The sequence below is a fragment of the Manacus vitellinus genome, unplaced genomic scaffold, assembly GCF_001715985.3.
Source record: "Manacus vitellinus isolate BGI_N305 unplaced genomic scaffold, ASM171598v3 scaffold_59_pilon, whole genome shotgun sequence".
Lineage (NCBI taxonomy): Eukaryota > Metazoa > Chordata > Aves > Passeriformes > Pipridae > Manacus > Manacus vitellinus.
The window spans coordinates 2,415,786-2,475,734 of record NW_021940681.1 but is presented as its reverse complement, the minus strand read 5'-3'; the positions used below and the strand labels follow the sequence as shown (position 1 = coordinate 2,475,734).

The following is a 59,949-nucleotide window of genomic DNA, read 5'->3' as shown; positions in this document are numbered from 1 at the left end:
GGCTCCCCCGCAGCCAGGGCTCGCTGTGCCGAGCCTGCACAGCGTGCCAGCGCCGTTCGACCCGTGACGTGCCACCGAAATATGCGGGAAATCCCCTTGCGGTGCGAAGTGGATGGCGGCAATGAACGATATGCTTATTTAAAATCTGCTCCGTACCGAAAGTTACCCAGTCACTTTTAGTTACCGTGTGTGAGGGCTGGTTCATGCCCGCATGGTAAACTGGTCTCTCGTGGCTCGGGAGAAAATCCTGAACGAAAAGGTAAAGCGACAGGAACAAAAATAGCGTCCAGACGCAGTGCTTCCGAGCTGAGTTTCTTTGGTAGTTTTGGCACTGGAAAGAAATGTTTTCCCGTTTTGGGAAACGCCAGCACCTGCCTTACGGTCCTTCCCCGGCGGCAGCCGAGGGTGGGAGCGGTGATGTCACTCCCAGCTGGAGCAGCCGCGGCGTTCTGCCCCTCCGGCCCGAGCGGGTGGGGTTGCTGCCCAACATCTTATACCACCTCGTCATAAATGAGCAGTAAAGCAATAAATCCCTTTAAGCCTTGAACTACCTTTGTACTTGTCTGATTTTTTCCCCCCTCCTTTGGCTGCTCGCCCTTGATGGTCTTTTACTGTATATGACGAAAAGCTCGTGGGCTCTTGTAATAATAGTTGCCATTTATTGTGGTGATCGTTGTTAAAGCTGGGGATTGCTGGGTTGCTAGGGACTTCCTGATATGCTCCTTCCCTCATCCCTCCCCTTCACTGCATGGGCTGCTCCCTCATTTTGTCTGTGTGCTTCGTTTTGGCGCTCTAGTGCTGGAAAACCCCCAAGTAAGCCAAGGATTTTCTGAGAAGTGGCAGGAAAACTCCAGAACTGGCTTCAGAGCAGCCTTTGTGCTGGCAAAGCAGCTTCAGCACAAGTGAAGCTGTTTTGGCTGAGACATACCAGACTCTAGTTTAGAGGCGGAGCGGTATATGAATTAGGGTTACCAAACTGGGACAGAAGAGACACACATTTTCTTTTCTCCTTATGCTTCAGATCTTCATTTATTAAATAAAATCCCTTAACCCAGGCACAGATTAGGATGCTGGAGAGGACACAGGCAGTGACTGCTGGAGATGGTAACACAGGTTGCAGAGAAGCCCTTTCTTTTTCAGGTCCCTGCTGAAGTACTTGACAGCATCACTGATGTTGAATAGCTAAATACCAAAACACAGTTCTACAGATGGAAAGCTTCTTCTGCAACGAATGCTTATGTCTCTACGTGTGGGAAGAAGTGGTGAAAATACCAAAAAAGACTTGCCTTTCACACAGGCCTTTCTGTTTCCAAGTGCTTGAGCTTCACACTGCTTTGTCATGATAGCATGAGTAACAGGACTTTTAATTTTAGTTTTTTTCATAATTAGAGTTACTTAACTGATTTTTTTTTTTCTAGACTGCTATCAGTGTGGAAAGAGAAGGCAGTCAAGTCAGAGAAATTAAATATTTGTTTTTCGTGGGTATAGAGAATTCTATCAACTTTTACTATACAATAAAACTCTGACTCGTTGTTACTGGCCACTTCGCTGATAGCTGTTCATATCAAGTTGCTTTGCTTCAAAACCTCCAGTAATCTCTTTCTAAGTATCAGGGAATTTAAAAGGAGATAGGAAAATTACGAACTATTTTTTTATATCCTTTTTATTACAACACACCCTTTCCTAGTGTGAGTTTAGCTTGGGTTTCAGTCCTTTAATGAGTTCCAGTTTGATAAGTATCCTGGATCCATATGAAGGCCACGTGTATATTTCCTCTAGACATTTGTTCCTCTCATTACACCCTTTATTGTTTTAACACTTTATTAGCCATTGGCAACTCGTAATTTATTGCTGATTTTACAAAAAGGGTGTAACTCATTTGAAAACAGTTCACTGTGTTTTACAACAAACTGGTCTGTCTTCTGGGGAGCCACAAACATATAGAGCACACTAATGGCAAGAACAAAGTACTCATGGTAGAACTCATGATACACATATAGTGAGTAATCGTAAGGGCCTGCAGGTTTAGTTGATATGAAGGCAAATCGAAATGTTATTTGCCAAAATTATTTTTCTTTCATTATGCCCAAAAGTAAATGTTGGTTTGGGAATTCATTATTGCTTAAGATGACTCTCATGTTTACATTGTGGGTAGTAGTCCTTTCAGCCATGTTACCCCTGCCAGTGTGCATTTCAAGTGTGGTTGGTTTGAGCGGGCAGGAAGCAATGTGGCAGCAGTGGCACAAGCTTGCTCTTATTGAAAGCCTAGGCAGCAGTGCCAACAACGAATGGTCTGAAGGTATGATGGAAAACCCAGTAGAGCGTGTGGAAAGACAGCTAGTGATTTCACTAAACAGCAAAATAAACCATTTTCTGCTCTTATTCAAGAACTTCCCCAGTTTAGCTCAAAACATTCAGGAGGAGCAACGCATGAGAAATTTATATGCTCTTCTTCATGCAGTATGCATTAAATGGATAAACAGAGTGACAGGTTCTCCTTAGAGACTACTAAGATGTAATTGTCCTAAGTCCCCATTCAAATAAAACAATTAGGAAAAAAAGAAAATAAATGGATTTCTTCTACTTATATATGTAATATTTTTCTGCTCCTAAGGAGAAATCAATTACACTTAGGTAATTCATATACTCAAATCAACAGAAGTAAGGCTTCTGCTAACACTGGAATATATTGAAACTTAAAAGGCATCAGAAAAAAACTAAAAGAAGAGAATTAAGTGCTGAATTATTGGCTCAAAAGCTCCAAGACTGACTGATTAGTTAAAATACTGGACTCAGGTTTGAGAAGCCCGATTATGTTCTCAGCAGCAACTGATACTTGTTTCCATTTAGAACCACCTTGTTGTTAGGTACCAATGCAACAGCCTACCTCATGGATTATCAACCATGGTTGATCAACCAGCCATCTTCTTCAGTAATGGGAAAAGGCAAACGTGTCTTCATATTCCTTATGTCAAATTTTACACCATAGCAACCAAGCTGCACTAGCTCACTTTTTTTGTAGCTAGCAGACATGGGTTCTATATCTATGTTCAATTTCTGACTCCATCTAATAGGTTAATTTGCTGCAGCATCTAATAAATGAGACCAATTAAGGGAGTAATACTTCAGCTGCCTGTATCCCCTGGAAAACCTAGCTTTAAAGCCTGCAAAGGAAGTAACCGAGATAAGTAAGGTTAGATCACAAACAAACACATAGCGACTAATTCTGCTGTAAGCAAGGTAAAATCTGGACTAAGCTCCCCTCTTCTGGTGTGAGCAGAGCCTTGAGACTTTGTATGACCTCTGCTGTCAATACGGAGGGACACAAAACTACTCGTCGCAAAAATATCTTTCCCCTCAGACAATAAAAACTTTGCCCTCAGCTCTGTATCATGACCAGATAATCAATGGCTGAACAGAATATAATGGTCAGTGAGTCTGCTACTTCCTTTGAAGTAATTGAGACACTTCTGCAAGTCTTAAAAGAAATTTCTACTTTTCACTGTTCTGAATGCAATCTTAATCATATACTCAATCACGAAATAGTCAATCATTTCTCTTTTCTATGAGAGTATAACATGAACCTTTTCTTAATTTATTAATTTGTGTGTTTTAGTAAAGCTTATTGGAATTTTTTTTCCAGTTTTCTGTAATGTATATCTGCAGCAAGGGAATTGCAGCAGTTAGATTGATGATGATTTTGTTCACATCAGTTGCATTGTGGCAGCAGAAATTGCTTATTACTCACAAAAGAGCTAAGTCTAGAATTCTGACTTATAAAGCACTTAACTTTCTTTCACAAGTCTTTCTCACTATTATACCGAGTGGCAGCAGATTTTACTGGCCAGATCAAATGCCACCTAAGGCTGGATCTGCCACATGGCATAGAGAGAATGATAGGGCACAGATACTTATTTCAGCTGAAAAGCTTGCAGACGTCATAATCGCAGATGTTGATAAGCTGTTGATTCTTCATGAACCAGTAGCAGGTTGATGTTGAGTTTGTGAATCCCCTTTCTAAAACTAGTCTGGGGATGGAGACTTTGCTGTGGGAACTGTGCAGTTGTTGCAAGTGTGGGTGATAGTTCAGGGCTGTCCTTGAGTCCTTCAGAGCCTCTTGGCTCACCACCTCAGTGCACTGCTCACGGGGGAGCATTTTGCCATAGCAAAATACTCCCAGCCTAGTCCTGCATTCAAGTTGCACTTGGAGCGGGGAACCTGCTTTCGTTTTTTGACTCCTTGGTTCTACATCTGGTATGACTTTTGATATATTTTAAACAAATACGAAGGCTGCTGTTTCTTATTCCCTGCATCAGTGGCCAAAAAAATGCTACTCTGAAAGACAGGGATGAGGAAGGTTTGCAGTTGTGTTAGCCACCTAGGTGAGATGCAGCTGCAAGAGAGTCTGCACAGCTGTCCCCTCTTCCTCTTCCTCAGTGATAGGAAGGGTAGTGGGATCATGGCAGACAATGTTCTCCTGTATCAGTGTCTCCAGCAAAAATACTGCATGGAAAAATAGACAGTAAGCAGCCTAGGAAGAAGAGGGGGGCATAATATTTCACCCAAAGTCCCTTTTGCTCATCTGTTATCAAGACCATTTGCATCTTCTGTGCTTTGACATCGTGACAGAGAGAATTTCAGGACTAAATTCAAGATGATCACATGTTGTTTTATTTTCCTGCTGTATTTGGTTTCCAGCACCAAACATGAGGTGCAACTTTGGCCCTTGCAGTGTACCTACCAGAGCAGACAGGGTTAAGGAGGGTAAAAAAGGAGGGATTTACCCTAGGCACTGGTTGGTACTTGTGTCTCCTGTGAATGCAAGGGGTGTGTTACACCAGAAAGCAGCCCTACTGAAAGGATAATATGCTCATTCATTTGCTATGTTGGTCTAAGGTAACCACAAAGACCTAGAGCTTGTACAGTGCCAGGTACTCCAAGCAGTACACTAAGATAACATTACCTGGCCCTAGTCCCAGAGAATGACTTTTCCCAGAGTCAAACTGACCAAGCCTTTATTATATTACAAACTATTTAGTTTCTTACACTGCATCAATTTGGTCTTATTGAAGAAACCCATCTGGGAAACTTTCTTAGGACCTCAGATTCAAAAATCCAGTAGGAATTAGCTAATTATTCTCTTACGTCTTTTAAAAACTCCAGGCTTAAAACTCCTGGTTGTGTCAGGTACTGAGGTACAGCCCCAGCTTCAGGTGTAGCTGCAACCCACAGAACAATACACCACGATTTGAGTATCACTTTTAATACGGGCTCAGTTAGTTCATTATTCTCTCCCATGAGTTCAGCCACTTCAATCTCTGCTTTACGCTTGGATAAAGAGTCAAGCTCTTCTACAACCCTATCCCAGCTCCCCACCCTCTCCCCCCACCCCCCGTGCCGATCCCCAGCAGAGTTCAAGAGTGCAGCCATGCAGCCTTTGTCAAACAAGATTCCTGAAGCAACTTCCCCCTCCAGCCTGGGGACTGCACAGAAATCCCCTTGCAAGGGAGTCCTCCCAACCTATGCTCAAAGAAGAAAACAGTTGCTATAGTAACCAGTTCTTTACCTGCACTGAATTGGCTCTCTCTTCCCTCTTAATCTTTGGTTTTATTAGTTCTGGATGAGAAGCAGCTCATCAGGTCAGGGCTGTGCTTGGTTCTGCAGGCTGGAGGAATGGGTGAAAGGCACTGGAGGGGGGTCCTCAACCATCAGGTCGTCGTTGCTTGCTCAGTTTGCACCACTGTCCTTTTGCGACAGTGCCACCCAAGCCACAGAGGGACAGACTCTTTGCTTCCCCTTCCTGCCCCAGCTTGTGTTGGTGCCCTACTGCTCTCCTGTCTAAGAGCTGACCTGCCACCTGCCATCTGTAGCTTTCCTTCCACATCCTTTGCAGCCTCACTGGGATATATTTCAGCCTGCCAGTAGAAAAAGAAACTGGATATAGTCTCTTTTCTTTGATAGCACGTTTTTGTAACTCTTCCTAAAAATGACCACAAAACCCACTGAAAACACTCAGGAAATTCTAAACTGTGATAATCTGTGTCTTTTCCAATATGCCTACTGTGGCCAGGTATTGGACTAACAGTTTTGTGCATTATGAATTCCACTGTGGAAGTGTATAGCTGAAAGCCAAACAAAACTGCTACAAGGAAGAACATGCCAGAGCCACTAGCTGTCTCAAGTTTGCAACGCAGACAAATTGCCTATACAAGGTGGGGCATGTCCCCCTGACAGCAAGTGGGCTGGCAATGAGGTAGGTATGATGTGGTGACTAGGGAGGGGGAAAAAAAGCCACAGAATTAATTACCATGGATGTAATAGTGGTCACCAATAAAAAGCTGCAGAGAATCATGTAGGACAAAGCAGGTAGTGCACCATAACCAGGCACCAGGCACTGTCACTGCTTGTGTTAATTGCTCAGAGCCTGTGTGCTGTGAAGAACCCAAGTGCATTCACTGGACACAAACAGAGCAGGAGCAAGCCAACTAGAAGACTTCCTTCTTATGTTCATGTGGCTTCCATTAACATGAAAGTAAATGCTCTATATTTAAGTATAACACAATAAAAAGATTCTAGAGTACACCTACATGAATATGTTGCTTGAACAATAGGCAGTATTACAGTAAAAATGTGCATACATTTCTAAAACATTTCAAAATGTATTATTTACCCAAATAATGAGGTAGGGCACAGACTAATCTTAAAATGTCCTGGACTTCTAAAATATCTTTTTCCCCCCTCTGTTTTTGCTTGTTACGCAGCAATTTGCTATGCTAAGCATGCTTAGCAATGGACTAACAGCAAGCTGAAGTGATTGATTTGTGATGGAACTTGCAACTCCAGTACTGCTGGTTATTCAAGCATGGTGCAGTTTTTTCCTGTGTTAAGATGTAAAAAAGTGGATTCCAGACATGGATTCCAGACACCATAGTCTTTACTTGGGTGCTGATTATACTTAAGCAGTTGGTATCGTTTCTATGCCATCCTGGCCGAGTTTCCCATTTCAGTCAAAGAATGGTTTCTAGCTGGTTATCTCCCCATGGGCCATTAAACCTCTATCATGGGTGCACTCAGAGTAAGGAGGTGGCAGAGAGAAGTTTTGGAATCTTTGAGGAGCCAAGCCTGCAGCAATGGCAGCAATGGAACTCTGCTGGCAGAGCCTGGGGCAAGATATATGTTTAGGCAAGAGCTTCAGCTATTCCCCTCACTCAGACACATTTGTTCCTTCTCAGTGATAACAAGGAGCAGCTTGAGGTTAAAGAAAGGTCATTAAGGTAGAAAATGTTTCCAAATATGCCACAGTGTGATCATTCATGGTGAACTGACTGCCAAAGAAGTGGTCACTGGACTTAGAGCACACACGTGGAGGGCAGACAGGGTAAATACAGGAGGATCATGAGAACAAAGAAGTTAGAACATTTCAGGGGCCGGCTGTGTTCTTACATACACACAGACACACACATTGATTTTTCAAGTGTTCTAGCCTGAGACCTAGAAAGCTATAGGTCTTGTCTGTTTTACACAGACACTGAGGATTTCTTAACCTATCTGAATAGATTTAAGTCACCATTGCTATTTGTAGGAAGAAATGCATTACTCTGAATTTCCCGGGCTCGTTTATTTTATATAAAAAAATATCTCTTCCAAAAGATCAAATAACATTTTCAAAGTAAGTCCTCTGACCTAGCATCTTTGATTAACAATAACTGCTTATTGTATAGGTCTTTAGATTCTTTCATTAATCTTTTTATTGCAATATTGGCATAAAATGAATGGAGTGGATTTTTGTATGAAACTCCTCATCATCCAGACAAATGGCCTTCCTTCAGAAACAATCACTGATAATGTCCGGGAGGTGAAGGTAACTTTACATAGAACCAGAATGGTTTTGTGATATACCTAAACTTCACAACTGTGGGCTAGTTTTTGACCCCAGAATTAAGCTCACTGTTAATTGTTACCAGATTTAGTGCTGCACACTATAGAGTTTTTTAATGTGGGATTTTGTAAGTAATTAATTTAATCCTATTTTTTTTCCATTTTGACAAAGAGGAATAACACAATTACTTATGACAACTAGAAAATGGTCACCAAGAAATTAATCCAGATTAGAAACCCTCTGAAAACAGAATGAAACCCATTACCCCTCTAACCAGAGCACGTAGTACTCAGTTACAGGTATCTAACAGATTTATGAATTAAATACAACATGATATAATTAATTTCCCCTTTCCATTCTGATGATAGCGCGTGCCAACTGAATTTACAAATCTGGTTTGTTACGTATTAACCAGTCATCTGGGAATCTGATTGAGTAACACACCGATTGTTGCAAAACCAAGACTCCCATATAAATCATGCCTGAGTCCTAAGTAAATATTGGTTCAAATATTGATTCACATGAGAGATAGGGCTGCAGTTTAAGAGGTTACAGGTGCCGACTGAACTACTTTAGAAAGGACCACTCCCTCCGTGTTCATTTGAAATTCACATCAAAGTGTTCATTTCACTTTGAATTCATGAGAACAGAGCACTTGCCTTCACTTTTGATACTGACACTCTCTATATCAGAACCTATTTTTGATGCACTAAAATCAAAGGTATCACATCGTGTATGAGTACTGAGTTATTCAGTTATTTACACTCCAGAGAGATGTAACATCTGGGAAGATGAGAGTGAGACACAAGAATTTATTTTTAGGGAGCATTAAAAGCAAGAGGAGAGGGGAGACATGCAATCTTTTTCCTGTTTATAGATGCTATAACAACTGCTACACAAATAAGCAAGCAAACAAATGGAAAAAAAGAATGTGAAGTGAAGGAAACATCCAACAACAAAATGAAAAACTATCTTTGACACTTTTGAAAATTGAAGGAATCTCTCATCAGTTGAAGGAAGCTCAAGAGAAAAGGAAGCCCCATCCCATTTGTTTTTACACTAACAAGATGTATAGGGACATGCATGTACACTAGCAATCTCCTCTTCCATTGCAATATAGCTATCTCCTTCACTTAGCCTTGAATCCCAATTGTTCTTCTGAGTAGGGCAAGTACAGATCGATCCTTCTGGAAACATTTCGGTTAGAGATCTAACCAAGAATGAGTTCCCCCAAAGTCTCCTGGGCCCTTCTGTCTTAGCAAGTCCTAAGCCAGCATCCAGAGAAAAGAGTGAGTATGCTCCATTCCAACCAGTCTGAACAAGTGGATTGTGAATAACACAAGCCAGCTGCTATAAATCTGCAAGTCTTTTAGATACTCACTTTTAAGAGTGGTTCTGTAATTGCTATGTTGACTAAATGAATTGTTAAGAAAATGGTTTACACCACAGAAATGAAGTTTCTGTTTTGAGCAATTTAAGATAAGTACATTTACATAAAAAGATCTCAACCTGGCATACCTTTATCGCTTAGAATAGCTCATTGCTCTTATTTTTTAAAGGCACAGAAAATAAATCTATGCATTGTTTTACTTTCAGAATGACACAGTTTTCTTAATAATATTTGTAACAACTGTTGGAATCAAAGCTTAGTCACACCACATGAAACACGATATAAATCATAATAGTTTGGAAGTGAATAATGAACACCTAACTAGTCACTGAATTCAGAACAATTAGAATCATAGAATATTCTGAGCTGGAAGGAACCCATGAGGATCCAGGTAAACCATCTGAGAGCATTGTTCAAACGCTTCTTGAGCAGTGACGGGTTTGGTGCCATGACCACTTCCCTGGGGAGCTTGTTCCAGTGCTTGACCACCCTTTCAGTGAAGAACTTTTTCCTAATATTCAATTATGCCAACAAAACCTTCTGTGGGTGACATCTTTACTGTGATATGTTTTCCACAATGTCATGCAGAAAGTTGTTCTTTGAACTCTGTGCAGACTCTCCTTGCCGTGGACTCATCCCATGCATGCTCAACTGAATACTTTTGGCCTGCAGTATCTGCTGTGGTTGAACCTCCCTGTGCTCCATGGAACGAAGAACAGAGCAAATGCAGTTATCTCTCCATTCCTTCTAATTGCCAGTGGCCATGAGACAAAATCCCCACACGTATCATTCCTCAGCACGTTGTGCAATTTTAAACCCTTTCCTTACAAATGTATTAGCATATTCCTCTGAATTGTGCAAGAAATTCTTTTGTCCACTAGTTGTTAAGAATATTTTTTGCTATTGCAGTCTAGCAGCTGCAGCTGAAACAAACTTCTAGTGGTTTCTAGTTGGTCTGTAGCCATATTTTTTTACCCTACAGAAGCTGCCTTTTCTGTCACAGGAATTCAGTTTGCCAGTTCTCTTCAGAATGAGCCTTCTTTTTGAGACAGGATTTGGCCAGACAGAGTTCTGCCTCAGCTTCTCTGAAGACCCTGACATGGATAGTGGGAAAATGCACCCACCCAGAAAGAGCACAGGATCTCCAGCAGCAGCATATGGGACCTCTCTAATGTGACTTCCCGTAGGATATCAGGGATATCAGCTATGCACCTCATCAAAACATATCATGCCTCACAGCCAGATGTCAGATAATGTACACATTGCTGCATCTGTGCAGGAGGATGAGAGTGGCCTTTCCTCACTCATTCTTCCACATATTACTGTGGGATCTGCATCCCAACCACCTGGGAAAGCTTGTGCTGCCATTTGGAGAAATGCCAGCAGCAAATTCAGCAGCAGTCAACATTAGCCTGGAGAACCAAAGCTTGGTGGCACCCAGTAGAATCATGGCTACATTAGACATACGCTGAAGCAACTAATTTAGGAACTAACTCCAAGAAGTGCTGCTCTGGACCCAATGTGCTCCTTTTCTGTTCAGATAAAAACATCTCAGCCACTTTGCAGTTCTCAATGCAACACTGGAGCAGAGAAAGTACTGTAATCAAGGTGTGATTGATTATTGCAGCATTCCCTCCCAGCCCTTCTCTAGTGCTGGGTTCAGGGAAAGGGGGCTATTTTGTACCAGTGTCACAGCCATTACTATATTTAGAGGATTTTCTCCCAGCTCCTAAACAACAGCATAAAAGAGTTAAGATATGTTCTTTCTGGGCATGCTTGAGATGGAAAAGTGTCAAAATATATCTCTATTTCAGCAATTGGCTCTGCTATGAGAAATAATTCTAGCTCACCAACCATGTAACTCAAATATTATTGTAATTACAGGGCTCCACAAGAACAGGAAAATATCTAACTTGATTTTGACTCCAAGCACAATATCTGCAAGATTACTGCCCCTCTGAGGTTTCAGGAGACTGTCTTACACAGCATTCAAACAAGAATAAGCTCTTCCAAACACAAGTCCCTAATTTGTTTTCTTACTCCTGCATCATAGATTTTGCCAGACATTGTTTAGCAAGGCTCTTTGAAAACAGCATTTATGCTAAGTGAGGAGCTAGATTTTTTTCCTTTGGGAATAGATGAAAAAGCCTACTTAAACCTTTGTAAGAGGTTTCCTTCTTTCATATGTGCATGCCAAGGCTATGGCTGCCAAGGCTATTGCTAAAAAAGGTTTCATTCATGGATGGATAACTTGCTTAGCACACTGACAGAGTGTGCAAGATCTCAGGAAGGTGTTCCCCATGCAGAAGGTCTGAAGTGAGCAGCTATCCTCTTGTCTTGAGACTTACCATTCCCTCCTCCTGGAGATGCACTGTGGAGGACATGACAGGTAAACCCACAGACACGTAGTGTTTCAACAGAAGAGCAGAACCAGCCCTGTGATTAGCCTGTTTGGCTTAGGACTTCGTGCATTTGTCTTTAGAGGACAGCAGAGTCCCCTTACCTGTCTGGCAGTTGGTGTTCCCTGGCACAGCCCCATTAGTCCTGTTATCCCAAGTAGATGGGAGACAGAGGCCTGGCAGTGATGGCCCCAACCTGAGTCAGGCCATTCTAGCACTGTACATGACCAGCCTGCCAGTGCAGCCTGAGGGACGCTGCCAATCCTGCCTCTTACTGCCCTTCAAAATCCCTCCTCATGGCTGCATGGCTGCACGCCACAGAAAGATGCTGCTCAGTTAAAGTTCAAACCAAATTTGTAGCCAAAACCAACAACTCCCAGCCCTTTCCAATCCTGAATTAGAATGACTTCAAAACAAATAGAGTGACCTCAAAAAACCAAAAATAGAAGTGCTACTCAGTCACCACCTGCCTTCCTAGAAAATCCTATTTCCGTCCTTTGCACCTACTGACAAGCCCCACGGGACCTTTCCGTTGGTGTCCTAAGGATACACAGTCTAGCAAGTTAGCCCTGAAATGAATGACTTGCTGTCTGTAGTGTTTTGTCCCCCATATTGAAGTCTACAGGGGTCTGTTACACCTGTTTTTCCCTATTCAAAACCCATCCATCTTTGTGTTAACTTGGTAGAGTCACAACCTTAATAGAACTTTCTTGTTCCTTATAGATTATTATTTCACAGTCTTCCTGTGTTCCACATCTTCCTTTCACAGTGCAGAATGACTTGGGTCCCAGGATGTCCTCCAGGATTTTATTACACCCCGGTTGGGATTTCACCACAGACATCTGCATCTCAGCCCAGACCAAACTTCTGTCAACAGCACCAAGGGCAAGGTTCACTTAACCCTGAAAATTCTTCAAACAACTGCCAATTTCTTTCCTTTGACTATTAAAGGAACCCAGACTCGGCAGCTTGGGTGTACACACCTACTTTGCCGATATCTAGAATGAACACCATCCAAAGTTATAACTGAGTTATGCCTGAATAGGATTTACCTCCCGATTATTTTCCCACTGCTCACACAAATGAAGGGAAAGCTAAGCTGTGCACCAACAGCATGCAAGAAGCATGCCCTTTTTTCCCGTAGGAGGGCCAGACTTCCTTTGGGTTTGTAACTTTTGCAGCAGAATCTCTTTCCTTCAAAGTACACCGTGAACAAATGAGATTAGATTCACCTAAATTCAGTGTAGTCCTTAACACCCTGGGTTAAACAGTCTCTATTATTTCCTTAAAAAGCATCTCCACTCCAGAAAGATGCAAAGACCCTGCACAAGAATCAGTCCATGCATTTTCCCAGTTCTGGCCCTTATGGGGGCATTTTGGTCAGACACACATCATTTGTCTTCCGTGGTTTTGAACACGGCAACTTTGTGATAGGGCCCCCTTGAAAAAACAGAAGACTGCCATGAACATACAGAGAAAGAAGAGGTAGCAACTGCTAGAAGCAGCAACAGGGAGCTGTGAAAAAACCCACCATGTCTTAATGGCAAAAGAGAGCTTGGACAGAAGGGAGGTGGTGTAGATTTGCACTGGGAGGGTGGGAGAGTGTTGGCCTGCTGGGAATAGGGCAGGGGGCCTGTTCTTAGATGGTGGCCAGGATTAGGTAGACGAGGACGGGATGAAGGTCTCTGTGTCCCCTTGTCTCTTCAGGAAAGATCTACAGAAGCAGAAGATTCAGCACACATACTGCAAAGGCAGAAGGGATGATAGTTTCTGGTTTAGCCTAGCTGTTGCTTTTGGCTGATAACCAGTAAAAATAAAGCTTTACTGTTATTATTACCACATTTGAGAGATCAGTGTGAAGGACAACCCTGCCATCAGACAGAGAGTAACACGGGGAGGATCTAATAGCTCCCTCCTATCCTTTTCTCTTAGACTGTGCTAAAATGATAACGCTTGCCTTATCTGCAAACAGCATAGGAAAGTTAAACAAGCCTTGAGTCAAGGGGATGTAGACATTGCCCCTATGCACTGACCACATACTCTTCTAGGGGAAAAAAAAAAAGACCAACCTGCAAAAAGAACAAGTTTTGAGGTGTTGCTGACCTAAAACTATAGTCCTATGGTTCATCATGTTCCACCTACAAATATCTCCCCCAGGTCCAGATCACAGAGTAGCAAGATCACAGATATGGAGGTTTTTGCCTGTAGATCAGAATGTAGCCCCCATCAATGCAGATAATGCTCTAACAGTGGATTTCATCCATGCAACAACAGAAATAGGAAAGAAACTCTGCCACGGAGACAGTCATCAATAGACAGGCACTGTGTGGTGTCTGATCTAACGTGCCTCCAGGAACTGTACTGCTATGGAAAGGTTTGCAGCATGTGGCAGGGAAGAATTAAATTGGGACATTTCTGCTCTTTTCTTTGTGTTCAGAATCAGGTTGTTTGCAGCTGAATGGTAAATTCTCTTGTACAGTGCTTGTAAAGACAAAAATGCAGTTTGGAGCATGTAGTTTCCTTGCTAGAGCTGCATTAACTCTGGATAACTGCTGCACTGCATCATGCTAAGCAGAATATGATCCCTCTACTTCTTATAAAGTTTGTGTGCTACTAGTCATTGAAATCCCAGGCAACATACTTTGCATGGTACTTGTATGATTTTCCTCCTATGCTACATCAATTTAATTAAAATATGACAGACTTCTAAGAAGGGCTTTGTTAGTTCCAAGATGTATTTTTTTAATGTTCTTAGCTTTCCTCTCAGTAAGGAGTGTTCTTCCACACCCACCCTTCGGCCTTGAGAAGGCCAATCCCTAAACAAACCACTCCATGCTCTATTTGTTTTAGTAATTCTTACCCAAGGTCTTTATCTCAGAATCCTGTTTGTGCAGCTTTGGACAAGATTCAGTACTTGGTGGGGAGGGTGAGTGAGGTGGGAAGGATTTCTCAGTGCCTTTAGTTTTTAATACGTTATCTTACCTGTGACTATTAAGTAGATGATTTACAAGCTTCTTGACACTGATATGGTGTGAATTTCTGCCCCTCACGGTACATGCAAACACAACTTGACACAGCAGCTATAGGAGGGGTAAGGGCTGCATAGAACTAGAGTTTCTGGACTGTGCACAAAGTGCCCAGGAAACCTTCGTGGTGGGTAGCCCACTGCAAGCCCTACCACCTGCTTCTGGCAGGTTTGTTCACAACACCACCACACTAAAATCATATCCATTTTCTCTTGCAGCTGCAGCTGCAAATTCACAGCTTGCAGTGCTACTCCATGTAGTAAATTTGCTAATGGGAGCAGTGTGTCTGAGAGTCCCTGACCAAGAGACACTTGGCAAGGACAGGCTGCTGCAGCCTGAGCAGCATGAGCTGCTGCTATGTGAGCTTAGCAGCACGGCACAGGAATGCCTGGAATGTTTCAGTCAGCAGGTACTTCAGAGATCCTGTTCTAGTAAATGTCTGCATTTCTCAAAGAAATAGTCCCCCTGCCTGCTGCCCCTCTGATACAATGACGGTGATCTCTATCTTCTGCCCTCCAAGCCCCACACAAATCAAAATCTCTCCAGTTCCAGTCTTACTGTGAGGCAAAATCATTGTGGGAAATGAAAATTCCACAAATCAGCAACATACCAGTGTCTTTCCAAACATGCTGTGTGTCTGGATATGACCTTGGAAGGCAGGCTGCTTTTAGAGGATGGTCCCCTCCATAGCAGTGGGGCCAAACGCCTGCAGCCCATCAATTCAACAGCTTCCAACAGCCTGGAAAAGAAGCTGCTGATCTGCCTGTTAGAGGCAAGTGGAGCTATCATAGTTTTAAAGACTATCTCTTTTTTTAATAATCTTCCATATGCTGTCCTCACCTTCCTCCACCTCTCCAACACGAACACCGTGCAGACTTTACGAGTAAAATTTTCAGGCAAGGGCTTCTCTGGTGTCTTTTAAACTTCTCACCTCTGCAAATCAGTGCTTGGTAAAATAAATTTGTCCCTACCACACTAATCACCAGCCCAAGTCCCTACCACACGAATCATCCATACCAAAGACTTATTCTTCAGTGTCTAGAGCTGTTCTGGGAAAAGATGAGACACAGTATGGAGCCCTCTTTAATATATCCTAAAAACACTTCATTGCAAGATTCTCAAACTATTCTAAGTGCGAAAAACCTCTGTCCATTGGATTAATTCTTATCACTTCTGGACAGATAAAGTGACTGTCAAGAAACATCTCTGGCTCATTTATAATCCATTAAGAAACTTCACTTCTGGGAGGGAAGAATATAAATCACTGTAGCTGGCACTTCAGTTGATTTGAAGGGTAGATGTGCCAGTGTGAGCGGAAATGAAAGCAGGGCTTGTTGCCAACTTGGCAGTGTAAACTTCTGGAAAGACACCAGTCAATAACATCTCCTTTCTTGTCTCCAAGTTCACTTGTGTCACTTGAAACAAGATGCCATCAACCAAGCCAAAAACTTCCAAGTTCTATACTCACGGCCCACTCCATTCATGAGATTTGTGTTAGGAGCACAGTAACAGGGACAACAGAACCAGCTATTCCAAAGTACTTCATAGTCACGCCATGCAAATAGAAGTTTCCTAAGCTATAGGTACATATCTGGTACACAGGCAGGATAAGCAGAACTTTCTGAAAGAAAGCAAGTTTCTTGCACAGTGACAAGCACAGCTAATTGACTTTCTGAATATAAAATATTAATTCAACATATAAATATGAGAAGAAGGAATAAATAAATTCACTTAATACAAATTTTCTCTGTGTTGGTAACCTACTAAAATCCAATCACATCAGTGGTCAAAGGAGAGATTCCTCCGATGTTCAACCCATTCATCCTCACTGTTGATCTAGGGCACTGGCAGTAGACAGCTCAATCCATCACAGGTGTGTAGAACACAGAAAATCTTGTTGGGTAGGATTCCTCCACTTCAGTATCATGAAACCCATCCTAAGACAAGCTGCTGCTGCTTGGGACTCAGCAGGAACGGGTGTCTGACAAAGTGGTTGTGTCAGGGATCTTCCAGTGTGGCAGTGTTAGTCACACAGACAAAGCTGCAGTCTTGATCCAAGGAGCCTGTGTACTAAAGATGCAGCCCAGCAACAGTGAGAGATCGGATGTTACTTCCAGCTGGAACATCTAGGACTGTAGCATGCCAGGCAAACTGCCTTAGCCAGGTTTCTCAAATGCTGTGTACCCAAGCTTTTAGTAGTGTTCTACATAGAGAACACTACAGTTGAGCAGCAGCTATTCCTCTGGGACTCAATGTCACACACAAATCCTCAGCAAGTGGAGAAATTCATCTGCCAAGGACACATCCAGAGAAACTTTGAACTAGTGCAGGATGGGCAGCATCCAGTCCAGGTGCTTCATGCTCCTTTTGTACTCCTGTAGGCAAGAAAATCTATCCTCAGCTTCTCCCTGAAACAAAGCTGAGTAATGGGGTCCTTCCTAGATTGCTAAAGGGAAAATAGGGTCTGTCTTCTACGTGCACTGCAGTGAACTTTAAGAAAATTGTAAGAAACAGCCACCTGAGCTCTTGTATACCACTTCTAGGACCCAAGACAGAGTTACATCAGCAAAATTAAGGCAGCTTCAAGGTTTTATTAACTCAACGGTGCAGTGACATCCACCCCATAGTCTTCTGTGAACCTGCTGAGAGTGTGGTAGAGTTGGCAGGACAGATTTCACTCAGTCCTTTAGTGGGTCTGATCTGCCACTGACTGGAACTTCAAAGCAGATGAGAAATGTGACTTGCTCAGACTAGCTTTCATGGATGGTGACACAAGCTTCAGGGGAGAGGTGAATTTGGCATGTCTTAACTTGTATAGAGAGAGGAATTTCCTTTAAATTATTATTGCTCTACCAGCCATAAAGCCTCAGATTTCTGTTTGTACACGACACTTCTCCAAACAAAGGCATTATACTGCATGTGTAAAAATCCACCCACTGGGGAACTGCAAAACTGAACACGCCTTCTGGAGAAGTAGCTTCTACGAAAAAAGTCAACAACTCTAGAAAAAGGACAACAATTTTCATAAAATTGAGAGAGAAAACAGAAAAATCCCTTACACTTGTATTTCTGCTTTCTAACACATGGTGCATATGTTTATCTCTTTCACTGCATGAGAAAATGGCTGCACAGCTGCCTGGAAATATCAGTGCAAGGTCCCTCCTCCTCAGTACAGCTTAGTCTCGTTAATCTTTCCAAGGTCTCCCCTTTCCACTGTCTATTGCACTTCCATCTTCTGGGCCATCACTGTTATTTTCTTCTGTCAAGGTCACTCTTACTTTTGTTCTTGTCCCGTTTTTATTACCTCCCCCCTTCTTCTGTTACCATCTTTCATGCAAGTGCCACTCAGCGTCTCTGTTGTCTCTCTTGCTAACTCTCTTGACGAGCAGAGCAGCTGAAAGGCAGAAAATTTTTAGAAATAGGAGAAACCACAGTTTTCAAACCTGGCTACAGGACCAATGTTTCTGCTGTCCCTTATAAGCAGAAGTCACTGCAAAGAGAGTCTGTGCCCTCTGCTCTGGGTGAAGATGCTGTGTTCTCACATAGTGTCTCAGTTTATAACAAAAAGGCTTCTGCATGCTGACTAAAATAGCAGAGGAGAGACAGAGCAGAAAGGGTTGGGAGGTGGTGTTCAGCTGGAACAAATAGTGCTTCCAACTGAGTATCAGGGTAGTCTATAGTGTCAACTGCTCTCTTTCTGATTCACAGCTCAAGAGACCTGTGTTTTCCACAGCCCTGTGTTCAGCAGGTAGTGTGGCACATGCACTTCTGCAAATTCCAAAGCAGATAGGTGATGCTCACTCCTGGCAGTGATCTGGCCATTGACATTCCTCAATTAGGCATTCAGCTCCATCCCTGCACCCCTGCACCACTACCACCACCCTTGCTGCATAGTTTGCTCTCAGAGCATGAGTGACAGAGGGTGTCCTCTCAGTGCCCCAGAAGCAGGACAATAGCACAGGATTCACAGAGCCTGAGGGAATGATTTGCTGGAGCACACAGTGTTGGCCTAGTGCCACTACCATGGAGGTCAGGGACAAATCAGCCATTGGCTTATGAAGCAGCTGGTACTATTGAAAAATGCCACCCTTGGGCTCTGTGAACTTGGGCTGTGTTCCCTATCCCACAGTAGAACTGAAAACATTTTTCATCCACAGTCCCATGGACAGGATGGGCAGTAGAGAAGAGCTATGCAGACAAATGTCCCTTTCTTCCTAACACCACTTTGAGATCTGTCCTTTAACCAGACTCCTCCACAAACTGACAAAATCACAATCCTTTAAATAGGAACTCCTTGTTTTTTGCATACACAAATTTGTATGCAAGTAGAAGTGAGAGAGCCCATGAGTTGTCAGAACCCACCTAAGGCCACATCCAAAACTTCAGCTGAATTTAGCTTCTTTCAACAGCTGATTCTGTTTGGTAGTTTTTCTCCCCTTTTAAACAGATGCCCAGAAGCAAGCAAACAGCAACAAATTAAATATCCTGGGAGACCTGCTATGCATGACTGTCATAGTTTAAGCATCACTGTTGAGCTTTCAGATACAGTCATATCCAGGCAGTGCAGTGCCAGCAAGTAGAAGGACCATCTGAAAACAATTTTAAAACTTAAGGTACACAATTGAAGTAATGAAACATGGAAGCAAAGACTTATAAAGACACTAAAATGAAACTAAAGAGACTTGCCAGTGTCAATAGACAAAATCTGCTGCACACCCAGCCTTAACAGGAAGCAGGAATTCCTTGCCTAGAGATGTCTTCTGAACAAAAAGTCGTGGAAATTATAAACTCTCTAAGAGCACTGTCCCTTGGATGGCACCAGCCCACAGGTCTATGGTGAGATGGCAAAGTGCATTCCTCTGAAGTAATACATGCGGTTATCTCAGAGCACATTACAAAACTGAGGTGGAGATGGCATTTATATTGAGGTTCAAGTCATGCTTTTTTTATAATGGAAATGTAATTCTGTGGCCCTTTAGTCATTCTTCAACTGTGAAGGTCCAGAGTCTAAGGTCTGGCCTTCATAAATGGTAATTTGCTCATGCTCAGTTGACTCTGATGTTGCCCTTTGAATGGACACATCAACAATATGAGTTAAATTGCCTCACCCATTTCCACTAAAGCACTTCCTTTTTTATACCATTTTATCAATGCAAACTGGAAGCAGAGATGACAACTCAGACCTGCAAGAGTGAACTTTGGCTGCCGTGTGAACTGTTTACCCTGACCACTGCGTAGTGTCACCCACTAGGCTCCAAAATCAACATGAACTACATGATCTGATGGGCTTAGATAACATTCACCAACAGCAGATAGAGAAGCACTGGAGAAGTAAACTGTCATACTCCAGCTACTGCCTCATGAATTGCAACACTGCTCAGGCGTAATATACACCTCCAGCCAAAGAAAGGACACACACAGCTTATAGATCAAATCCCACTTTGCTCACCTACACAAAAGAGGACTTAAGCATGGGCCTAGATACTGTTAAATTGTAGTATAGGGGGCTGCTCATAACACAAACTTTTGCAGGCACTTCGTCATGCCTGCTTGTACTAACTTAAAAGCAGCTACACACTTAAAAGTTTACCCCCTTTCAGGATATGGCTCTAGCACAGTAGTCTCCTAGGAATGCTGCAAGCATTGATACCTTGCACTGTCCTCAATCTGTCTTTCAGAACTCTGCCCGATGCTCCCTGGAAAATTTCCCGGAGTGGTTCAGCTGACAGTAGCATTAAAAATCACAGCATGTGTCAATAGGGTTCTTTGTATCAGACATTCAGAGATAGCACACTGCAAAGATGCAATTGTTGCAGCTATGTGCTCTTAAAAGACTGCTTCTGTCTCAGGGAATGTCTTTACCAGAGATGACCATCTCCAAGAAGACAGCTGCAGATCTCAGCCAGTGAAAATAGTTTATTCCCTAGCAGCTGTATAACTTCAAAGCTGTATAACTTTGCTGCAAAATTCACCACCCAAGTTTTGCCCTTAATTTGAGGGTCATCCATACACAAAACCTCTTAAATCTTTCCACTGGCACACTAAATTAACAGTAACACTATTATTCATGCCAGTCACTGCTACGGCAGCTTCCCTGCCACGTTAGTTTCCCAGGACTACTGTTGAACAGATACCTTGTGCTGTCCTCATCTTGTCCTTGAGAATTCCTCCCATTATTCCTTGGAAATTTTCCCAGAGTGGTTCAGCTTACAGCAGCACTAAGAATCACAATCACATGTCAGCAGATGGTTTTGTATCAGATGTACTGGGATATAATGCAGTATCCAGATACAATTATCACAAAGTTAGCTTAGTTATATCTCCTCTTGGTTTTTTAAAAAACAAAGAAAGAGAGAAAGAAAGGAAGGAATAAATAGCAAAGTAAGTCAACAAGAAACCACAATCCCTTCCCTAAGCAGTAACCAGGCTACTGTGCTTTGGAACTTTTCCTAATATAACAAAAGACACCATGAAGACAGGAACTTTGGCAGCAGTGGTTTTGAACTCCACAACCTCCTCTGGTTTTTTACGCATATGTCACCGGAAATATAATGGACTGCTAGGAAAGCAGTCAACCTCCAAATGGATATCTCAGCAGCAGCAAGCCTCTGGAAGTTACTATTGCTGGAATTGAAAAGAGATTTCCAGCGAAGCAGCCCCAAATTCCTGTGTTAACCGATGTCCTGTTTTGCCTGACCACTGTCACCATAGTGACTGCTGGAGCTGCCGCCGAGCCACTGCCCTGCGGCTCGGGCCGGAGGCGAGCGGGGCGCTGTGCTGGGAATGAGGTGATTTAGGGCCCGGCGATGGAGATGTGGGCCGTGGAACAGGGCGCTGAAAGCAACCTTGGGGTGCACTGTGGTGGGAAAAACAGCTTAAAATGCAAAGAGGTGCAAGTACCTTCCCTGAACGCCAGCCTCGAAGAGCCAGCACCGCCACAGCTGTTGCAATGCTACGAGAGGAGTCAGAAGATGAAGGAAAAGGATGAGGAGCATGGGGAAAGAAGGCATGCACAGCAACGCAGCAAACACGGTTTAGCGGAAGCTGGAACAAGCTGTTTCATTCCCCTCGACATCATTTGTGTGGACTGCTCCCTCTCCTGGGGAAAACTTGCCAAAAAGAAAAATCACAACCTAAACCGTTTCTTCAAGCAAACGATGCACCCACAGAGCTCACAGGCAGACAGTTCCCATGCTTCCAGGTCCAGGAGAGTAGGGTGCAAGACCCCCGTGCTGCCCTTCCCAGTATGTGGGTCTGCCCTGGCTAGAGGAGTCCCGGGTGGCCAAACCAGCTGTAACCTCCGGCCCCCGGTGCACAGCTAAGCACCGCTCCCACCTGCACAAACAGTATTATTGTCTTCTCCCCGCTGTGGTGCTGCTGCCAAGCACCACCCAGACCATCCTCCGCCCTCAAACCAGTGGAGCTACCCGGTGGTGCAACAGGCGAGGATCCAGGAAACAGTGCTTGCAAGTACTTTTCGGAGTGAATGCTGGAGTACAAATTCCCCTTTGCTGGGAATTGTACAGAAATCATCAGTTCCAGTAAGGTGGAACTTTAGTGCTGACAATTTTAGCCACAGAAATAAATTTCGGAGTCTGTGAGCAAGAAAAAGGAAGGACAATCTTGAAATACTCTTGTGGTGAGAAATATCACTTGGTGTGTGCAGCCTGGAGGAGTCTGAGGGGAGACATCATTGCAGTCTCCAACTTCCTCATAAGGGGAAGAGGAGGGGCAGGCACTAATCTCTTCTCTGTGGTGATCAGCGACAGGATCTGAGGGAATGGCCTGAAGTTTAGGTTTAGGTTGGATATTAGAAACAGTTTTTTCACTCATAGGGTGGTTGAGCAGTGGAACAAGTTCCCCAGGGAAGCAGTCACAGCACCAAGCCTGACAGAGCTCAAGAAGTGTTGGAATGATACTCTCAGGCACATGGTGTGACTCTTGGGGATGGTCCTGTGCAGGGCCAGGAGTTGGACTTGATGATCCTTGTGGGTCCCTTCCAACTCAGCATATTCTGTCATTCTGTACCTAATCTTTACTCCTTTAGGATTCCAAAGTGCAGTTAAAATCTTTGCAATGAAGCTAGCTCAGAAGACCTTGCAATAAGATTAGAACCAGCTGGTGAAAAATGGCACGTTACAGCAGCCAGTAAATATCCACATGAACCAGCCCTGGAGAGGTGAAAGGCTCTGCTGAGCTTAACAGCTCATGAGCATATACCATATTATCTGATACCGGTGTATGACTAACACCTTCTTCCTTCTAAATCCTTGACCATTTGATGATCTATGGTGTAGGAAAGATATCATTTAAATGGAGAAAATTAAAAATGAGGAAAGAATTATTTCAATTTTACAGGGGGAAGAAAGTGGGATAGGTTTGCCTGTAAGTAGGAAGCAGTGGCAGGGCTGTAAAAAACCCAAAGTAGTTCATTCCAAATCCCTGAATTCGACCAAAGTCATCCACCTTGTATACTACCAAGTGCTATGACAGCTTTCTGGAAGCTTTCATCCTGGTGATGCAAGGACAAAAAAAAGCCCTGCTTGATTCTTAATAGTCCAGGAGAGTCATCATATGATACCACGTCAGGCAATCATGCAATCAGCAAAGGTCACAAGACACAGAGCCATTCCTTTTGGCTTTACAGCTGCTTTCCACAGCCAAGACTCCTCCTTCTTACACCATTTTACAGTGAAGTGCAGCAGCACTTGTGCCTGCCAAGCACTGCAAAGCCCTACCATAAGTCAGGTCCTGTTAGAGGCACATAATTTTTTAGTGTCTACAGGTGCCAACAAGAGAACCATAATGGATTTTCAGCATCTAATTAGTCTAAATAGATTCTTACTGACTGCATCTGCAGCTGCTTGGCAACATAAATGGGGTGCAAGTCTCACCTGTGCAGATATGCTAGGCTGGGGTTGAGGAGGGAAGCTTTTCCAAAAGATAGAAAGGAATGTAGAAAAGTCACTGTTGTCCTACATCTTCTACAAGCTAAAAGAGGAAAGAGGTCTTCCAATAATTTTACTGTTCTAACTGTGAGTTACAGCTACCTAATTCGAGACTCATACTACATACGTAAAAGTTTGCATGACGAGGAAAGGTCCTTCTCCTGAGGAACTTTTAGCTTTATTAGACTTACAGGCTTTCTTAGGTCACAGGTAGTACCATCTCTGTTTTGCAGACAGAACACAGATCGGGAGCCAGACTTCAAGTGCTTCAGTGATGTGTAAGGCAAGTCTAGTAAAGGCAAGCCAGAAGGATACACAGGAACAGGAAAAGTAAATAAATATAAGTATGGAAGAGTCAGGACTTTAAAAAATAATATCCATTACAACCTTGCCTGGGCAATGCAGCCAACCAGTCTGATTCCCAGGCACTCAAACAAACTGCTCTTCTCCCACAGAAACTGCCCCTCTGCTGCTGGAGCTGTAGCATGGTATGGCAGTCATTGCCTCAGACTCCAGAGTGTGCTTATCCAGACTCCTGTGCTTGTCACCAGCCCACCTCTATCCCAGATCATGGGTGCAAACTGCAATGTGTTTGTGTGTGTGTGTGTGTGTGTGGAGTTCCCTTCTGCCTCCCTTAGCTTGCTACTTCTGGCAGATGCATTTGTCAGTAAGCTGTGGAAAAGCTCAGTTCTCAGGGCCCTTAACCCACTGATAACCATGACTACTCACCCACTAATTAAAAAGTTCAAGGGCACACAAACAGCTTGTAACAGACAACCAAGATTTCCTGCATCTCTGACCTCTGTCATCCCACCAGACACTGGACATCCCTGTCGGTGTCAGGGAATTCTTAAACCTGCCCAGAAGGTGATGCATCAAGTCTTTTCTCTGCACCTTAACTAGTGTTTAGGAGATCAGTGCTGTTTCAGAGTCTGTCACTTCTGTCACTGCTGGGTTCCCTTAAGGAAGCCAGTTTGGTTTTTTGTGCCCCAGTATCTCCATCACTTCTTGGTAATTCTTGATCCAAAGAAGGCATGGGCAAAAGTAAGAGTCCAGAGACTAAACTGCCTGGTTTCTGTGAGAGCAGCAAGACAGGCTACACAACAAAGAAAAAGGGCCACATAGCCTGGATTGAAGGAAGGCCAAGTAGTGTTCAGCTACATTTTTCGCTATTTGTATTCATCCCTAATTTTCATTAAGACTTCATAGAAATTGATTGACCATGTCTGTTTAGATAATAAATACCTTGCAGTGTGGGGGAGAACAGCAAGTAAACCAAACATAAGAGTTCAGTATTCTAGAAAGAGATGTTGCCTAGATGGCCAGGATATTCCTACTACTGATGGCACATAGCACGGAGGTGTGACCCCACAGCAAATATTAAATTAAAAGTACTGCATAGCAACAGGAGAGGCAGCAGCCAACTTGTTCTCACTTGATTTTGGGAGCTGTAAGACCAGCCAACCACCCCTCCCCCTCAAGAATGCATACAACATTCCCAAAGCAAGTGTTAATGCTGGATCTCAACCAAGAAAGAATTCCTATAGACCCAGGGGATGAGAGGAGGATGTTACACTGCTTGCTTCTTTCCCCTTTCCCCCTCATGCCCCATTCATCCTGTACTTGTACTGCCCCTTGCATAAGGGCCTTTAACACAGTGGCCAGTGGCTCCCAGCAGGATGTGAGGCACAGGAGCACACACTGCCTGCCTGCCCTTGGCAGGAGTTGTTCTGACTAATGGAAACAGCAGAAACTCGAGAGACAGGCATGGATAAGTCTGGAAAGTGCTGAAGGGGGAAACTCCAGGTGGAATGCAAAAGGATTAAAACCAGCAAGAGCACAGCAGCATTCAGCATCAAGTTATTTCCCAGTTGCCCTTGCCGAGCATGGCTGGTTGTTTTCTTCCCCCAGGTAACACTCTGATGGGCTCCTGGGATACCTCACAGTACAAAACAATAAATGGCCGAGTAGCTTGTAACTAACACACATTTGTCTCTTAAGTGGAAGTGGGGCTGCAGGGCCAAGCAATCCCTCTCTTGGAAACTGAGTGCCACCTTGTGCTGGGAATGGTAACAGTCAATGGATAAAACCCAGCTTGTCCAGAAAAGCAAGGGAGAGAAAGGGGACTAGAAGCCGTCGATGGAGCAAAGCTGCTTTAGGCGTTTTGGCTTTTGGAGATCTCTCCCTGGTACCAACCAGCATCACTCCCAATATCCCGCTGTAGGGCAGAGTCTGCTTTTTGAAGGGACAGGTGGGCCCTAGCGAGCAGCTCTTTGCAGGTATGCTGTGACCCCAAACAGCAGCACAAGTCAGACCTCAGCTGTAACCGTGCACACCCCTGGAGGTGTCAGCTCTGTCCTTGGCACAGGCAAGTTCAGGGAGAAACATGGTGTCACCTCGGACTGTAAAGTTTTGCTGAGTGTCACTGACATTCCCACTGGAGCCTGGTTTGCAACAGGTAAACCTGTGAGTAGTGCAGGTTTGGAAGATGAACCAGCAAAATGCAACAAGAATTTTACAGAGCAATTTCCAAATGCAAAATACTGCTAACTGAAACCCAAGTGCAGGTGAGGGAAGGCAGCTGGCTTGCTTGGGGAAGGTAATAGCAGGGTTTGAGTTTCTTATTTGTTTCTTTTAAAATTCAAGGCTTTTTTCTAAAGATGAGTTAAATTCCATCTGGTCAAACTATATGATGAAAATGAACTTCTGGAAACGGCTGCTTCTCTACACTGATTAGCATAGTCAGCCCCATGGAAATGTTTTATTTGTTAGTTTGTTCAAAAATGAGAGGTTGTTACTGTGTGCAAATGTATTTCAAAGTCAGCCTAAAAGACTTTGCACTGCTGTGGGCCACTTTAGGTTTAGTCTTTTTACAACTTGGAACATTTTCACAAGCTGGCTATAGGATTGGAGACACTAGTACTTTGAGTTTTATTTATCTCAAGGTTCCTTCACAAACTTAAGTGGGGGGAAAAAAGCAGCTTCTGGAAGATAGTTCAGTAGCAAGGGAGGAATTCCCTTGCAAGCACCTTGGAAAGGAATAGGGTGTGAGTATCCTTTCATGAAAACTGCTCACAATCAGGATTCAGTGACATGAATTTTGAAGGCAAGACTACAGCTAGGTACTCCTAAGGATTAAAACGTCACAAGGACAACACTGTTTTCTCTTAGAACAAGAATGGTAAACCTAGGAAATTCAGAATTCAAGTTATTTTCAAAAGAAATCTGACTGTGCCACAGAAATGCAATTAAGAGTGCACAGCTCTTATCCCTAAGGGTCTTACACAAAGCACAATTCCAAAGCTACACATCTAAGCAGTGCCTCTGTCCCCAGCAAGACCACAGATGTAGATAAAGGCTACCTCTAGGGACATACAAGGCGCAGTCAGACAGATCATTTTTACCATCAGTGATTAATCACTCTCAGTTTGAAGCCATTCTCCCTTGTCCTATCACTGCATGCCCTTGTGAAAAGTCCCTCTCAAGCCTTCCTGTAGGCCTCCCTTTCAGTGCTGGAAGGTGCTCCAATGTCTCCCTGGAGCCTTCTCTTCTCCAGGTCAAACGAATCCAGCTCTCTCAGCCTCCAACCTCAAGGGGCATGGGGTGTTCCAGCCCTCTGATCATCTTTGTGCCCTCCTCTGGACCAGCTCTAGAGATCTCTCTCTGTCCCAGCTCCATGTCTTTCCTGTGCTGAGCACTCTAGAGCTGGATAAAGCATTCCAGGAGGGGTCTCATGAGAGTAGAGGGGGAGAATCATCTCCCTTGACCTACTGACTACACATCTTTTGATTTACCTGTTTACCACCAATTCTGTTGTAAAATGTTGCAGCCAAACACAGTAATTACACAGAATCACAGAATATTCTGAGTTGGAAGGGACCCACAAGGACCATTGAATCCAACTCTTAAGTGAATGGGGACTGAAGCAAAAAAGACTGCAAATCTGTTTATGAAATAGAACTGACTTCTGGTGAGCATCATAAAGCATCAGTGGAAAAATCTATGGTTTGTTGGAGCCATTGATAGCTCCACACTTGACTGAAACTCACTACCACAACCAGAAATCTTTGCTAATTAAGCTAAAACGATTCCTGGGCAACATTGTTTTTCTGGCCCTGTACCTGTTTCACCACTGAGTTACCTGTACCTGTAACAAGGAGTCCTCCAACACCTCAGTTTGTTTCTGTGGCTGGAACTGCTCTGATCAAATTTCATGCAAGGATGAATCCAAATAAAATTACAGTTAAATCAAATGGAATGAAGTCATAGATTTCCTTTGTCTATGGGGAGAAGGAAACAACCCATATAACTTGCAATAACAAAAATATTTTTAAAATATTTGTAAATAAAGTATGTAAACTCAAGCACGACTGCCACAGAAGTTCCTTTGGTGGGCAAAAAAGGAGCTATAACAGGCAAAAAAAGAGCAAATACATAGTTACTGTTGCTGCCAGGAAGTGATGCTGAAGAACAACATTCCACCATAACCTTGTTACCTGAAATCAAGAGTTTAGGAAGGGGCAACAGAGATTATGCAAGGCCATAGGTTTACTTAAAACCCAGCCCAAACAAGAGAATACTCACTGGGGAAGGGGATTTAGGAAAAGGCATGATACTAGCAGATAAATGCAAACTTCAGTGCTTTTGCTTTTAATTTTCAGTAAACCTTATCCTGCACAGCTCCCAAACCTTCAACCTTTCATTCTTAACAGGGCAACCTACTATATGATTATGGGGAGCAAGGGAATTGTGTTTCTGAGCTTATTTAAAGAAGGTGCACTGGCAGCACTAGGCAAAATGGACAAAAAGGAACCAGAAAAAAACCAGCCCAAAGCAGACGTGAATACATTCCCTGGGTACGTGTAACACACAGGGGCTGGCAGAGTAACTGAATAAAGCCAGTGCACTGTGAACAACAGGGTAACAGTCTTGAACGACTGAGCTTCAGGCAAGGCAACACCTGAGCATTCAGAGTACAGACAGCAACAACACCTAATGCCCAACAAATATACTGGGGGGGGGGAGAAAACAACAAAACTAAAACTGGGCATTTGAAATACAGGAGAAAAAAAAAGATGGTCACAGGACATTCACAATAATCTTGCAGAGAATCCACAATTCTATCAGACAGTTTTTTCGGGTCTGAAACCCTCTGCATGCAATATTACAGCGGGAGTTACAGATGGGGCAGAGAAGACCTTGACTGATGCAGAGGGGGGACACATTTCATAAAATATTGCAATAGTATCTGAGAGTCACAAGCTTCTGCTGTTTGCAGAAACATTGCTGCTTCTTGGTACAAGCTATTTTCCAGAAATTGCCCAGCGTCCATGGAAATATCCCTGTACATGTGAAGCAGAAAAGGCTTTATTCTTATTCAGCTATATCCAATGAAATTGTCCCTCCTTTCTATATCACTCCAAAGAGACACTGGGAAAGGTTAGACTGCCCTATGCAAAGCACACAGAAATACATTGAGCAATCATCTTTTCTGTCTCTGGGATCAACATCAGTGGGTGTCCAATAGGATTGAACTGCATGTCATGTATTTTGCATCAATTTTGCTGTAGTGTCTATGCAAGTTTCTAGATGACCAGTGTTCAGGAGTGCTCCCTCTCTCTTGTGCTCACTGCATTTGATGAGCACTCACAATTCCATAACACTTTTATGATCGAACAGTATCTGGTTTTGTCTTACAAAGAACCAACGCCTTTGCCCCAACCCCAATAACTCACCACATCACAGATGCAAGTCAGCATACACTTACGCCCGCTACCCAAACATTCAAAAGCTAAATCTGCCCTCAATGACGTATCAGTTCAGTATGCCCTGCACGTGCCTGGACACTCCCAAATCCGCAGCCAACCTGCCATTTTCATGGTGGTTGGGATGTTTCCTTTATAGCCCAATAACCTGCCACACATAACACACAATGAGCTGGCAAAGCACGTCTACAATACGCTTCCTCCAGTTCTTCAACCTGCTAAAAGGTGTGCTGTGGTCATCTCAAACTTACTCAGCTGTGGCATCTTTTCTTACCCATATCTTGGGAAACGAGATGGCTAGATGGGCTAGATGGGCTCTCTGACAGTCAAGTCATTATTAACTCCACAGTGCTTTGCAATCTGGACAGCAAGAAACACGGTCAGGTTTTCAGGTGACACAAACATTCACCTTCCCCTGCCACTAAGGTTAGGGAAACATCAAGATCTGCCAGTTCACCTATAGATGATGAAAGAAAAATGCCTACTTACTGTGTCAGGGGAAGGACAGAAGAGACTGGGGTTGTGGAAGCCCTGCCTATCTCACCAACTTGGAGGAACACATTTAATTGTTTTCAAGGTATCTGTAACACAAACATCTGTGTAGCAGGACACAGCTGTGGACCCATCTACCCTGGAAATGACTTCGAGCTTTTGCTCAGACTCTCCAAGACAAGAAGGTTGTTCAATAAACAAGACCAATCCAGAGATCTGATGCCCAAAGAGCTACTTACACTTATTTTCACACCAGAGAAAAAGGAAAGCACGTTTCATTAGGGAGTTGGCTGAACTATGAATTCAGTGGCCAGGAAAACAGCTTCTACATCTAAGGGGAGGATTAATTAGCAATTTCTTCCCCACCTGTTTTATGATCTGCTCTCATTGCTTGATGTTGGTTTAGCAAGCCCTAAACTTGCTCTCAAGTACACTGGTCAGTAAATACCAACAATGGTGGGCAATGTTTACTTGCTGTATCATCTCCCTCTCCCTCACATCTCCAGGTGAATTACATTTCTGTAAACCTATTACCTCCACACTACAACCACTAAGGCTGCCAGATGAATCTGCAAGCAGGAGCAGCAGGGAGACAGAAGGCTGCAAGGAAAACTGCCTGTGGATTGAGCAGGGGAACTGGTATCTCAGAGGATGCTGCGGCAATAACCTATAAGGCAGTGAAGGAAAAGTGAGCAGATGCTCTGTTCAGCTCCTCACAGCTCTCAGTGATACAGCCACATGCTTGCAGGGCACAGCACCCAGTGAAAACGCCTGGCAATTCTTGAGGAAAGAGCTATACTACTGTCATTTGCCATCAACTGTTTCCTAGTACACTGCCTACTACAAAGCAAGCCCTTAATAACACAGCTATCTTTCCTTTAACCCAACATTTAATAACCCATTTTATATGATACTGGACATTTAAAGATCCCAGAAGACGATCCACCACAGCTGTCAGCGTACTCACCAAAGCTTTCGTGTTGTCTTCCCTGAACCAAATGCCCAGGTCTGACTGGAGAGGCTGTACATTGCAGACAGACAGACCTACCCATGTTTTAAAAAAATACACACCCTGTGCATGAGACATGGTGACCTCACCTTTAGCAGACCATTACAAGTTACAAAGTTACAAGTATTGGGTTTAATTCTACACTTAATTCTCTCCATGGATGTTCTCCAGTTCACCACTGGGTAGCACAGGGGCCATGCATCTCAAACTCCTGCTCTTTCGGGCAGACACGATAATCCTGTGCAGCCAACAGTGGACTTAACCAATCCAACACCAACTGTTTTAGGATGAAACTCGTTTCTACACCCCCAGATATAGAAACTCTAAACCTTAATCCATGGCTGAGTAGAAACGCAAATACCACAGACTGAAGCGATACACAGTTATGTCAACTATGATGTTTCAGAGAAATGGCTTATGAACAAGCTGATTTATACATACAAACAAGTCCATTGTGCCCAGAGGTTTCCTAACATTCTTTTATTAAAAACCAAAGAGCCAAAGATCGCCCTGATGCTCTTCATTGTTATAAAGCAGACTCTGAAGTATTACGTGAACTACGTATGAGCAAAGAACTCCAACTGATGCAGAGTTTAAAACTAGGTTTACAGTTTCCTATTTTATTGGCATGGATGTATTTCTAAACTTAAAAACCCTTCTGGCAAGTTATCTCAATTTCATATGACAAAATTTCTCACAACACACAAATATTTACAACATATACATATTTTTTCAGTCTTTTACAACTGGTTCTTAAAAGACAAACAATTTATAGGTTACCACAGAACAAAAGCTGTGACTTAGTTGTTTTTAATTTGATAAAACTATCATAAGTTAAAGTGAATAGATTTTCTTTAAATTCCTTGTAGCATTTTACAAGTGCAACAGAAAAATATGAAGAACCAATTTAGGATAGCTGCAGTTCATTGGATAAATGTTGCCCGTCGTAATCACATTATTTCACAGCAAATTCTTGAAAAAATAAGCACCAATCATTCTTGCAAAGAACAATTTTATCTAAAAGTATTGAAAAGTGTTAAATACAAGGTGTTTAATTTACGTAACAAGCAATAAATACACCATATCCAAACTTTTATTCTGCATACTGCTACCCTTGTACATATAATGTACTAAAAAGTCAGCAAATTGTCAACACCTTTTCATATTTTTTTCTCTTTTTTAAAGAAATCAATTTGACTTCCAACCAACGGTTTGCTACTATAACAAAGGCCACAAACAGTACGTCTGGGACAGCATACAGTGTTAAAACTGACAAACTCCAAGGGGGGAAAAAACCATCTAGCAAATAAATTGGAAAGCTGTAGATCATTGCTGGTGATATTAACATATACTAGAAAACCTTAATATGCTGCTACTATGATTTTGTAAATTGTTTAGTCAAATAGTGTAAGAGCAAACTAACGCTCTTACCAATCAAAAATAATTCTGTAGCCACACTGTATTCTCATTGTCCTGCATGGAAAGATCTGATGCAATTTCATAACTTTGCTTGAGCCTTTATTTTACAACAGAGCATTACCTCTAACTCGGAATTGCACATAAGAAGGCTATTAAAAAGTACAATAAAAATCTGCACAAATCAGACTTAAGAAGAGTCAGGATGCTGTACACTTTCTACAATATTACGTTGACAGGTGAATAAAGAAGTGCTGCCACTAAGTTTTTCAGAAAGTTCTTTAGTTGAGGAATAATCAAATGGAATTTTTGTTGTTTTTTTTTTAATTATTATTATTTTTTATTTTATTTTTTATATTTTTTTTTAAAAATGACATCCAGGTCAGTTTAAGACCTATAAGCTTATGCATTGAGCCTTAAAGACTGATCTTCTCTCCTCCTGGAAGAAATATCAATATCTATTGAATCCTTGCCAACAATAAGCCTTAATCTCTTCGCTGGAGGAAGAGGAATAAAGTCATCAAACTCATCATCATAATCATCTTCCTCTTCATCGTCCTCTTCTGATGAAGATTCATCTGCTGTTTCCTCTTCATAGTGACCATAATCATCTACTTCCATTCTCGACTCCAGAACGGACAGAGTTTCACTACAACACATACCATTTTCATGAAGGTCCTCAGGGTATGTCCCTCTGTTTTCTTCCTCTCGCTTTAGCTGTATTTTTAATTTTGTTGAACTATTGCCTGATCCTGAGTTAAACCCATTATTTAGCTTTGCTACATATAAGTTATTATCCTTTTCATGGTCTTTACTTAATTTGATGCTTATTTTTGAAGAATTCATTCCATCACTTTCTTGATCATTTGTCTTGCTACTGCTATCATGGCGCCTACGAAGAGTCAGTTTAGGGATCCCAGAGCTATTTTCAAGGATAAGTTGTGCATCATACCTTGTGATTCGTCTTTTCTTTTTACTTTTTGCAGTTCTAAAGCTGTCTTTTGCTTTAAAATTGTCAGTTGTTACAGAGCAGCCACCAGATCCAGGGATGCAGTCTTTAAAGCCAACAGGTGTGTCCACCACATTATTCCTCTCTTCAAGTTCTGAATGAGAACTAATCAAATCTGGTACTTTGTCTTTCACAGCTGTGTTGTGCATAGTATCAATTTCCTCTGTTTTTGAAGATGTTTTCACAAGCTTTCCTTGTCGAGATTTCTTTTTTGATGTGCCTGCATCATTTTTCTGGCACCTCCCCTCCCCTTTATGTGATGGTCCATGAGCCACCTCGTTTTCGTTTCCCGCACGAGACTGCTGCTCTACAATGTCCGATTGTGTTCCAGTCAAATTATTCTTATAGCTATCCAACGTATTTGGTTCAAGCTTTGTGTCAGAGGTCTCCTTCAAACTCATCCTTGTTCTCATCGACCTCCTTGTTATGTATGTGCAGGGTGGAATATCACCATGCTCATGAGCACCTTTCACAGAATTCAGTTTATGTTCTCTCGCTGCGTGCCTCGTTAAGCATCCGCTAGAGACTGCAACTTTGACTGGTCCCTCCAATTCTTTATCCTTTTTAATGGGCAAGTTTTTATACAAAACTACTTTAGGCTCTTTGAGAACTAAATTTCCCATTTCAAGCTTTCTAGAGGCATTCTTTTGCTCTGGCCTTTTGCACTGATTTCTCAACTTTATCTTTGAAAGTAAAGGCTTTGCAGGCTTTTTCAGTCTCTTTGGTACCCTGGAATTATTTATATGAGTTAGTTTAGATGAGGTAGAATTTGATGATGCTGGAATTCTTGATATAGACTGTCTGGTTAACGTTCTATTTTTGCTGTTCTTTTTTACGCCAATTGAAGATTTTCTGTTAGCTGCAAAAGAAGAAATTAGTTTTGTTATGACACTTCTTTATCCTGAATTTCCCACTCCCAAATACTGTAGTTATTTCATTTATTTGGAACACTTCAAGAGAATCCATGAAATAGGACAGACAGTATGCAGTAAGGAATGAGACTGCTTAACTTGCAACTCAAGACATGAAAGGAATTGCCAAATGAGCCAAAAGTACAACTACGTTGCAGATAAACTTTCCCTCACCAACCAAGTTTGGTTTTTACTGAATTTTTTCTTCTACCAATTAAAAAAAAAATCTATTTGATATTATCCACTGTTTTTACTGAGTATTATTCCAGCAAAATCTGAGGATCAGCATGCTTCAGTATTAACTCTGGGATTTTTTCCTCAAGAGGGAGATAAAAACCCCAAACACCTTAACTAATGTAGTGGTTTCAGTTTCAGGTATCACTTAACTGTCACAAGCAAGAAAACCTTCCTCTGCTCAACAGATGTGCAACTCTAAATCCAGGTAGTTAGAGACTATAAAACCTTTTGGGGAAATGTTTTGAGGTGGGGTTTTTTTGTGTGTGTGTGTTTTGTTTTTGTTTTCTTTTGTTTATTTAACATCACAGCAGCAAACAGGAAATAACTGGCACCATAATATTTTATGTGGCTCCAAACTTTACTAGTTAAGTCAAAGTTTAAATTATTTACATTTTGCCCATACTGAGGGTGGTGAGGGTGGGAAAGGGGGGAAAGCAAGTAAATGATACTCACTACTCCATCAAGGGAAGTTTTGCAGGAACATTACAAACAAAAATCCCTTCCAATTTCTTCTGAAATTACTAACTGTGTGCACTTTCACTTCAGAATAGGTACCTGACCTATCAATTCTGAATGTGGAGAGGGAAGAGCAGCCCAATTTAAACAAACTCTAAAGGAAATTACTATTTCTTTAGTAATCTCTACTAAAAGTACTTACTTAACAATTGTTTTCCTACAGAATATAGATAATTCAAACTGTGTAAGTTTCCTTTCCTAAACCACACTACTGCCTGTGGTAGTTTACCTTATTTTGAAATACAGACATTAGTGAAAGGACGTTAAGTTTTTACACTTTGTATTTGATTTTGATATAAATAAAACAAAACAATAACATGCCACCTATTGTTCTTGAAACACTTGTGGAAAGCCATGAATTTGCTATTTAAATTGCCTTCAGATTCCTCAATAAATTACAGTTTTAATGACCAGTATCTGAGAACATCTCAACACTAAGAGAGGAATTCCATCACAGTGAAAGTTTTCCATGTTTTTAAGAAACCTTTAACGTCTCCAAGCTTTTCCCTTTACTTACTTGCATTACCTTTTTCCTGAGTGGTATCTGCATCAGTGTTAGAGCTGACAGACTGGCTGTCTGAATTCTTGCTGCTGTCACCCAACTTTTTAAGCCTGTTCAATCGTTTATCTGTTTCTCTCAGTCCATATTTACTATTAATCACAGGAGTAGGTGCTGGTAATCCCACTCTTGATTTAAAAGCACCAGTTCCACGTCTACAAAGAAAAAGAGGACACAAAGTATTAATAAATCTCAATGTAAACTTACAGCTTTGTTTCATATACAGTAGTTTGAATCCCAGGAATATCTGGATAAATGATACCAAGAGCCACTGAATTGGTTCGCATTTTGTAGGTTGTTTTGTTTTCTGACAGGTCATCTTTGGTGCCTACATGTCTCAGTTGGCCAGCACGAACAGCAGGCTCACCTAGAAAGAGTACATGGACAAAAGCAAATCTTCCTGGGAATGACTTTTGGAAGCTTGAAAAAAATTGTACAGCACCAAATTTCCCACTGCTCCAAACATACCCACAGTTTCTTCAAAGTCTAGCATTTTAACATTACAAATTAACATCCTTTACAGCACAGTCAAAATTGAGTCACTTAAATATGATTTTTTTTTTGTGGCATACAAAGCAACAGTTGCCTCATCTGTCTTGAACAAGGAAAAATGAGTCCTTACTAACTTCCCTAAAACAAAATCTTTCATATTTGACTGCTGTAACATTGCCTTGTGACTGAAATGCAAATTCCTAAAGCTAGAATCACCCAAACATTAGCTTTAAAAAATAATGTTTTCATGCACTTAAAATACAAAAATGACAAGGTAATGCAAATGTTCAGACACGCAAAACTAGTTTGCCCTCAAAAAGAAAGCACATCTGTAAAACACTGAAATCAACAATCATGGTGCCCATTTATTCAACACTGAATAGTCCCCAGGACTGAAGTACATTTTTACCAGCATCTCTCAAGATAAAGTCTGAGATTGTACCCTTCACTTGGAATGATCCACCAACATCACATGAGCTTGGACGCCCTTACCAGAAGGTTTTCCCTTGATGTGCAAGATTTGTTAGTGACCAAACTAGCCAGTAAAAATCAAAGTAAGATTACTGAACTATTTATATGTAGGTGCACTATGCTATTGTCAATATGACAAATTCTCATCGGTCATATTCTCAAAATGACCAATATTTAGTCCTTTGTAGGGTTTTTCTTTCTACAGTTAGATCCAACAGTAACAGAACTGTTAAGAGTTCCGTGCGATTCCTCTTGGAACTGGGTGAAGCTCTCTCAAATGATGCTGAGCCTGTCTGCTCACAGTGAGCAGAAATTTCAGTGTGGTAAAAACCAAGTAAGAAGTCCTTTCAACTGATTTTGTGAAGAAAGCAGATTGGGACAGCACAGGTGAAAACCAAATATAACAACTCTGCTGCTATTATGTGATGCACAGATATAGGGCAATACTGTCCAAACTAGTAGATCTTTACAAATACACAAACTCCCAAATTCTAATAGCATTGGGTGAAAAACTATCTTGCCCATTCCCAGCAGAAGAGAACTTCAGGTCAAGATATAAAAATGGAATTTGCTTTTTCTAGTGCAAAAAGGAGCAAATGTTGGGGAACAGTTGACAATGGTCTTGTAGAAGCTGTAACTGTTTTTTCTTCCAATTCTACTCTATTCAGTACAAATATTTCTAAGAATCTACACTTATGATTTGATCCACTTTGTCTCATGTTGGGCTATCTCCAGAAAGAGACTCAGAAGAAAAACAGAATGCAGAGTTCTCAGGAATCATGACCATTCTGTAACAACATAGAAAAATCATTACAGCAAATACCTAGGAAGCAATTATTTTGTGTCCAAAAATCTGAGTACTCATAATCAAGGACTTCCAGTTTCACAAAATATATCATGAAACCTATTTACATCAATGTATACCTTTCACAGGTGTAACATTCGCAGTATTCATTATTTTCTCCAAAAAACCCATCTCCATAGTAACAAGAGATTTCTTCTCCAGGTTCAATATCTCTTAGAGCTTTCACACATGCTGTATCTCTGCCCGTTGATACAAACTGGGGAAGGAGATGACAGGAAGGGAAAAGGTATAAAATAAGGTTAATCATTAAGGTTGTATAGTATCTGAGTAAGAAATAAAAGTAAAACAGTCGGGGAAGAAAAGTTGCAGGGACAAAGAAAAACAAAACAAAACAAAAAAGCAGGGTGCTTTATTTATTTACTTTTAATTTCTTGCTTACCTTACAGTTAGGTCTGCAATCTGAAAAAGGTCCAAAAGATAAAGTCAATTAACTGTGGATAAGACCTGAAACATGAATAGTTGCAGATATCTAAAGTAAGGATTCACTCTGACTTTAATAACTGCAGAATCTCAACTAAATATTGGGAGTTAAGTTAGTAATGCACAAAATCATACTTCAAAAGGTACTTGTTTTGACATAGTTGGGTTTCTGAGCTCTTCCCTATTCTACCACAAATGTTCAGTTTCCCTCCTCTTCAGGGTGAACAGATTTATCTTAAGTCCTATCTGCTTTTCCCTGAATTGCTAAAGTTCTGTGTAAAATGTTAAAGAGGCATAAGAAGTTTACTTAAGAAAGATGTTACTGTTGACTAAGTTCACAAAGAACTCAAGGTAACCCACAATACGCCCCACTAATTTAGCTGTCAGTTCCAAAACTGATTTCAAGTAAGAAGGCATCACTTCCTAGGGCCTTCTGGGAGTTTCCCAGTTCACAGCTGATCAGCTCTGGCTGGGAAAATCCCAACAGATTTTGTCCTACCGTAATACCGTATGTCAGATTAAGACATTTTTCTCCAAGTTCTTGTGTTATTCAGCTCACATATAATAATGCTTATGAGTAGAATTGCTTATGCCCTTTAACATGCTTCCTGCGTTTACTACTCACCATGATTGATAAATGCAGCAGGACCAAGCCACAGTTGTGCACAGTTTTTTCGTGTGGAATACATGACGCTGAAGTCATTTTCCCCATGCCTCAGCAGCATGTTTTCTTCCATTTCTGATAGTTCAGCAATGCAGCCCACAAGTAATTCTATTTTATCATTTCGTTTCCTTTAGTGCAAAGAGTAGCAGAAATAGGAATACATGTGTCAAAATTACAAAATAATTTCACAAAAAGAAAAGTTGCAAAACACTTCTTGTTATTGACAAACCATTCCACAAACCCTATAAGCCTCATGTTTTAATTCACTGAGAGACAGGATATCAGGCTGAATAACTTTTTTCCAGACTCGAAATAAATGTTTTTATGCTACTATATAGAATCAATTACTCAAATCTGACGTCAGTAACAATTATGACCATTATTTCTACAATTTCCTGAGACTGCAGGCAAGAAATTGTAAGAGTTGATTACTTCAGCTTCTACAGTTGTTAAAACCAAAAGCGAGATCTTTTCATTTGTGTACACTCCCTCCCCATCGACACTTAAGATATTTTGACTTCCTACAGCTGCTCCTGCTTGGCGTTTCCTATGCTTCTTCCTGTGGCCAGGAAAACCCGGCATAATGAAAATGCTTACAACTCCATGGCTTCTTAAATGAGGCCCAGTACTGACTCGAACAAAGGCCAGAATTCAAGCAAGATGTTTTCCTCTCTCATGAGCAGATCTTCAGCATGAAGCTGTTAGTTGAAACAGACCGAGGAAGGGGGAAGGACGGGCACCAACAAAAATCCACAAATCCAGGAAGCCTTGGTGTGCAGGCAGCCCATCTGCCATCATGAACAGAGCAGAGGCACTGACTGCTCAGCCTAGGAAGAAGCACACCACTTCTGCTCCCCTGCATGGGCACTGTTTCCACTGCTCCTCAGAGTGGCCATTCCATATTTTGGTCAGATTACTCTGACACAGATGAATATGGAGATACTAAACATACATGAAGGACATACACTAGAAGCCAAGTCTTTCAGGTGCAAAAGTCTCCTCTGATAGAGAACGCTGAGAATTCTATCAAGTTTGAGTCTCAATAGTTTTCCAGATACCAAGAGGGTTAAGAAGCAACTTTCCTGTCTTCCTTGCTCTCAGGCAAATCAAGATTTGAGCATGGAAAGTTAATTCATTTCCAACACACCTACATACAAAGCTTCAAGAATCAGCCAAGGGGTGAATTTAAACAAAAAAATCACCAACCAGTATTTTTTTTTTGGGTTGTATCCTGATTGTGGAACTTTCAACTATGGTCATGAAGAGTTAGAAACTAGCCTCAGCCTACTTAAAGATTACTCAACAACACATGGAGGTTGTGTTGCTGCCAGCCCAGTGTCCAGCCACTCCATCCTAGCCTGCACATAACAGCATTTCATCACCTCAGATGTGCTGGTGTGAATGTGTACTGCCACTAAGCAAAGCTAACATAATTTGTGTGTGAATTTATTTTAAAATCTGAATTAACTTGGAATCTACTGGTGTTGCCATGCATATGCTTATAATGAAACTCAGATGTTCCAAAATGAGATGCAGAAATACAATGGGGTTCCAACTTCGGGTTTCCAAGAGAGATTTATCTTGGACAATCAAAATATGCAAATAACACCCCTGTTTCACGAAGGCAAAAAACTCATTTCCCCCACAACAATTTGCTGCAAATCCACTGTAATGTCATGTTTCTCACAGGAGGCCAACAGCTCATGACTAGAGGAAAACAATTATCTGACTGAAAACAAGATTAAAAAAAAACTTGTATAATGAACACTATATGGATACGCCCAAATATACAAAGGAATGTCTTCCAGAGGCATGTATCCTGTGTTAAGTAATTAGCAAAAACACACACAAAATTCAATTTGCAAGTAACAATACAGAACTGTATTTCATGGGTTGCAGTTTTAGTTCTAAATCACCCTTTTTAATATCTTTTTTAGGGTCTTTCAAAATAATTGACAGAAACAGAATGCAACAGTAAATGCATTTCTTACCATTCTTTCGTTGCAACAATTTTGGCTCCATTTTGCTCTGAAGAATACCGATTACAAGGTAGGATCTCAAACCCACTGTCAGTTGCAAACATTCGTAAATAAATAAATACCTGCAATGAAAAAACCCAGTATTTTCCTGTTACAAGCAAAACAAAAGCAGTGAGGAATTTCTTATATAAATAGTGAAAGTCAGTGACCTGCACAAAAACACACACAAAATGGATACTGCAATGGGATACTGTCTGCTGAAATGCATCTCTGTACATTTTAGCCATACACATTATGTTGGTCTTATTTCTTCACAATGACTTGCAGGAATCCTCACGTGGGTAATGTGACTATCCAAAGAGTTTAAGAAAATTAAAAATGCCTTGAATGGTACAAAACTGGACCAACCAATGAAAATGGATAATTTTTTTCCTTAGAGTCACTGAATAGTTGCATTCAAGTAATCTCAAATCTTTAAGAACCACTGAGATCTCACAATCTACAGGAACTCATGTTATTATTTGAAGTCCTGAAAAAAAGATATTACTTCCACGGTAAATTTAGATAATGAATTCAGGATCAATTTTTTTCAGGTGAAATGTGGTTGTATTACTCAAAAAGCATTTGACAAAGCAGAGTTTTTTTCTGCTAATTTTTTTCTACACTACTAGATTTGGTGCACTCTAAAGTAGGCCAAATTCCTTTTGATTGTATCTGGAAACAATAGACTCATTCCTGAAGGAGTTTCTTAAGTAAAAAAAAAACAAAACAAAAGATGATTTTCTTGCTTTGAACTTTGAGAATCAACAACTTTTATGTTACATACAAAATGGATATGGGGTATGGCAAGTGGAGGAAGAGGAATAACACTCCCACATAAAGCCCCTATACCCAAAACAACTGAGGTATTTTGAGGTAACAAGGTTCCTCCCTTTTCCTTTACCTTCCTTTGTCACCCAACTTGATTAAAAATAGCTGTAAGCAACAAAAAAAAACACCAAACAAAACAACAAACCCAACCAAAAAACAAAAATGAAAAAAACCCCAACCAAACCACAAAACAAACAATGAAGGGGAAAAAACTTCACCTTCTTTTTTACATGTCTATTAATAAATGGCACTGTAAGTTAACGACAAAAATAAAAGTGAGGGTGTGTCTAGTTGGCTTTAAAAAACAAAGGAAGTTTCTGATAAAAAACAATCAAACAATTAACATGTAACGGAGCAATTGATTGCTTTACTACTGCTACATTCCTAAGAAATTTTTATGTTTTCTTAGCCTTTCAACCATCTGAAAAAGCACATTAATTACAAATACACCTACATGTTCCTTGAACAACCTTTCCTGCATTTTGTTCTTGTTAAGAAAATAGTGCCGGGCCCAGTCACCTGACGTCAAGGACTTGAAGGCTTTTTCTAAGTGCTCGTCTTTCTTAAAACGTTCAATCACCTCTTTTAGTTCTTCTTGCCTTCCTTTAATAGGTCGAAATCTGAAATAAAGAATAAAGCTATTCCAGTCCATTGTCAATCATTCTCAATTCTTCCTTTACAGTTACTCACAGTACAGAGTTCTTTTGCTAGCCATATCAATATTTAACTCCTAGCATAAAGAGACTGACCATCAGGTACTCAAATCACAGGTCCTCATTTCCTGAGGAAGGGGCAGAAGTACGGCAAAGCCAAGGGTACTACCTGGAACCTTTAAAATCCTCTATTCTGCCAACAAGCATGATTTATTTACAAAACAAATCTCTGATAAGGTTAACCAATGCACAATAATATTTCCCTGTTTTCAGCACCTGTTATTTGGAACAAAGCAGCTAAAGAACTATTATAATAAAAGTGTTACTTTTTTAATAATAGTATAACTTTAGTTAACAAATTTGTTATCATTCAAAGTAGTTGTGCAAAAAAATTCTGCAAATAAACTGGATGCTGTTAAGTTTCCCAGTTAACATTGGTATTAGGGGATCTGTGCACACTACTGGCTTTTGTAGCTGGGTTGTGTGTATGTGGGTATATGTGATTTTAAATTTAAGCCCTCTACAACATCACATGCCACATGATTTTTTTTAAATAGGGAGCAAACAAATAGGCAGTGCAACCAAAAAGACCAAATAAGAAATCTCGAAACAGAAAAAACGCACAGCTATCTTGAGTGATTTCAAATCAACTTCTGCCAAACCCAAAACATTATTATATTGACAAATTCACTACATAGGTTTATGTGGAATGCAAACTTAGCATGTGCATTCATACAAAACACACCTCTAAATGGCTACAGAAGAAGTATCTATAAATAGTAAGACACGGTAGAGCTACTACATCCGTGGAAGATTAAGGTTCCACAAGTTAGTGCAGTTGTAAGAATTTTTTCCCCCAAACACTGGCTACAGGAAACAAGTAGCTGAAAAATCATGGGCAGGTAAAATATGAAAATGAACCCCTGTACATTAGCAGAGAATTCCACCTTCTTCCCAAAGATTGAGATTTAAGAGAAACTGCCCTTCATATATTCAACAGTAAAAAAACCAGGTAACAGAAAAAAACTGCATGACTGCCAGAAGCAGAAGCTCCATTTTGAGCTGCAAAACCACCAAGAGAAAGCAGCACTTAATTAGAGATTATGTTGAATCTCTATAAATTGACTGAGCACATACCCATATATGCTCTGCTTTGGGACAGAGGTTGGGTGTGTGTACTTTTAAGTGTATGACACACCCCAGGGGACTCTTCACAAAGATAAAAATTTTCTAGGGTCATGAGAAATGGTTTTCTGCAGATCTTTTTACAATTTGTATGTTTTGCCTACACAACATATGACAGAAGAGCTAAACAAACTAACAGCTTTTGAGTAAATCTGTAAGACTAAGTCCTGTTACTTGCTGCTTGACTTGCATTACCATGCTGATTTTATTTCCTCTTACTTACCAAATGAAGTCGGTATTTGACGACAAAAGTAAACAAGGGGAAATAAATTACTGAAGTTGGTGGAAGGAAACCTCATCAACTTCCTCACTGATGCTGTTTTTTAAATTACCACATAAATTGGCTTATTCTTATCTTAGAATGTTGCCAGTAACTTCTTTTCAAATGACCAAGTAAGAGTTGCTGCTTCTATGCAACTTGTGTGAAGGAAACAAAATACCTTAAGTGTTAATTCTCAATTTTATTTCACCTTTATGATGCTAAGAATCTAATAAGAAAGAACTAACAATGATGAGGATTCAATTTCCTTCATTAGAAGGAAAGTGCTGTATTTATGCTCCTGATACAATAAAGACAGACCTCCTAACAGCAGTATCACTTTCAGCAGGTTATCAGCGTTCCATGCGACCGCTTTTATAAGTCTTCTCTGCATTCTCCCTTCAGGAAAACTTCCTTGTAATATAATGACTAAGCAACCTTTGAGACACTTTTGAACACAGCAAAATTTATCAGCATAAACTTGTGAGTTTTCAGAGAACACAGCACAGTAAGGAGTTCTGAGCAGACAGGTAAATTTTCTTCTGGCTGGGATATAACAACAAAACAGGAGTCAGTTAAGAAACAGATGCCTGCTTAGAACTGTGGCATGCATCATGTCAAGAAGTTTCAAAAAAAGCTCTTCATTAAGGAATATACTTATCCCATCCTCCCAAAAAGCTAACTGCCTAACAAGCTGCTGAGACTGTATCATGGAAGAAAACTCTCTACAGATGACATGATCATAATTATTTCTGTTCTGCAGCACACAAAAGTCTCCCTCAACTTGCCAGTCACACACAGAAGTATCTCTATTCTCCCAAAACCAGAAAGATTTCTCCCAGATTTGATAATCATAACTCACAGAGCTTCCTCATACATCAAGAGAATGTGAAGTCATATAGCCTGAACTGAACCTGACTAGTTTCAGAATGTGACCTGCTGTCATTTTTAGTTTTAATCAGAAACATTTTTCCATCAAGGAAACTTATACCAGGAGAAGCAGAAGTAGAATATGCACAAATATGAAGAGTTAACATTTTGCTTACACCTTTATCTGCAAACATTACATGAAGAAAAAAACCTGCAGGATTTACAGCTAAAATTGGTCTTCAGCTATGTCTGTCCTTTCTGGGCTACATGAATGACTGCCCTCTCCCTTACACTATATATTACATGTTGAAATGCACCATTTTTTTTAGCTATGTGACCTGCAGGAGCAAAGACAGGTGGAAAAGCCACCACATTCAAAATTGCATTAGCACCTCAGGCAGTGTATGTGCTGATAGACATAATCACACTTGTTTATCATCAAGAAGCTTGGTACAGGCTAGCTAAAGAAAACAGTATCCCAAGTCAACTACCAGCGGGAAGAAAGCTATCCCAACTGAACCTCCATTGGGAAAAAAAAAATAAAGAGAAAAAAACAAAACAGGGCAGATGCCAAGCTTGACAGTGGCTCTCAAGACCTACAAAAAAAGAATCAACACCCTACATTTTCTAGCAATTAGAAGCACATTGTACAGCCCCAAAGTGATGTTTATATTTCAGGTTTCTAACAACCTCCCATTCTCAGAGGCTGAGTCAACATCTACATGACCAGCCACCTTAGGTAGCTCGGAACCTGGCCTCAACCCTTGAAAAGTCACCCACATACCTCCATGGATGACATTCAGTAGGTGTTTCTTTGGGTTCCTGTCTCAGGCATTCTACACTGCCAGTGGCACTCCTTTAAATGATTAGCAGAAACTCAAGTAACACCATTTCGAAGAAGTAGAATAGTTAGTGTATGCTGAAGTCTTGAAAAGGCCAAAAAGGTGGCTGGAAACAAGAAGGGGGTGAAGAGACTGTACAAACCCCCAAACACTGTAAGGTCAGATGAATGCTGCACTGTATGTCAGGCATTTCAAACAGGAACTGAGTTTTTTAAACAACATGACTCTCTGCACCCAAGGGTTCAAAAATCAGTACCAAGGGACCTCCTGCAGCACCTCTATCAAAATGTTGCACTTACAAGGTGACAAAACAGAGATAATGAGAAAAGATAAGCAGGAATCCAAATAAGCAAAAAGTATCCACAAATACACGGGAAGATGCTGGAAAACAACGTGATGTACAACATTTCACTTCAAGGGTTCCCAAGTCAGGTGAAACAGAATGACACTGTGCACCCTGAGCTTGAGTTAGTGAGTTGTTCAGAGCTCAACAGCATATGTAAACTGCACTGAGAGCATATAAAGTTTACAAGCAAATTCAGAATACTGCAGTCCAGACTCCTCATGAAAGCTTCAGTCTTTCACAGGTGTATCTCCATATATACTTTAAAAGGTACCTTCTGATTTGAGACACTGAAGAAGACAAGAAAGCCTAGAAGCCCAGTGTTCTTTAAGAATTTGAGGGTCTGCTGGTAGATACCTCACTTGTCCCAGGAGTATAATATTTTATCTATATTATATATAGACTATGTAACTATATTATCACAGTTTCTTTATTAGTCCTTTGCAACCAAAAAGCCAATTGGTTTTGAGAAGCAATCTTACATCCTACCATTTTGGTGTTACAGGGCTTCCACATTTACACAGGACAATAACCCCCCCAAAACCTATAAACCTGATGGAAGAGTCTACACAGCTGTTTTTGAGCTCCACCACGAAGAGAGCCTGAAAAGGCCCCACAGCAAAATGTATAGAAAACGAGCCAAAGAAACTGGTTTTTAAGTGTCAGTAAAACAGGAGAACTAGTTCAAAGAAGAGAGAGATAGAGCACAAGGAAACCAACTGAACAAACCAGCCAATCCAGTCTCTAAACCGCTTTAAATGGTTAAAATCAGAATTGTTTATGCAGACTTCTGGTTTGCTCCTGTGAACAGTACCTTTATTAAGTTCTGTAAGGGAAGCTGAACAAGACACTTTAGTGTTTGAATCTGCTCATATGCACAGATTCTTTGAGCCACCCTACAAACAACTTCAGGGGTCATGTCTTATGGAACATGAAATCTTCTGCAAAATAGTCTGTTGTTAAAAGTAAGCTAAGAATGAAAAACCCAGCTATGACACTATCTTTAAAGAAATAATAATAGCCCTTCTTCCTCACAAGCTGCAGAACAGAAACTTTTCACACTTCCCTAGAAAATACTTGTTTTTCCCTAGTCAACAAGATCCAACAAAACTATGGCTACTGCAGTTTCAAAATCAGACAGAAGATGATCTTATCCCAGCTAAGGGCAAACTGATGTGGTCTCAATAAGGAAGACACAGGAAAATGGCTGGGGGAAGCAAAGCTCTTTCTCTCTCAAGTTTCTCTTACCTCGGGAGTACTTAAAGACTCTTGAAACTCCAAGGTATAAAGCCAAAGGTCAGTGAGATGCTTGCCTATAAAGGAAGTTAAAGGAGAGTTTCTGGTAAGTTCAGAAGCACAGCACCTTGCTCAGTCTCAGTCACTGAGAGCAGTGAGTTTGAACAAAAAGGATAAACTGATCCTGAAGGAGATCCAGAGTGAAACTCCCCAAAGCATAGGAGCGCACAATAAAGAGTTATACTTCCAAACCTGTTTCTTAATTTCTGACTAGGGAACATCGAGACGAGTGAATTTATCAAAACATATCATCCAATTAGCCTCTTAACAACAGGGACCTTGTCTGGATGATATTTCTATTTACGTGGCTGTGGAAAGACAGCAAGTTACTATTCACGCAGTAGCAGAGATTGAGCACAAAAGCTAAACTGCAAGCCTGTTAAGCATTCAAGACAGCACAACAAGACTTGAAAATCATCTATTTAAAATAAGTGTAAACAACTAAATTTAATTAACATACATTTTGGCTTCTTTCCTGCTCAACTCTGTAGTATGAGTATTTTTTTCCTCCCTCAAAGCTGGTTGTATCAGTTATGATCAACTTTTTCTGCCTTTAATCACCAGTACTTCCATATGGGACCTCATGTTCTTTAGAGGCTAAATTTCAAACAAGCATTCTTAATGAAGAATCTATGTTATCTAAATTTCTTGAACACTAAACACACACCAGGTCAGATCAAAACTCCAATACAGCCTAGGGCAGAAGTAAAGAAAATTCTTTATATAATATCATTCTCCTTAATAAGGAATAATTTTTAAAAATAAATATGGGGGATGCAAACCCCTCGCCCCCAACACTCTCCCCCATTCCTATTCTGACACTCCACATGGTAAATTCAATTTAGCAGTTACCATGTCTACTGGATGCAAGCCACTCCATCTTTTGGAGATGTAACAATTTTTATTGAAGCCATAAGTACAACTAAAAAAAATGTAAAAGTAAGGTGGTGGGTGTTGGTTTGAAGGGCAGGATGTCATTTGGTTGTTTAGGGTGTTTGGCAAATGTTGGTTTCAACAAAACAGCCGATTCCAACGTAATCACTGTGTGATTACACACAGTGAAGGAAGACGACCAGAAGCAAGGTAAAGGACTTTATTGAATTAAGTTACCAGTAAAAATAATCTAAAAAACCCAGAGAAAGTAGATTTTACACAAAAGTCAAACAAAAAATTTTGCAAAGTACAGACACTGTGGTCTGAAAAATGTAAAAGCTTCAGTGTGAAACAGGTTGTCACCACATAAGAGCTCTGTACCTCTAACCCAGCATCTCCATTACACCACAACACCAAAGTTGAACTATACAGCCACAATATCTTATTTAGCAGAATTCATGTAACTTTTTCAACCTCCAAACCCCATTCAAGATGAAATTAATAAGATTAATTATTATATTTAAATGAGCTGAAGAATGCAGAAGAGATTCAGCACAGACCCTTAAATGCAAGTGATATGGAACTGCTTTGTCTTTTTTGTCTTTGTTGCTCAATGATGACTCTAACGGATGAAGTGTGGTGTACCCTGTCAAGTTCAGGAATGACTGTTTATACCAAAGTCAGAGACTACTCCTGATACAGTGTTGAGAGACAGCTGTTTCCTGTACATCATCCCTGAGCACTTTATGTTTGCAGTGGGAAACATGGAAATTCTCAAAGCTTGGTCCTTTCGTCCCGTGTTATCAGACAACACCACCCACCCCACACACCAGTTTGTAACATCACAAAAAGCAGCAATATGGAGGTAAAAAACACCCTTAGATTCTCCTAGAACAGACCACAATGTATTTGACTTCCTAAACCACTTGCAAACTTAGAAATACATTGGAACTGCTCTCGGTATTCCCTAGCATGATGCTGGTGCTTTAAGGAACCAGGAAACAACACTGACTTAACAGCAGCAGTATGATCAGAAGTCTGGCTTAAGGTTTAAATACTAACACTTCATATGTGAGACAGTAAGGAGCAGATTAGCCATTAAATCATGCAATTTCAAGATTCAGTGCTGAGCCTAGGGAAAAGTATCTGAAAATAAGAGATGGTAAGATGGGCAAGAATTCACTTTTTACAAGTGTCAGTTTTAATCTCTAGTGTTTGACAATCTTCAACCTAGGATGTATAGCTTGCAAAATGAGTTTTGTTTTCAACACAAAACCAACCAAATAAGTCCTGATATAACAGGATTTGTACAAGAAGTGACAAAACCTCTTAGAACAGCTATAGTTGACAAGAACATACTACCTAAGATATGGGATTTCTTCTATTAACTGCTAGCCCGCTATTCTGTGGAGATAAGAGCTACAAACTGGATGAAAGAATGACAACTCAGCATGTAAAGAGGATTGGAAGCTCTGAAAAAAACCTGCTTCCTCTTAGAAATCTAAGACAAAGAAAAAAATTACTTTTGGGTACAGCCACTGAAGACATTTCCAGAGCTACAGGTTATGCTGTCCATCAAATCCCTGGTGACAAGAAGACATTTCAGAGGAACATTGGACAAACACTTTGGGGGATTCAATTGCAATCTTTTGAGAGCTAGTCTTCAGCTGTTTCAGATATTCCTGACTTGACAGCTTCCAGAGCTAACAGCCCAATTCCCAAGATGGAGAGTATTCAGGAATTGCAGGACTTCATTTTTATGCCCCCCCCCGAAAAAAACTCACCAAACCCCCAAAAATCCCCACAAAACAAGTAAAATAACAATCAAGTTCTTGTCACCATCGCACCAGATCACTAATTCATTATAAAGAAGATGAAGTATAAAGACATTTCAACAGCAATCTAGATCCTTTACTATAAGGTTTTTTTCCTCTAATCAATATACTCTGGACAAATCAAGTTCACAAACTCTTCAACTAGAAGAATGAATGAAGCAGAAAAAGTGCTTATAGAGAAAACACTCATACAGAGAAAAATGCAGACTTGGCTCGCAGAGGTAAGGTGAAGTACAACTTCATTAAGTGGTCATCAACTTATCCTGGGCTGCTACTTGCAAAAATACAAACCTCTTCTGTGATTCCAACAGCAGAGCAGAATGGTGGCACAGGCGCTTTCACAAATCAGAACAAGGGAACATGAAATACTTGCTTGCCACCATAAATGGCTGTTTATGTTAAGCACGCCTCAATACAAAAACTATGTAACTAATATGACTCCATCCCACTGAAGCTCAAGATGCCCAAACATAAGCTGTAAATCTTTATTTCTACTACATCGTAGTATTTGGGTACTGGCATCTGGCATTTTGTAAACAGTCTAGCTTTTCACACTTGCTTTCCCCCCACCTTCCCTCAAAAGCCATAAAAACAACAATAAATCTTAGGAGCTCTAGAAAGACTACAGTTTACTTGATGGAAGGAGGGTAAACTAAGCATCACAGCTACAGTAACAAGCAGATGTCATCACCGCACCAAAAAGATAAACAAGAACTAGGCTGATGCCTCTATTTTAATTCATTACAACAACAGAAACTCTCTCAATAGGACAAGAAAGAGGCAAGCAGATGTACTTCTAGTAGTTGTAAACCTCACCTAAGTATTTCCCATACTGCTCCCAGACTATTAACTACTCTCCTTGAAGACTGCCTGTAACTGTTCTCCAAGTCTGAGAAAGGAAGAAACACAGGATGATGATCTTTGTGTGGCCTTTTGGTTCAAAATAGTAATTAAAGAAGTATTTTAGGTGTTGACACTATATCAACATAAACCACCATTTATGACAGTAGGTTCTCCAACTATTAAACAATGAATACATCATTCCCTTTGTAAAAAGCCTAAGAATTAACTACCTGTGTGTAATCTGTAGACTATCATTCGTGCAAGAAAACAAAGAAGTCCTTTGAGCATATATATTTAGCTTGATTAACTGATCAGAATACAAAGACACTTCAAACTAAACTGTAAAAATATCTACCTGGACACTGGGCACAATGTGATACTGTAACCAATAGCATGGAGGGAATAGGAAGAATTCAAACATTCCTCTTAAAGGTGGATGTTGCACTCTCTAGTAAAAAAAGAAAAATCTCTTTGGAGTAAGTCTTTGCATTTATTAGGACCAGACAGCTGAAATTTCATGTGCAACTCATGCTGTCAGGTTATAACAGCAAGCACTTATGTAACGTGACAACACCAATTAACCTAAAAGTCATTTTTGAAGCAATCAGTTTGTTGCATACACACACACACACAAAATCTGCTTAAGTGGCACTGTGGTTATGTGACTGTGCTGTGCAGGTGAACTGTCCTTCTTGAAAAATTGTCACAGCAATAGTTTGAAGAGCTGAGTAGTCTGTTTCCCAAGATGTGCTGCCTCAAAACCCTAGCTCTTATTACTGCACACTAATAAGCACCTGATTCCAGTCCTTACAAACTTTAATTTATATATAGCTTTTCCATTAAGCTATCAATGCAGATCTTGTATGCAAACAAGAGCTTAGTAGAGCTCTACAGAATATACTTATCATCAGTAGTACATCTGTAAAAGAGGGAGAAGCGCAAACAACTAAACCCTGAGACCACCACATGAATTTACACCAGATGTGTAACAGTACAAAAGTGTGTGAAATTCTGGTAAGCAAGTTTCCAGTTGGCACATAAATTTATCTTATGCACATAGACATGTCTGAGTAGCAATTCCTTAGCATGGGTCTGCAAGAACTTCGAATCAAGTGGCACCAACACTGAACTGCTCCAGAACTACATCTTTCTTGTGATGTTGTAAAGAGTAAGGAAGGGGTGGGGGGAAGGCATCCAGGCATATGATATAAACAGAGAAGTCACCAAACACTGGCTTCTCTCTTTGAAGCATTTCAAATGACTAGTGGTTTAAATTATGATTAATTAACTGTTTCAGCCAGGAAATGGTGCCAAGTAGCAACCTGCCCTACAGCACAGATACATGAGGCTAATGGAAAGACCTACGATGGAGCACTGTGAGAGTGTGCATTTGTAGTGCTGAGTTCCAGTCTCGCATGCAACACCATTTTAAAGGCAGAAGCTACTCACAAATTGGCATTTTTTCGCTTTCTTAAACATGCAAGAAATTCCAACTAAGAAGACAAACTCTTTTCTAGAAATATAAAGACAAGTTACCTAGTATTCATTTTGTGTGTCTGAAAACCTAAATAGGGATCAAGAACCAAACTAGTCGCTAGGTCATCATTTTCACAGAGTTCCTTGGCAGACATTCCAGAGGAAGGCACATAACGACTTTGACCCTCAAATCCTGAAGCACCGCTACCTGCGAACAAGAGAGCATAAATTAGGTATCATCTAAGGGACATTATAAAGCCCAGCAACATTTGGGGACAGACAACCACAGGTTGGAGGCAAAAAATATAAAACAATTAAGGAAGATGATAAAATACCTATTGAAGCAGAGGCACAGTTAATTTTTCCCTCTTGCTTTTGTTGATTTAGGTAGTGGCCAATGAAGAAAGTATTTTAGAATGTTATTTTATGGGTTTGTTTAATTAATTTTGGTTTCCTTCTCTCTTTCCTTCCCCAACTACAAGCATCTTTCCAGACTACACAGTTCAGTCATGCCTACCTCTAAAATTTCTGACCTATAAACATGATGAAGACATGAAATTTCAAACCTGACTTTCCCAAGATCTGAATAAAGGACTTAGGAATTTGTGTTAAGTCCTTCATCCCAAATCAACAGCAAAAATGAAACCCCATATTCCTTAGAACCATTTCACAGTGATATCGATGTATGTGACTTCATTAAAAAATGGCGTTTCCTTCTACAAGCGCATTCACCAAAAGTTGGACTAGTACTTCAAATTATGTTATCCACTTCAAATCATACTTGTTTTTACTTAGGGCCAACCATGTATCTTATAATTATATGAGTTCAAAATTAATTTGCACCCAGTTATTCTTACTTAACTTTTAAACTGATCTGAAGGGAGTTAACACATCCAAAAAATACAAACATAATTAATACTTGTGATGTTAGCTCCATGCTGACTGCAGACCTCCCTGATGAATTAAGATAAGACAGAAGTATGACTTGCAAACTGATTAATTTATCACATACAGCACTAAGCAGCATAAACATGTACATACATCTGCTTGATCTTCTCTCGACCCCGTTTTTGCCTGTCTTTGGATTCTCCTTTCCCGCATGCTGCAACTTGGTCTGCGCGTGGTCATTAGACGACTTGCTTCCACTTCTCCTGCCATTCACCACCATGTTCTTGGATTCTCCCAGCCACTTCATACCCACAGACAATCTGACTCAGTTGCATTTAGTCACTTTTCAAAAGGCTTGGAGAAGTGGATGAATAAATTCAGTTCCAATTCCTACTGGAAGCAAAACAAACATGATTAGAACTTACTGGGAAACTGTTTCCGATACACGGATTTTAACAAAAATAATAATATCCCGTAATAATAATAATAAAACAAAAAAGTGGGGAGAGGGAGGAAAAAAGACGGTGATCTGCATTTGCATTAGGAAAAAAAAGAAGCAGTTCATTAGCACTACTACACGGAACTGTGAACAGGTGAAGTACTGTCCTACAACTTACAATGACAACTGGCAGGAGACACTGAATTCTAAAGCTGATAAATTGCTAATGACAACTCCTTTCTAAGAGCTGGACTAGACACACACATGTACCTGTACGAGCACACATACACACAGATAAACACACACAGAGCTATGTGACTCCAAACCCAGAGTACTTTCAAATACATATCCAATCAAGATTATATCCCCTAATAAATAAACCCCATGACCTATTAAGAGCTCTACAGCAAAGAATGAGATTTAAAAGCATCCTTCAAGAACTAAAGATGAACACAGTTTAGAAAAACAAAGGGAAAAAACCCAATTAGAAAGCAGACATTTTTTGAATGGGGTGGGGGAAAGATGTAAAATCTTTATTTAAAAATCAGAGATCAAAAAACCCTCAGTGATGAACTCGAGGACCCAGGCTACTATTTGTACTGTTCTGTACAACAAAAAATACAGTCACAACACACCTGGTTCAAGGTGACAGCACTAAGTGGGGTCACAAGTAGAGCTGAAATTTTACAGTACATAAACGTCTAGCAAAGCACACGCTATCTTTTGTGAGCAGTCTCAATGTCTTTTGCATAAGTAACCATAAGAAAGCTAATAATGTTTTTGTACACAGTTGTGCCTCACACTGTACAACTTGCAGGAAAAAATCTGACACTGATTTACACAGTTATTTTTGCATTTATGCATTAGTAATTCACTTGATTTTAATTCACCCTCCTCGCTGCTTCCTCACAAAGAAACAAATTGAGCCTTTTCACTTTACTGTAATTATGAAAAGAACGTCAGTGCTCTGCTCACAGCAGGTAACAGGCATATTGTAAAAGGCATTTCAACCTGGTGGAAGAATGTCGCAACAAACTAACAGATGTTTGAAATACTGTCTTTTGTAGAAATTCTGCTTTTAATCAGGTAAGAGTAGTGAATTACTAGATTTCTGTTAGACACCTATGTGATCCAGCCACTGAAAACTACAGAAACGTTTACAGCCAGATGATTGTTAAATAAGTTACTTACAAAAAATTCAGAAGATTGAGGTAATTAGAGAAAACAGTAGAGACAAGTGTATCACATATTAACAGATGCATTGGCTCAAACATCTTACTAGAACATATGACCCAGAAATCTACACGTCTTAGACCCTTTTACAAATTGTCACAGAAAGACAGCAAAGCCTATCAACAAAGTGTAATGGAATCATACTGAGGAAAAGCCAGATCAACTACTGCCTCAATATAAGGAAAAACAACTTTCTTGCTGCTAGTGATAGAAAGGATTTGCTTTAACCTCAAGATTAAAAAAAAAAAAATAAGAAAGGAGAGGGAGAGAGAGGGAGGGGGGAGACAGACAGAGAGGTTTAAATGTCTTTGTTACAGGACCAGCAAGTTTAACACAGCTTTTTAAGACAGTTATAACCGAACAGCTGGACTACCAGAATGCAAAAGTCACTCTGCATAGTGACACAATTCTTTAGGAAGTTATCAGACAAAGCCTAATAGAAGCCAGAAACTTAAAATTTTCTAGGGAAAACTCTGTTCATTGTATTCAGCTATATGCAGAAGCAGACACTTTTACATAGTACCTCCAAAACATCCTTGGATAGGTTGGGGTTTTTTTCTTCACAGAGTTTGCCTGATAACACATATCTAAAAAAAACCACCAACAAAAATGCGAAAACAACCCAACAACCAATCAAAACTTTCCTGTTAAGCATCCCACGTTCTCTCAGAAGACCAACCCTGTGAAGATCTGCCACTGACTGACCATCATGTAAACACTTAATGACAAACTCACTCTTAAACTTCCCTTTTCCTGTTTCCCAATCTATTCATTTTACAGGTCTATAGAGTCTAACTAAGCCCCACTCCCCATTTTTGTAACAGTGGTAATGAAGAGCATTAAAACAGAAACTACATTAAAGACTTGCACTAAATTCAGTCTTGGTCTCTTTGTAAACCAGGACTGAACTCCACCCTGTGGTGTGCTACAGCTCAAGGGCAGTACAGGTGAATGACGTCTACCATGAAGTCTAATTGTAGAACACTGTATTGTATCCAACAATCTGAGGGAAAATGTTCCCTAGGGTATTGTTCCTGATAACTAACGGATACAGTAGCTACACTTTTGGCTGAAGGAAAGGTATTTCTGCACTGAGAATGAAACCCATCTTTCGGAAGTCCAGCTGGGGAGGGTGAGTACTATCTGTGCTAACACACCTCTGCTTAACAAATAACAGTAAAGACAAGAAAGGTACAAAAGATAGGAAGCAATGTGGCCATAGAAGAATACTCAAACTATACTAAACGTTAGGAGAAACACTTCCTTATGCTCCAAAATAGATTGATATATACAGCAACATAAGTCCTCCTCAAGAAAATTAAATCATTTAGTGAAGCCTAGCAAAATTCTGGTGAAAAATCATTATTTGTTTGAGCCCGGCAGCCTAATAAGCAAGAAAACCTTTGTCTCCATCTATTGCTGCCTTTTATTTTCTAATAGCAGCCAAATTACCAACTTGAAGACTTCAAGTGTGCTTCTTCCCCCTCTGTTCAGAGACAAGAGGCAACGGGCAGAAACTGATGCTCAGGAAATTCCACCTGAATATGAGGAAGAAGTTCTTTACTGTGTGGGTGACTGTGCACTGGAACAGATTGACCAGAGTGGGTGTGGAGTTCCCCTCACTGGAGACATTCAAGAACCATCTGGATGCAACCCTGTGCCATGTGCTCAAGGATGACCCTCCTTGAGCAGAGAGACTGGACCAGATGACCCACTGTGGTCCCTCCCAACCTGACCCATTCTGTGATTCCTTCTCTCAATACACACACACACTGCTTTCAAGAGATGATATCGAAAGCCAGAATCAAAAGACAGGATTCTTTTCCCTATGAATGTCACAGCTGCTAATACCAGCAGAAAACCTAAAAGGGAGCAAGAGATGCCCCACTCATCACCACCATGTGATCTTTAATACATCTTCAGATGTGATTTGTTCTCACTACTTTCTACATCAGACTCATGCTGAGAAGTCCTTTAGGAACTGAGGGAGAAAAGCAAGAGATGAACACTATCTTTCCTACTGAAGAAAAAACTCAAATATACTTACACCACCACATAATTCGAAATGCTTGCTACAGGGTTCTGCCATCAAAAATAAAACACCACATATGGACCACTTATGATTTCAGGTTTATCTACACTGTTAAGTTTACCAGCACAATTAGAGCTTCCAAGGGACCTTTTTTACTTCAAAGTAAATGTCCACACTGCTGTTTTAACCCTACTCTTTACATTTTTAACCACTATTCCTTATAATTTTGCTGCTTTTTATAATGCTATTATGGTAGTTTTACAGGCATGTTTCCTCAAATGACAATATATAGCTCAATTGTATTCAGCACCTCTCATTGAGGTATTTGGCATTTCATTTTAACACTACTCTAAACGATGAAAACTCAAGTTTCATTTACCTGTATTTAAATTTATTAAATCTATTAACACGCTTTCTGGGCATTATTTGCATTTCAGTAACATTTGGAAGCACCAATCAACAACTAAAGCACAAACACCATTAATGCTGCCATCACCCAAGATACTAACAAAGCCAGAGTTACCCACAAGTGTCTGCCAGACTGATTAAACAGTATCATTCAGATTTATATTCCATTTGGAAAGCCTTAGTCCTTTCATACCGGGAAGTGTAGTAAATCCCTATGAATTTGAGTAAAGAAATTCTATGGCTGTTAAAATGTATCTCAAAAGTTGTCTGAGCCTCCTGGATTTTGGGTTCTCATCTGTGAAATCTATCAATTCAGAAAATTCTTGTTTTGAGGGGGAAAAAAGTTGCACAAAACCAAATCATTAAAACTCTAAACCATAGCAACAATAACACTGGTTACTTTAAGAAATTCAAGTGTCAATTATTTTAGTCTTCCATAACATAGTTCTTTGCATATAAGTATTTATTACTTAAAGAACAGGGACAGTTTCTAAGATAAGCAGTGGATTTTGTTCATCCTTCTCCAGGACACAAGCAAAGACACTACGGTCAGGAGGTTTTACTAACAGGCAGGGTCATCCTCCCCTTTCCCATGGTCTCCAGTATACAGGCAGGCAAAGGACCTCCTCCTAAAATATGGTTTCTCAACATTTTTTTAAGAACGCAAACACCTAAATTTTGGCTCACCTTTTTTGTTTATTAGTGGCCTAAAGCAAATATAAGACACACACAAAAACAAACTCAAAAGACCCACTGATGGCAGCCTCAGCCCTTCTGGACAAATCAGTGATATCAAGAGGAAAGATGTAGGTTTCATTATGAATAGCTCTACAAAAAGCAACAGAGCTTTGAATTTGGGAAGCAGAGCAAAACTATGCAACTAGTTTTCCTACAGGATCACCAGAGTAAAAAAGACTGGTCAAAATCAAAGCTGAATAAAAATTTGCACAGCTTTAGGGAGCTATTCAAAACAGCCTCAAATCTTATTTTGGTTACTGCCCTTGGGATGTAAGTTGGAATGCTCAGTAAATTGGACCCCCAGAAAAAAAACCTGTTTTTTAAGTGTTTCTTTTCAGCTAGTTAGTTCTGAGAACAGGCTCTGTGCAGAACTGTACGTGGATTAACAGTGACACTGGGAGGTTGCAAGATTTTGAACTGACCTGAGTCAGTTTTGACACACTGTCACAGAACTGCAGCCCCAGGATGCAGGTTTGTGAAAGCACACATGGATCCAGAACTGACCCAAACCCAGGCTTCAGTCTCACACCAGTAGCTCAGTCTGTACATTCCCCCCTTCTCCTGTGCCAGTTCTTTTGCAGCCACGTGATTTGTGTGTGTCAATTTGGATACTAATCCAAGCACAATGCAGGCACAGAAACAATCCAGTACGAGCGCAAGTGAGTGGCAGAGAGGGAATTACACACACAGAAGTGCTTTAGCAGCTCCTGCCCCTGCTCCTCTGCCCCTCCATGTCCTCCACGGGGTGCCCTGTCCGGGTGAAGCTGAGTAACTGGCTAAGCAAAGCTCCCTGAAGCCTGTGGGATCCCCCCAACTGACTGCAACAACTCCAGCAGACGTTCATAGAGACAATCCAAAACCTCACTGCTTCCAGGAGAGGGAGAACCTCCTTCCTCCTGCTTGTCAGTTCACACAGACATTTCCACCAACTCTGGAGTTCAGGTCTCCACAAGACAATTTACCTGTGTGTGTCTGTAGCAACATGACTTACACAGGTTCAGTTCAGGGCAGTCCCACCACGGCTGTATCAAGCAGTTCAGTGAAGACGCCAAGCCAGCATTAACAGCAAAAGCAGCCCTGCTGCTTCCTCAACTTTTGTGCCCACTTCCATGCCATCCTCCCTCTGTGCCCACAAAACAAATACAGAGTCAAGTGACTCCAATGGTTTGGTGACCGAATCAAGGGGGGAGTCAGACAAGCCTGAACGGTGCTGTCTTGAGCTATGGCACAAGAGGATGCTGTGGGGCAGGGGGAACACACAGGGGTGGGGAAGTGGTCAGGAGTACTGAAGCTGGGACTTCTCCCAAATGCTCTGCATTCTCAAATCACAGCTCTGGATTCACTGCTGAGCACAAAACTATCCCACCTTACACTTACTGTGTTAATTGAACTGTCTGTCGCTTTAAAGCACAGTGCTGTTTGAAGTGAAGAGCATACTGGGAATTGTAGTCCTGGAACAGGATAGTGCTAACAGAGCAGAACAAATATTCAAGAGCCTTGATGAGTCCTGCTACTGAGTATACAAGGATACATCATCCTACTCATTCATTTAATATGCAATACATTTAGCAACTGCTTTAAATAAATCTGATTTTCCAGTTTGTAAGCTCCGATGGGTGTAAAGCAGAGATGCCTGTGTCTATCTGGTCCTAATAACAAAATAGCCTGATGAAAAAAACCCAATAAAATCTCACTTTTCAATCAAATAAGCCTTGATTTCTTCACACATTGTTACTTGCAAGGAATAAAGCTCAGAAAACTCGAGAGAAAAGTTCAGTTTTAATAAAAACTGAAGCGGATGCATCCAGAGCTAGAGCGACTAAATTATGGAAACAAGTCATGGCTCCGTGTGAACTTATCCTACAATACATTTTAACCTCAGTGATTAAAACCTCACACTGTGTATTTATAGTTACACTATTAAACACTTCGATCAGATTGCCATCTCATAACACAGAATCACGGAATCAATTAGGTTGGAAATGAGCTCTGAGATCATCGAGTCCAACCTATGACCAAACACCACCTCGTCAACCAGACCATAGCATTAAGTGCCACATCCAGTCTTTCCTTAAACACCACCAGGGACAGTGATTTCACCACCTTCCTGAGCAGTACGTTCCAGCATCTAATAACCCCTTCTGTGAAGAAATGCTTCCTGATATCCAATCTAAACATCCCCCGGTGCAGATTAAGACTACGTCCTCTTGTCCTGAGACGTGTTGCCTGAATCCAACAGACTAGAAAACTCCACAAAGTTCTACATTTCAGGTTCTCACGCTGCCTGTGACACACCTCAACTAAACACCCCGTACTCTCCCCCCTCCCTCCGTCCACCCCACGCTTTTAATGTTTCCGAGAGTAACGCCTTGGAGGTAACTTGGCGTTAAAGTTTGAGACACAGATGTTGGACAAAGAC

At 40.9% G+C, this 59,949-nt stretch overlaps 1 protein-coding gene and 1 long non-coding RNA gene across 8 annotated transcripts; both read right to left on the bottom strand.

Annotated features, from left to right (window-relative positions):
- Nucleotides 1–5,457: 5,457 nt before the first annotated feature.
- Nucleotides 5,458–24,976, bottom strand: LOC108641266. 2 transcript variants are annotated; one of them, XR_001921883.1, is made up of 4 exons: nucleotides 24,888–24,976; nucleotides 20,829–20,912; nucleotides 5,851–5,915; nucleotides 5,458–5,665 (listed from the first exon to the last, which is right to left on the bottom strand). It is a non-coding gene; the product is annotated as an uncharacterized LOC108641266 (long non-coding RNA). The 2 variants fall into 2 exon arrangements; XR_001921882.1 differs by lacking the exon at nucleotides 5,458–5,665 and having other exon boundaries at nucleotides 5,674–5,915.
- A 6,387-nt stretch (nucleotides 24,977–31,363) lies between these two features.
- KMT5B (lysine methyltransferase 5B) lies at nucleotides 31,364–54,039 on the bottom strand. Of its 6 annotated transcripts, none has more exons than XM_008919935.3 (9): nucleotides 52,834–54,039; nucleotides 51,853–52,000; nucleotides 41,772–41,937; nucleotides 40,460–40,569; nucleotides 38,430–38,596; nucleotides 37,764–37,783; nucleotides 37,444–37,580; nucleotides 35,515–35,711; nucleotides 31,364–34,192 (listed from the first exon to the last, which is right to left on the bottom strand). In XM_008919935.3, exons 1-9 carry the CDS (start codon nucleotides 52,985–52,987, stop codon nucleotides 32,727–32,729), a joined length of 2,565 nt encoding a protein of 854 aa, XP_008918183.1. In that variant the 5' UTR covers nucleotides 52,988–54,039; the 3' UTR covers nucleotides 31,364–32,726. The 6 variants fall into 6 exon arrangements, with proteins under 6 accessions (XP_008918183.1, XP_008918184.1, XP_029819197.1 ...); XM_008919936.3 differs by having other exon boundaries at nucleotides 35,524–35,711; nucleotides 52,834–54,038; XM_029963337.1 differs by lacking the exons at nucleotides 51,853–52,000; nucleotides 52,834–54,039 and adding an exon at nucleotides 46,718–46,733.
- Between the last annotated feature and the right edge of the window lie 5,910 nt (nucleotides 54,040–59,949).

Excerpts from the sequence above, each read along its gene's own strand:
- KMT5B (XM_008919935.3), bottom strand. The coding sequence starts at position 52,987 with ATGAAGTGGCTGGGAGAATCCAAGAACATGGTGGTGAATGGCAGGAGA. Across the intron at positions 52,001-52,833 it reads CGAGAGAAGATCAAGCAGAT|GTAGCGGTGCTTCAGGATTT; the intron begins GTATGTACATGT and ends TCTTGTTCGCAG. Across the intron at positions 38,597-40,459 it reads ATTGTTGCAACGAAAGAATG|GAAACGAAATGATAAAATAG; the intron begins GTAAGAAATGCA and ends TTTGCACTAAAG.